Consider the following 72,089-nt stretch of genomic DNA (forward strand, 5'->3'; position numbering starts at 1 on the left):
CTACAGTTCTACCTGCTGTGCAATTCCAGGGGATACCATTTACTTAGAACACAATGTACAGAGGATTCATTTGCAAAACAGGCTTGAGACTGCCATTCTTTTTTCCACTGTTGCAATCATGGGAGCCGGTTTTCTGAGCCTTCATTTCTTCACCTGGAAATGGGTGGAGCAAGTTTATCCTGTTCATAGGCATTATTCTTTATAATGGGCCATGTTCGCTCATGAAGAAGAAGGAATCTCTCTGGTTCCTTATAAATGCTTTCCATTACATCTCTTCCCTGTGGTGCCTGAAGGAGCCCAGGCTTTGTTTGCTGTGTAAAAATGACTTAAAGAGGTATCCTTTGATTGTCTATATTTCAACAAGATTTTGAAGAACTTAAATGTCTGACATGAATTCTACTGGTCTGTTTTCAATCACCCACCAAGGAAAAATATGGGAACACAATTCACATTCTCAGGTGAGTATTATGTGTAATCAATTCCTCACCCTTGTCCACTGATCATGGATGGAGTTGGCAATGGCTCTTTTCATCAGTTATTTTATAATCACTTTATTGTGCTACCTGGGTATGTTATATGGCACTCTCAATGTATAGATATTTTTGAGGCCAGCGTCCAGGTCAATTTTCCTTCCTTTTTTCCTCCCCTCCTCTGTTTTAGAGGGTAGGCAGAGGTAGAGAATGTTGCCACTTTTACAGATAACTCTTGAAAAAATAATACATTAATTTTATTCAAAATGATAATTTGCTACTAAGATTTTTAAACTTTTCCTTTATTTTTTTTTAAAGATTTTATTTATTTATTTGACAGAGATCACAAGTAGGCAGAGAGGCAGGCAGAGAGGAGGAAGCAGGCTCCCCACTGAGCAGAGAGCCTGATGCGGGGCTCGATCCCTGGACCCTGGGATCATGACCTGAGCCGAAGGCAGAGGCTTTAACCCACCGAGCCACCCAGGTGCCCCTAAACTTCTTCTTTTAGAGTAGCTTTGTATCTTCAGAAAAACTGCATAGGTAGTCCAGAGGGTTCTCATGTTTCCTGCACCCAATGTCTCTTATTATTAATGTCATATAATAGTATGATATGTTTATCAACATTAATGAGTCAATATTGCTCTACCACTAAGTGAAATCCGTACTTCATATTTCCTCGGTTTTAACCTACTGTCCTTTTCTGCTCCGGCATCCCATCTAGGATATCATATAACACTTAGCTGTCATGTCTCCTTAGGCTCCTCTTGGCAGTGACAGTGTCCTTGTTTTTGATAACCATGGTAATCTGAGAAACACTGGTCAGATATTTTGCACAGTGTTCTTCAGTTGGCATTTGTCTGATCCCTTGGTTAAATTGAGGTCATGGGTTTTGAGGAAGAAGGCCCTAGTGATGAAATACCATAAACATGACTTTTCAGTGTTAATGTTTACCTTGATCACCTGGCTGAGGTGTGTTTGCCAGGTTTTTCCATGGTAACTCACTCTTTTATCCCTCTTTCCATACTGTACTGTCTGAAAAAAGGTATGTTCAGACCACACTGAAGGAGAGGGATTTACGTTCCACCTTCTGGACGGGGTCGTATTTGCATACGTTAACTCAGGATTCTTCTGGAGGGGAGATTTATCCCATCTCCCTCATTTTCTTATTTATTCAACTGTTTATTCATCTTAGTGAGGATTCATGGATATTTATTTTATATTTTGGCTTTCGTTGCTTTTTAAATTTAGATGATGTAAAGCTTACCTGATCTAATGTGGATTCCTTGTCAGCTCAACACCTGCCATTCCCTACCACATACCCCAAATTCTAGGCACAGGAAGCACTTCTACGTTCTTAAACATGCCCCTCTCTCAAACAACCTCTGTCTCCACACGTTGTTTTCTCATCTGAAGGCTCTTGTCCACATTTGGCTCTTGCTCTCGTCAGTCCTTTACCATCTAGCTCATACGATTGCCTGAAAGTGAGACTTTCTTTTTGCTTCCTTAGGAGTTTATGTATATATCTATTACGGTATCTCTCATCTTCTCTAACATGTGTTTGCCTATCTTATCTCCCTACTGAGACGGTAAAGTCATTGTGTTACTGGCAGTTTCTTACTTCTCAACCCTTCAACATCTAGTGCCCTGCCTGGGCACTCTCTTTCTCAAAAGAGAATTAGCAGTACAACTGGGGAGAAATTTGAAATCCGGCTTTGGTTGTAAACCCAATATTCTCAGTTCTTTAGGTTATGTTAGGATGGAAGGGCAAGGAACACAACTTTGTTAGTTAACACTGTTGATTTTAGAAGTAGTCTCCGAGTACTTTCTAGAGAAAAAAAAAAAATGACACTGCAGATCTCCTGTTAATAGGATATATGTTTTGAATTGCTTTTATCTCCTTGTAATGATGTGTTTATTCTGATCATCCAGATTTTCGTATACAGTCATCTTTGAAGATCAGGCATTCATGAGATGGCTGGTCAGAGTTAAGGTCACGGTTTCTAGTCCAGAAACAGCCTTTCTCTCTGTGAGGAGAACGTACCCCCCAGGCAAGGATGGAAACCGGGGTGACCTTGGCCTCATTAGTAGAGTGCCCTAACCAACTGAACTAACCAGCCAGACTACAAAGGCAGCAGCAAAGAAATCTAACAAACACAGAAGTTCACTTTATACCATAAAAACTGCAGCCTGTATTGACACACACAAACTGGCCTGAGTGTTTTGACTGTCAGGTAGTCAAGAAAGTAAGAAAGTAGTCAAGTTAGGCAACAAGCACGTCTGACTCTTTTTCTCTGACTAGACTCTGAGCATTGATTTGACTGGTGTGTTTGTAGAAACAGTCACATTTCCCTTGCCAAAAGAAGATGCCGTTGTTTCCCACCCCCCGCCCCCGCTGAAACTTAATGTAATAACTGTTACATCATATAAATTCATTTTCTTAAGAATATGTGTCAGACTATCACATCAGTTAAGGAAAATTCTCATCTTTTTTTCTGTTTGAAGTTATGGTTGGGCTTTTTGGGGTCTAAATTAAGTGAATTCATAGTGCCATCTAGTGCTTCAAAAGAGAATTAGCAGTACAACTGGGGAGAAATTTGAAATCCGGCTTTGGTTGTAAACCCAATATTCTCAGTTCTCTGCTTAAACTAGTCACTTGGCTGATTCAGGCTAGCATTTTCTGTTTTTGGATTATTGGTCACAGTTGATCAGGTATTGACTTTTTATGACACTGGTGTGAGAAATCATTGATTCGTGTACAGCTTGAAAAGAACCCCCGCCCCCGAACATAACTAGAAACATATGTCCCTTTGCTTTTAAAAGTATTAGGTATGAAATGAACCCACAAATAAAACCAAACAGTGCTGCAGGAGATAAATGAGGAAAATTGCAATCTCAGATAAATCAAGGCTCCTCCCACCTAAACAGGGTAATAAAATAGAAGGATCTGAAGACAGACATTATCTTATTCTATATACTTCTGAAAATATATATTCTCTGAGTCTGTTTGGAAAATCCAGAGAGGGAAATGCCCACTGAAGAAAAAAAGCAAATTACTTTTCTTCTATTCAAGTAAACAAATCAACCTCTACTTACTAAAAAATTTCTGCTTTGGTTGCCCTCCATTTCCATATGAAATCTTTCTGATATTTCCAGGACTTGATTTAAAAATTATGAAGGAAACAAACATAATGAAGACTCTCTTGATTTGGAAGCATTTTCGATCAAGGCACAAAACGTGACATATTTACATTATTTTCTTTGTCACTGAAATACAGTAATGTGTATTTCTCTTCACTTCAAAATTTTGGAAGCTGTGGGTTATTTCATCTCCAAGCAGCACTGTGAAGTATTATTAACCCTATGTACAGTGAGCTGCAAGGTTGGCTTCCAAACCTGGTCTCACACACTCCGTAGCGCTGTTGCGGCTACAAATGTCCTAGTTCCTTTCTCTTAGTGGCGTTTTGAAAGCTTGGATGAAACAGTAAGAAAAGGAGTAGGGAAGGGGGCCCAGAATGAAGTGCCCTGGACTGAGGGTGGGGGGACCTCGAACTGTGTGAGAGTCAGGCTGCAGAAGCTTCATGTGACATTTTCTAGAAGGCTTTGGAACCCATATGGGTTTTTTTAAAGAATGGAAAAAGAATTATGAATATTTTAAGCAATCCATCTTAATGGGATATCCCTAAGTAGAATATAATAATTTTCAAACACATAATGAAAATTGGTGATGTAAAGAGCTGATGAAAATTCAGTGGGGAGATCCTTCAAAACGTCCTGAGTACCATCCTATCAGTTACGGCTGGTCACATACAACCAATTCTGCCCTCCCCCATCCTTTTCTTATCTATTCTGATTCATTTCAGATAATTTACTTTTTGGTTTTTATATTGCTAGAGCAACAGATCCATATTTGATAAGGAGTTCACAATCATAAAATGCTCAAATAGTATAGACTTAAGTCCATTTTCAAAGGAAGCTCAATTTCAAGTAGCATTCTGTTTTAGCCATTATAAATCAGCCATTTAATATACTCAATTAAAAGTAGTTTTATTTTCACGTTTTTTTTTTTTTTTAATAGTTGTTCCCACCTCGCTGTAACTGCCCATGGTAAAGGGGGATCCTTTTTGCCATTGCAGTATTGTGTCTCTGTGGATGGAAAAACACACTTAAATGCTGAAATATTTATGATTCAGTCCCCCTGCATTATCAACTCATCATGACTTATTGGTAAGCAATCGCCGTGCCTCTTGGCTAAGAAAGCAATGCCAGAAGTGGTCAGGCTCATGCTGACAGCTGTGTCTGGGCTCCCGCCAGCTACTTCAGGGCTCCTTGCCCCTGGCAAAGAACTTAGTGAGAGAACAATAAAACATATTGTTGTAAAACAGTAAAATGTACCCAGTTTGCCAGTTTGCATATTTCTCTGCAGCTACCCGTGATACAGGGAGCTGTGGGCAGACTTGCAGGTCTGCCGGTCTTCCTGGCTTTGAACAAAAGTGTTTTGTTTCAGGCCATTCTATTGGGTGGACTCCTGTGGGTATTTGGAGGACGGTTAGAGAAAGAAATATTTTTTGGTTGTTGTTTTATTTTGTTTTGCCTTTTTTTTTTTTTTTAAAAATAACAACAAATCATGAATCAATTTGCTCCACACAAAACCTAAACAAAGGAAAAGAAGCTTTGGGAATCATCTTTGAAAGGAGCTGGCAAGCCAGGAGGAAGAAAATATTTGCCACCGCAGTGAAGAGAACATATTTGTTTGGCTGGATTGACATTTTATCATCCACCAAAAGCCTTCATTTGATTTAGCCATTGTGTTTTGTGGCACAAAACATGGTCTGTCCATACCACACCTGCCAGCCCTCCTGCTCAGAGCCTTCCTCCACCAGCACAGTGTAAATTCGCATTCACAGTAAAGCCACGGAATACCTTGGCTGGGTTGGCAGAGAACGAACCGTGTGTTCCACATGTATTCCAACCACAAAAAATTAGACAGAAAGAATTCACAGTTCAAAATGAGGTAATATGGTAATAATTTTTCTATCTCTCTGGAACAAAGAGCATGAGTTATTTGTAACTGTATTTTCCTGCTTTCCTGAGAAATGTACCTCTACATTCTACACTTCATCTAAACTTTAATAGTGCAGTTTGAAAACCCATCCTTAGCATTGAGCATTTAATACTGTATTACGGGGGTGCCTGGGTGGCTTAGTCAGTTGAGTGCGGGACTCTTGGTTTCAGCTCAAGCCATGATCTCATGGGCCATGATCTCATGAGTTGTGAAATGGAGCCCTCGTGGAGCTCCCCACTCAGTGGGGAGTCTGCTTGAAGATTCTCTCCCTCTGCACCTTCCTCCACTCATGCTCACAAACTCTCTCAAATAAATAAATCTTGAAAAAAATGTTTAAAATAAACCAATAAATAAAACTCCATTATATTTATGTCATTTTAGTCTTTGTGGGAAGATTCTGGAACTCTTTCATATCTCTATCACGTGGAGGTAGTACGGAGCCTTACACGCAGTATCTGTTGAATGGTTTTTTTGTTGAACGAATGAATTTACAAAATACTCTAGCAAGACAGTAAGAGACATTTCAAAATTAAATTAAAGTGAAGACAGTGAAGGTGAATGTTATATATTGATCAAATATATTTTAGAAGTGACATAACGTAGGTAAGCATATGATTTGTGTAAGTATTCGCATGAGCAGCCAACCAAGTTATATGCCCATACCTGTCTGGCAGTCTGTTCTTCCTTAATCATGTTTTAGTTTTTCTATAAATGATCAGAAATGGCCAACTCTCCATATTTTTTTTAGGAAGTTAGTACTTTATTGTTAATTTTATTATAGAATAAAATTTTATATCTAAAAGTAGACAATAAAACACATTTTTTCAAAGGAAATAAAAAGTTAACATTGGTTTAAGGTTTACTGCGTTCAAGGAACTTTGTATATGTTTCTACTGCTTATAAATCAATTGGCATGCAATGGTTAAAGAGAAAATTCAAATGAATTAACACAGACAGGCTTAACTATAATTAATGCAGGTATAAGAAACCTTTAATGGTACTAAAAGTAATCATGTTTTTTTCCCTCCCTCCCTCCCTTCCTCCCTTTCTTCCCTCATTCCTTCCCTTCTTCCTCTCTCTCTCTCTTTTTCTTTCTTCCTTCTGCTTCATACCGAGGGATTTATGGAGGGAACATTAATCCAGAAGTTGTTCTCTTCCCATAAAATCCTGCTTAAAATAGTAGTGTGTGAAGAGATCATTCCCAGTGTGTGTTTGGAAGAGTGCGTCATCATTTAAGGTTTCTACATGTGCATGAGATATCTCTGCAGTAGAACATAGAAAAACAAAAATAAAAAGCTAACATTATGGAAATACCATGGCTGAAGAAGGCTGATAATTGCAGACTTCAAGACTGACAGAACATCAAAATAGAGCAAAGCATCCAGTTAAGATGAAATAAGTTCTTTAGCAACAGAAGAACAGAATGTGTGTGTATTCCTACACACATGCATATATACAGAGGCAACAAAAGAGCCTGGATAGGACCAAGCTCAAAACATTTTTTATAAATACATCTAGCTAAGTGCCTCACCTCATTGAGGAAGGATTGGCATCTAAGAGTAGTGCTACCATGTAGTTATATCTGAACAATTAAATAAGAGAAAATGACTTTTTGTTGGCATATAAACATGCAGTTAAGCTTACCATTTAGTAAACATGAATTTTAGTTGTTTTGTACTAACCTGTTATAAAATTTCCAAATTTAACAAAGAATAAATGCTAAAGTCTAGGTGTACTATTAAGAAAGGACACCCATTCCAGTAGGATCCAACTGAAACTTAAGTCAAAACTCTTGCATTCCAAGTTGGAAAGCCAGTTTAGCAGCACCTGTTTGTGGCTCTGCATGGATCATTTTTAACAATGCAGTGTCTATATCCATCTACATCATTGACATCTCTTGGATCGTCCTCTTTCTCTTGGTTCTCAGTCATTGCACTGTCTTGGGCTCAGGTCATCTTGTCTTCATTTGTTGCAGTATGATACAAATTACTATAAGCTTGAAGATCTCTGGTACCTCTGACATCAAATTTATGCTTAAATTCCTTTCTCACATTCCCTGATAGTATATCATATTTTTGCTCATTGTGGAGATACCTCTTCTCATCACGCAAGCACCGGTCTTTGATATCTTCTCATTGTTTCTTCTCCAGACATTCAGAAGCATGAGCTCCCATTAAAAAGCACCTGAGTTTGAACACTACCTTTTTCCTTACTGACAGTGAGGCTATGATATGGTTCCTCAGTTTTCTTATTGGTAAAATGAAAATAGTAAGACCTACCTTCAATCTCATTTCAAAATTAAATTAGAAAATGGATTAAGTAGTGGTCCTGTGCTGGTGCTGGATAGAGAGAAATTTCCAAGTAAATGCTAGTTTCTTTCTTGTAAAAGCATCCTACCCCTGAGATATTTTGTTGACCCTGGACTGAATTAGTTACATGAATCACATTCATTATTCATTGTGAGAGAAAGAGAAAAAAAAAAAAACCCTAAAAACACAAGAGTATGGTTTGTCCACTCTGTTGGTGGTCATCCTCTGTTACAACAACAAGGGATAAATGTGTGCTGGAGGTCAACTCTCTAATGGGAGAGCTGAGGAAATATTGTGATTAGGGAAAGATCAGGAAATTCTTGTAAATGATGAATTTACCTCAGCAATAAGAAGAATTGCAACCAAGTAAATAGATTCAGGAGAATTTGGTAAATTCTTAACTCTATATAAGATCATATTCTATTCCTTAAAATTCTCTCTAGGTTAGATGAGGAGCAGGCAGTGGGTATTTTAAAAAATAATACATCATGAGGTGATATTTTTATAAATTGTTTCTAATCTCCTTCCTTTTTTGTATCTGTGATATTGTGATTTATAATAAGGAGCATATATTTGGTCTTCATTTTCATTTCTGGCTCCTAAGACCCTTGGAATTTCGTAAGTGATGAGAATGAAAAAGGTGCCCTTTGTTATGTTAATGTGGTGACTTTGGACTGTGTCTGGGTCATCTAAATGTAGGGGGATGGTCAACAAAAAAGCCAACCATTTAATTAGAAGATTAGAACTTTCAGAAACCCCCTGCTTTGGGGAGAATCAATCTCTAGTAACAATGATTTAATCAATCATGCCTTTGTAATAAAGCTTCCATAAAAACCCAAAAGATGGGGTTTGGAGCTTCTGGCATTGGTGAGCACATGGAGGTACTGGGAGAATGGCATAGTTAGAAAAAGCATGAAAGTTCTCTGCCTTTTCCCTATACTTTGACCTTTGCATCTCTTTCATCTGACTTTTCCTGAGTTATATCCTTTTATTATAAACCTGTAATCTAGTAAGTAAGCAAAATATTTTACTGCATTCTATGAGCTACTCTAACAAAGTAATTGAACCCAAGGAGGGGGTTGTGGGAACCTCCAGTCTATAGGTGTTTGCTCAAAAGCCCAGGTGATGACCTGGAATTGTGACTGGTGTCTAAAGTGTGTCTAAGAAGGTGAAAGATGGAGGGAGCAGTCTTGTAGGACTGGGCTCTGAAACCGTGGAATCTGATGATATCTACAGGTAGGTAGTGTTGGAATTGAGCTGAATTTTAAGACACTGTATGGGTGTTCAGGAACTGCTTGGTAGTATGGGAAACCATCTCCTCTACACACACACACAACACAACACACTCACACATTGGACTTGAGGCAAGACCTTTAGTATCTCTGTCTAGAACAAAATAAAATAAAAATATTGCTCTTTCACTAAACACTAATATATCCTTTCAGGTGGATATATTCATTCATGGTTTCTTTTGGAGGGATGACCAACTGTATCTATGTCATAGTATAATATTTGAAATATAAAGATATATTTCTCCAATATTGTCTTGTACTTTTTGGCCTTTCATGGAACCAATGGCTAGATATTCATTGCCTCAAGGAAAAAGTAATGCAAGAACAAGAAATCAACACTGAGATTTTTAGCTGGCTGTGAGTTTATAAAGCAGAGACCATAGACAGAAGCTGATGGGACTCATGAGACAAAAAACACAACAGACTCTGGAGAAAACATGATGTAAGTGCACTGCATCTCAGCAGATCTGGACAAGATGCCTCAGGGAGAGAAAAAGAGAAACCAAGAGGGGAGGCATTGATACTGTGGATCTTTGAGAAAGGGAGAGTGCCCTGGCATCCAAGCTTTGGCTGATTTCCCAGGTTAGGGCAAAACTATCCCAGAAGGGGTCTGGAGGAATCTAATTATAGAGGCATTTGGCACCTCTCTTTCCAGATGGAGCTCTGTGTACAGGAAGACCCTAGACCAGAGGTAGCTCCAGAATGAGTCTAGGGTCTTGGTCACTTCACGGAGTTTCCTGCATCCTCAGTGTTAAGGATCAGTAAAATACAATGTGTACAAAAAATGGCCTTCGGTTGCACCATATGGCTCACCATGGTTCTTATGGTATGCAGGAGCAGATAATTTTCATGCTTTCATAGGAGATTGAAGCAGCTGACAGAGTAGGGTCTAGAACCACCTTGGGGAGCATAAGTAAGAAATGACTCAGTAGGAACTCCTGTGGGCTTCTGAGGAACAAACAGAAATGCAGTCAATATGATGGATGTCCTTCCCCCTACTCCCTAGACACTAGAGAAAATTTAGCCTTAACTCCAGAAAAAGGGGAACAAACACCCTCTGTTGACTGAGATTGAGATTCTGTTAGGAAGACAGGTAGCTCAAATCAGCTTTAAATTGGATTGTAGAAAAATAGAGGGTGTTTTTGTTGTTGTTGTTGTTGTTTTTGCATACTTTGAAACCTGGAACAGCTCCCTGCAATTCTATATAACCTCTACGGAAGAAGCATGATCTGGAAAATATTCCTTTTATAAATATAAGTATCCTCTGTAGGTTCACTTGATAGCTGACTTTTTTTTTGGACATTCAAGTTTCAATTAGAGTGACCTCACCAAAGATTTAAAAGATGTAAGTCGTGTGTGGAAACTCTGTAACCTTGGGCAATTTCATGACGTTTTCGGACTTTGGTTCTCTAATAATCTACAAAATAGAAATATCAGTGATTCCTACTTCATAAGATTATGGTGAATATTAAATTAGATATCATGTAAAGTGTGAACATAGTGACTAGTGTATGATAGGAGCTCACTAAATGATAGCCACAATAAGTACCTTAAAAGTGATTTTAAGAAGGCTCATCTATGAAGAAAGATACTTAGAATAGGGTTTAGAGTTAAAAACCTAATGAAGTTTGCTTGGGGCCCATGGATATATTTAATAATGCTGGTGTTTGCTTTTGCAAAGCCCATAGTACCTAATATGAACAAGAGTCATAATATATATATGGTTAAATCAAATATTTATGGTGTTTTCTCTTGTCTCTAATGTTTTTCCAACATCTTGACACACCATCAATTAGTATTCATAGCTTCTTTTTCATGGGAAGTTTAATACTTTTTATGGGCATTAATATAAATTAAGAAAAAAGTCTCAGTATGTTTCCAGCAGCTAGAATTTCCTTCTCTTTACTTTGCATGTAAGAACAGTACCCATTTACCATGAATTGATACAAAGTATAATCAGACAATGATAATCTTCTCTTTAGGAGGGAAGTTAAAAGTATGAGGAAGGAAACTACTTCAAGGTGGGGAACAAAGTTTTAGTGCTACTGTTTTGGTTTGCTGGTCTGTGAAGTTGGACCCTTTCGAGGAAGATGAGTTCTTACGAAGCTATTGTCCCTCTGCAGACAGGTGACCTTGTACCATGGCTCTCTTCCTTGGGTGTATGGTTGAAAAGTTAGGAAAATAGGAGAAAAATCAAAATGTATGTGATATAAGAATGGGCCACAAATGGTAATAATATGTTTACAGTAAGAAAAGTTGAGCATAGATCTTCCTAATAGTCTTAGCACATCCTTAACAAGAAAGAATAGCACTCCCCCCAAATATTAAGCTTACAAGTTGGCAAGGAATTCCTCATGTGATCATGTCCTATAAATGCTACACTGATTAGTAACAATATTCCAAGGTCATATTTACTAGAATTTTGCAGTAATGATCTTTGGATCATGTATTCATAGCCAATGTTACTGTTCCTTGAGGAAATTTCCTATGGTTTGAATTGTCTTCTACTATTGTAAGGTGAAGGATAATAAAAAAAAGAAAGCAAAGCATCTTTATATTAACTAAATAATGTACTTATATCTGACATTTGCTAGGTCAGATACTTGCATAGGTCAAGAAATGAGTCTCTTAAAAAATGTTTTTTCATTTTATTTTATAGGCAAGACACTATCCTATATACTGAGGGTAGAAGTCCACTTCCAAGGATTTATTCAGACACAGATTTATATTGTCCAAGCACCTTTCTGATGGAGAATTCCTTTTCTGGTATTTTCTATACTATGGACTATGTTTTGACTAAAATTGTAGTCAATGAGGCCCATCTATTTCAGTGATCAATCTGCAACTGGAGAATTAATGTAAAGATAGTAAAAATATTAGTTATGACTCCCATATTGTGAAATCAAATTTACACAGTTAACCAAACAACTCACTCAGGCAAAAATATGTATATGCAGTGTGATCTTGAAGTTAACAAGTAATATATCCTCATTCCAAACTGGGGAAGCCCAGAGCTTGCTGTGGTCAAGGAGCATTGTCTCTGTCCTGATATTGGTAGAAGCATTTTCTTTTAGATCTCTGACCCTGACTATTATTCTACATTATATCATCTCCTATGCTCTGTGTGTCACCTACAGTGTAGTGGTCAAGGCCACAGACATGGGACATGGGAATTAGACCACCTGGGTTTAAAGATGGCTGTCCTCACTGTGTAGTTGTGAGACTGCAGCTAAACCAATAGCTTTTGTTTACATTACATTCTACAGAGTTTGCATTAGAGTGACGATAATTACAATACTGTAGTGGGATGAATGGTGGTCTCCAAAAAATACTTCCTCATCTTAATCTCTGGAACCTACAGATGTTACTTTATTAGGAAAAAGGATCCTTATGGATATAATTACATTAAAGATCTTGAGATAAGATCATCTTGTGTTGGGCCCTCAATATAATGACAAGTGAGCTTATAAGATGTAGAAGAGAAGATTCAAACGGAAGAGGAGAGGTTGATGTTAAGAAAGAGGCGGAGGAAGCAGTAAGGTGGCCACGGGCCACAGATGCCATGGAGTGTGGCAGCCAGCAGAAGCTGAAAGAGGCAAGGAGGATTCTCCCCAAGCCTCCAGTCCTGCTGGGAGTACAGCCTCCTGAAATCTTGACCTCAGACTCCTGGGGTCCAGAATTGTGAGAGAATAAGTTTCTGTCTGTTTAAGCCACCTGTTTTGTGGGTATTTTTTACATGGCTTCAGGAAACTCCTATGAGTACCTGCATCAGAAATTTGTTGTGAGGATATAAATCAAGTGGGTACAATGCCTGGCACACAATAAAATTTGGCTGTCATGGTTATGGGAACAATTGTCTTCTATAGTGAAGTCTATTGTTTTGTTTTTTTTTTTTTGTGCCTGGCATTCATTTCTCTAACTTCTTCACATCACCTTGACTTTCATTTGGGGACCTACTGATTTTTCATCTTGAATGAATGACACATGGACACAAAATTATTGGTACCAGTTCATGTAGGTGTCCTCAAGTGACTTCATTTTCTCTTGTCATTGGACCTTAAGATGCCCCATTTCTTGACCTTTTACCTCATTTGGTGAGTTGTACCATACATAGCCTTTTCCTCTTGAGTTATCCTTGTGTGCAGTACATAGTTACTGGAAAGTATGTAAGCAGCAAATGCCACATGGTCAGAGCGAGAAAAAATAAGAGCTATTAATATTATTCCTTGTCTTGCTCTCCAACTAATTTTAAGTCTAGTTTTTAAATTGCTTATTAGATATTTCATTTCCACTTGGCTGTTTTGAGATGGTTTCACTCTCAGGATGTGTGAAATACAACTATCTTCCTCAAAAGCTCTATTATTAGATTCTCCTTTCCTGATAATTACATTTTTTTTTCTTATTCAAGTTTTGTTTTAGCTGGCTTTAACTTATTTCTATCTCTCATGACTAATAACCTGGTAAAGCCACACAATATTATTCCAAATTCCTCAACAGCTTTTTTTTTCCCCTCTCAGTACTCAGTCAAGTTCTGATTCACAATCTTTCATAGTGAGATTAAGATAAATATTTAGCTGAATGAAAGATTTTTCCTCATACTTTACTTACAATACAGACTCCTGAAGATAACTTTTTCTTAAATACTGTTTTATTTTTTTATTTTTAAAGATTTTATTTTATTTATTTGAGAGAGAGAGACAGTGAGAGAGAGAATGAGCGAGGAGAAGGTCAGAGAGCGAAGCAGACTCCCCATGGAGCTGGGAGCCTGATGTGGGACTCGATCCCGGGACTCCAGGATCACGCCCTGAGCCAGAGGCAGTCGTCCAACCAACTGCGCCACCCAGGCGTCCCTTAAATACTGTTTTAATTCATAATACTTTCCTACTAAAAATTACAATTCTACTTATCTAACAATAGTACATGACAAAATAAAAATAATGGATCTAACAGTTGTATCATGGACCATTTGTAGTTATTAGCAACGTGTGGGTATATAAAATGAAAACAGCAGGTACAAAACTGTGTAGGCAATATGATCACAATTTTGTTAAATACAGGCACTTATATTGAAAAAGGTTAATGAAATATGTCCAAATCAAAACAGCATTTTCTTTCAGTGGTATCAACTAATTTTATTTCCTTTTCGTGTTATTTCTCCCCCTCACTTCTCTACAGTGGGTGTGTAAACCTTTTATAATTTCAAATAAGAATATTATAAATTTAAAACTCATATGTAGTGGCTATTCATGCTCTGTAATAAAATTTGGATCTCCTTGGTTGTCCTTCAAGATCTTCTATAATCTGACCCAGTTCACCTTATGTCCTGCTCTATCTCAGGCAGAGATCTCTATGCTTGAACCATAGCTGCACTGACCTACAGGTACCCAATGTCCATTCTGGCTCAATGTTTTCACTTTTTTCTGTTCAGTTCACCATTCCTTTTGTGTCCAAATTCCACCCATCACTCAAGGCCCAGAGAAGACACTCTGGCATAGCCCTTCTTGATCTCTTTTCTTTTGAGTGTCTTTGTGCCTTCTTCATCATTAACTGAGATAGCCGCAAATCCTATACCATCTCAGCACTGTAAGCTACCTCTTTACATGTGCAAGTTATAGCACTTCAAAGATCCAACAAACATTCCGAGAGTGGAGTCATATAACGCCCATAGTCTTCCTAGGAGAGTTCGTAGTACATCAGAGATGTCTCAGGTAAGCATTTTTAGGTTGTAAATAAGAGAAACCGTACTCAAACCAGTTTCTGTGAAAAGGGGTATTTGTTGGTTACGTAAATGGAAACCCAGAAGTAGGGTGATCCTTATAGTGACCTTGACTTTCTCTGAGAGTTTCTAGGTTTTTCTCTCCACAGTGTGTTTGCTTCATTCTTAGGCAGACTTGCCTCAGAGTAGCAAAGTGCTTGCTGGGACCCTAAGCAACACGCACTGTTCACCAATCCTCAGTTCACCTATCCACTGTGATGGGGCAGGATTGGGTCGTGTGGCCCTCTGGCACCAAGACGTCTGACCAAGGGTTAAAAGCAGTGGCTGGCTGACTTGTGTCAATTTTGTCATTGTTAGAGTTGTGTCTGGAAGGTCTTTTGTTAACCACATAAATCTATGGAAATCAGCAGATGATGTGAAGGCAAAGAGTGTTAGATAAGTTCCACCCTGGGAGGAATCTATAAACACTGGCTGTGTGAACCATAGCATGCTTGAAAAATTGTTTAATGTCATCAGCGAATCTCTGCATGTTGCACAAAATTCAATCAAAATGTGTCATTTACTCAAGGAAAGCTTTAAAGGACTGAAATGTTTCACTTATCAAAGTGCTTAAGCGGATATGTTTTTAGGACATTTGTTTCAACAGGAGCTTCAGAATGAGATTGAATAATTATTTGCTAAAACAACTGACTACTTTCAGAGAATAAGCTCACCGATGTGTTGCACATGAGATCATCATGACTTGTAAAATTTTTTTTAACTACAACTTGACATATTGAGAAATAATCCTGTGCTCAGGACTGTTCCAAAATAATGATTTTCCAGAATCTTATTTTAAAAATTTAATAAAAACTTTGTATTTAAAAATAAATCTGTAGAGTAGGTTATGTGCTATGGTGAGTGCTGTGAAGTGTGTAAACCTGGCAATTCATAGACCTGTACCCCTGGGGATGAAAATATGTTTATAAAAAATAAAAAATTAAAAAAAATACTGTAGAAGCACATGTAAAATAATTGTCAAAATTATGGTTCAAATTAGATACAGTTTAAATTTTTTGCAGTTCTAATGTCTTCAATTCCTGTTCTTGTGTTTTAGATAAGCTTCATCATTGCTGCCATATTCAAAGGGGCTTGTGAAATGAGATACTAGAAAACTTTCTATGTTCAATTTTTGCTTTCTAATATGTAGCCTCTTTAATAAATTAGCTTATTATGAAGTACTGTATTATCACTTACAGCTGCCACAGTATAATGCTGTACTTTGGGATCACATTTACATCTTTGTGAGTCACTGCAAGATCTGGAAACATTTGGGATGACATATCAAATCCAGCTTATTAGAAAAGAAATTCTCAAATATCATTTTTAACTAGAAAAAAAATCAACTTCTGTCCTTCAGTTTCTAGGCTCATTTCTTGCCTCCTTTTCTCCCCCTTCTATTAGAATGGTACCAGACACTCCAGACATAATTCTTGGTTCAGATATTACTCAGTTCTTGTGCCAGCCAGGTCCTGAGGACTATGGGAGAGCACACAGATGAGAGGAACCTATGGATGGTGCAACATTACTGCCTGGCAGAGTACAGAAAGAGATAGGAAGCCCCAACAGGAAAGTAGTGTCTCTCAAAGATGGCAAAAACAATTCTCAACAGTTCTTATTCTGGATGACTTGGCTAACCAGTTTCTCTTTTAGACTTCTAATCACAAGATAGATTAAACCCATTAATGTGTAGCTGGTAATAGCTATAACCCAGGAAGGTGGGGAAAATTTTTGCAGTAGAAGTGCAAGTCTGAGGAGATAGAAAATTTTCCATAGCCTGAGCTATTTGGTTTATTGATGACCTGGGAGAGAAAACATCAAAATGTTTTTTCTGAAAGTGGATCTTCAGAAAGAGAGGGACAAATCGGTAGTAAGAGCCATGGAGCAGGAATTGGTATAGGCACCAAGCAGCTAAGACCAAGTAACCTTTCAGTTAAGTCAAGGGAAGGGCTTTGCCTTTCCTAGGGTGAGTGACATCATCATTGGGTCGCTATGCTATCAAGAAGTGATTTGGGTGTGGGGAGCAAGGACATTGTAGAGTCCCTTATCACAGTGATACTGTCTGTAACCTTCACGGTGAAGAAGGACAAATTTCCCCATAGCCTGTTATAATAAGAGAGATTCAGAAGCAGCTGTGCCCTCTTCAGGCTCTGGGATGAAAGGGTCTGATAGAAAACACGGGAGCAAGTCACATGAACTCACCTGAATGGGGGAGTTCCCGGGGCTGTCCAGGGGAAGATCCCATGGGAAGAGGCTTCTTGAAGTGAGAAAGAAAAATGAAGAATATAGAATTCTGGCTGTGGTGGGAAAACAAAGGAAAATGGACACAATAGCTGAGGGTAAATAAGAGGTTGTTCCAAGAGAGCAGCAGGAAGAAGATAGCTCATGAAGATAGAGAGCACTTCACGAGAGAGGGCTTTGTCTGAGTCCGGAGATGAAAAGCAAAGAGGAGAGAAAGCATCACGGAACTGAATGCTGGGAAAAGCAAAGGAAACCAGAATAATAGGTCTTCAGTAGATGGGACCCAGGCCCAAGGCAGAGAGGGGGAGGGCTATCTAGTCTGAGCCAAGCGCAAAACTTCATGCCTGAGGAGTGGAAAGAAAATGAGCCTTCAGTCAACTGAACATAAAATTTTATAAGTAGGGAGCTAGTGCAGCTTCAGGTGGTTATATATTCTAATACTTAAGAATATGGCAACTAGCAATATAATCTCTGAAACTCTGAAAGCAGAAAAGCATGGTCTTCATATATATTGACTCAAAAGATTGGGTACAAAAAGTAATATTTATTTTAGACCTAGGTGCTGTATTTAAGATTTCTAAGTGGCTCAAAATAAAAGGCCCCCTCCTTGGCAAGTTACCACCAGAATAAGGTGCATAGATAAGGGTTCAGGGAAGAGTAAAACGGATATTCTAGCTCTCAGCATATTCAAGCACTGAATCTTCTCAACTGTAGGGTGGAGAAGGGAAGATCCTTTAGTGATGCCACTTCTCCAAGTGAGAAAAGTGAAATTGCAAGGTCATATAGCTAAGGAAGTAATTTCAGTAATATTCTTTGAAATGACATATATGCTCTCAGGTTTTTGTTTTTTGTTTTTTGTTTTTTAAATTTTATTTATTTATTTGACACAGAGAGAATGAGGTCACAAGTAGGTAGAGAGACAGGCAGAGAGAGAGGGGGGGATGCAGGCTCCCTGCTGAGCAGAGAGCCTGATTCGGGGCTTGATCCCAGGACCCTGAGATTATGACCGGAGCTGAAGGCAGAGGCTTAACCCACTGAGCCACCCAGGTGCCCCTAGGCTCTCAGGTTTAAGTCTCTATTTTACCGGTTATTGGATCTGTGACTTTGCACACATTATTAACCTTTCTGAGCTTCAATTTTGTCGTCTCTAAAATGGGAAGAAAGACGATCTCAATAGATCTGGTCTATAACATGAAGGCTGTGGGCCAGTTGCCAGCACCTTCTTTTGATCATTCAGCAGATGATGGTGAAGATTCCTACTGAACTCCAGGGCTGAGGCCCGCCAAGGACTTTTCTCCAGCCACTCAAAGAACACCTAAGGAAGAGCAGCAGCTGGCTGCGTGCTGAAGGACCAATGTCTGTGACTATGACCTCTACCTGGAAACAGCAGACTTTGACATCAACCACCTTGGCTGATGTGATGATTGAAAAAAATCGTGCATTGGAAGAACTTGGTCCTGTGACCAGCAGATGGTAAGTGGTAGACTTAAGGATGTTGCTATTGTTGCTTTATGAGTATTGTTGGACCAGGACTGGAACAGACTTCTTCTCCAGGGTTCTTTCTATTGAATTGGGCAGCAAAGTAGGAGACCTGGATTGAAAATACATATATTGATGTGACTTAAAAATGAGAGTGTTATACTCTGGAATGTGAGAAGTAGTTTTTTGAAAGATATGGAGAGGTATTTAATGTGATAGAAATAATAATAGTGGGATGACAGTGGTTACAATGTCATCTGTGGATTTAATGGTTTCCAGGGTTGATCACTACTTATTTACATGCATATGTTAAAAGTTGGGAGCTCTAATTATTCCAAATTGCTCACCTTATCTAATATTTGTGTTTCTTAAAACAAGCCAAATGTTTGGGAGGTGGTGCTTGTTTGTGTGTGTGTGTATATGTGTATGTGTGTAAGCACTAATGGGTACATTGCAAAATACAACATAACTCTTATAAATATACAATGTAATTTTGCCCAAATTACCAAAATTTTAAGGACAAAGCAGAAGACAAACAATTACTATTTGTAACTAGAGCAGTTAGTTCACCTGGCTGGTTCAGTCAGTAGAGCATGCAGTTCTTGGTCTTGGGGTTGTGAGCTCGAGCCCCAACTTGGGTGGAAATATTACTTAAAAATAAAATTTTGAAGGGCCACTTGGGTCGCTCATTTGGGTGGATATCCAACTCTTGATTTCTGCTCAGGTCATACTCTGGGCCCTGGGATCCTGGCCCCACATTAAGCTCTGTGCTCAGCGGGGAGTCTGCCTGAGATTCTCTCTTCCTTTGCCCCTCCCTCTGGTCACACTCACTTTTTCTTCAAATAAATAAATCTGTTAAAAAAAATAAAATCTCTAAAAAAATTTAAAACATGTGAACAGTTAATACAGGATAAATGTAGATTTTTAACAGCCAATACCTCCACTTATCAGTGTTAATAGCATTCATTTCAGTTTAACACTTAGAGCCTCCCCCAAATTCATCTCAATGTTTTTCCTGACAAGCTTCACATCTTCAAAATGTGCTTTTTAATCCTGAATCCAGTCATTCCCAATTCATCTTCTTTAGTTCTGTCTGTAGAAAGACATATAAAAGCTAAGATAAACACCGACAGCCCAGGTATTCCAGACCAGAGAAATCACAGTTGAACCCCAGGAGCCAAACCCATGATTCATTCAATATGCACAGTGCTGTCCATGTTACTAGTTTCACGGTAATCTACTAGAGACAGTAAGGGTATGTTTGGGTTGAGCTCTTGCACAAAAAATGAAACTCAATATTTCAGAACATTTTGAATAAAACATTGGATTAGAACGAAATGCATTGAGTAAAGAAAAACTTGGTATGACCAAAGTCCCCAAAAAAGTAATACTAACAATGAATATTATGATGCAAAGCTGAAACCTATTCTTCTTATCAAAAGTAAAGGAGACCATGTAATTAATGGGAGTATGAGGCCAAATGTAGAGAGATGGTAAGAATAGTAGAATGTTCTCCTTTCCCTAAAGTTAATGTTTCAAAAACTTGGAAATATTGCAGAACTCTATGGAAGGTGAGCAAATGACTGTTTAAAGGGGGAAGGCATCAAAAATAAACAATCCAGAAAGGAGAAGTCTTGCTCATGCTTTCATACCAGAGAAGAATGGTAGGGGATGCTAGGCTGTAAATGATGGAGAGAGGAAGCATTCTAGAAAGGAGGAAAGCTAATGACTGCGGTGAGCAAAATGAACTTTAGTAGCTGCTGGAGTGATTACTAGAACGCACTGGCTGATACGTACTCAATGCATGGATTGTAACAGAAATAGCAAAATGAGATAAATACTTGCAAGACAAAGTTTAAGTGACATATATGGAGGTAAAGTGTTCAAGGCAATGACTGCAGGCATCCTGGAGTACTTGGAGTGGTCGGTTTATAGGATTAAAATGGATAGGCTAAGAAAGAGGAACTATGAATAGTGAAGTTCTTTAGAGCCTTGCTCAAAACCAAGAAAAAAGCCCTTAGAGAGAAGAGAGAATGTGGATTAATGTTACATCAAAGCTGGGAGGAGCAAATGAAATAACAGAAGGCAAGGGCCAGGACACCAGGGGCTATAATCAGTCTGTTGGAGATAAGACATTCTCTGGTCCAAAGTTACCACACTCGATTCTAGGCACTTTTGAGCACCAACAGAGAAAGCTTTCCTGGTTCCATTTTTCAGTGGCAAATAAATGGGGGAAAGATGCAACGATTGGCAAAAGTGATAGACAATGATGCCTTTAAAAGGAAATATAAAAGTTGAATGTCAATGACATGACAAACTATTGATTTTTCAATTTTCTATTGGATCTTGCTTATAAAATTTGTACGAAGTAGAGCTAACTTGATGACAAGGCTTACCTTCCCTCTGTTGGATGTGCCTTTCCTACTTAGAGCAGCAAATTCCTTCTTTATCTTTGGGGGCGCCTCAAATGCTGCTTTGCCTGAAATATCTTTCTTTTCTTGCTGGGGCATCTCCATCCAGCCTCTGCTTTAGCAGCTGCTCAGAGTTCTACATTTCACTGCGCATGAGTTTAAATTCTAGCTCTGTAACTTTAAAAACTATGTAATCTGCAAGATATTTAACTTTTTGGAGGCTTGATTTTTTTTAACCTGTGAAATAGAATAATAATCTCTTGAATAAAGAATAACATGACTTCAGCAAAATAGGAAATGAGGAGCAAACATGTAAAGCTGTTCAGGGGAATGAAGAAAATCTAGCAAAAGCATAAAGCTAAAAATGAATGATGAAAAATGAAAATATTATTCAAGCAATACTTGGCTGTTAAAGTTATGTATTACACTATTAAAGCCACAAAAGGGGGAGGACATGAAAATATTATGCTACTAAAGATATCAATGGAAGCTTTTAATGAGACAATATATGGTTTGAATTAAGGAGAAATAACATGCAAAAGGAAGTTAGTAAGTTAAAATAAAGGAAGAACATTACTTCTGTAAACAGAGATTTGAAAACAATGTTAAGATGACTACAGTAAAAAAGGAAGAAAAAAGAAAATAATTTCATTTTTCATCATAGAAAATAAAGACTGCTCTTCTTTAAAAAAATTTAAGCAAGTTTCCTGTCCTTTTCTTTGTGGCTGGCTTCTATGATCATTCTGTATGAGGGAGGGGTTACTGGAGACATTTTGGTTGTCCTACATAGCCATAAGAACATCTCTGTCCTCTGACTATAATATAAATTATAATATAGTGTGAGTCACCTTTAAGAAAGGAGAGGATTCCAACAACTAGGGTCAAATTTTGCATTCCATTTCCTAGGTAATATGGTCAGTAGAAAGAGAGCATTCTGTTGAAAAGGCTGTTTTGAAAAGAAAGGGGCACTGGGTGACCCAAGAAAAGGACTCAGCAAAGAGGGATGCAGAGTGGAGGATAAAAGTCAACAACTTGAAAAGGAAAACCTGGATAGCTACAAAGAACGATCAAGGAACTTGGTACTTTAAAAATAAATGTCCATAGAACTTGGTAAGGACATTTAAAGGGTATTTGAAAGGTTTACAGAAATAGAAGTTAGAGAAAGCAGAGATGTCTTGTGGAATGTCTAAGCTCGGAGGTAGCAGAGATGCTGTCTTCTCAGCAGAAGGTGAAATCAAGAAAAGGAATACACCTTTTGAGCTGCTAGTTATGCGCCAGCCTCTGTAATGGGCTCTTTATTTACTTTGTACTTTATCTAATATGTATAGCAAATTTGTGAGTTAGGCATTATGTATTCTGCTTTTTAAAATGGATCAGTTGAGTCTTAGAGAGGTGCTCTAACTTGCTGAGGGTGAATCTGTGCAGTTCGATGAGCCAGCATTTCAACCAAGAGATGCCCACCTTGAACCTAGCTTTGCTTCCCATTTCTCTTCCATGACTCTTCAATGGTCTACAACAAAGGCTTTGGAACCACTGAGGGTCAAAAGAAAAACAGTTGGAAAATATATCACAAAGAAAGAATGTAAAGGATGTGTGAAGGGGAAGAAAAGGGACAAAGACCGAATATTAAGAATAAAGAAATATTTACACAGACACACAGACACACACACACACGGATAATAGGTCAAAGGATTAAAAACTTATTGTGGAGAAGAAGAGGAATTAAATAGCAGGTAAGTCCTGTGAAGATTTTATTGGTTTCATTGGATGGTTTTATTTGTACCAATTGGTTTTATTCATACAAATCAGTATATATCCTGATAGGATGTTTTTAAGCAAAAGTTCAAGCTCTAATATAGAAACCATGTGCTATTTACTTTTAATTAATAATTCAGCAGAATATAAATCTATACTGCCTTCTCAATTTCTTTCTTATTCAGTTTTCTCAGGGTCCCACATTTAATGCATTTGTACTTGACTTGCATCTCATGCATTTTCTTCTGTCTTGAAATTTATTAAAATATTATCCTTCATCAAAGTGTCTTTTTTATTATTGTGGTAAACATGCACATAAGATGAAAGCTAACCTCAATAAATTTTAAATGTATGGTACAATATTATTATCTAAATGTATATCATAGTACACCAGATTTCTAGAACTTTTTCATCTTACAGAATAAAACCCTGTACCCCTTGAATAGCAACTCTACATTCTCCCATCTCTGACCCCTGGCAAACGCTTTCAACTTTCTTCTACGAGTTTAACTATTTTAGATACCTCAGATAAGTGAGATCAAGTAGTGTTTGTTTTTCTGTGACTGGCTTTTTTCACTTAGCATGATTTTCTCAAGATTATCTATGTTGTAGTATATGACAGAATTGCTGTTTTTTTTTAAAAGGCTGAACAATATTTCATTGCACATAGATATTATTATACTTTCTTCATCCATTTTATCTGTCAGTGAACACGGAGGTTGTTTCTACCTCTTGGCTATTTGAATAATGCTGCAATGAACATGGGAGGTGTAACTATCTTTTTGAAATCCTGTTATCAACTCTTTAGGATAAATACCCAGAAATGGGGTTGTTGGTAATACGTTAGTTCTATTTTTAATGTTTTGAGGAAACTCCATACTGTTTTCGTATTTTCGATACCACTTGGCATTTCTACTAACAATGCATAAAGGTTCTAATTTCTCCACATCTTTGTCAACACTTGTTATTGCCTTTTCTGCTGTTTTTTGTTTGTTTTTGGATAATGGCTGTCCTAACAGGTGTGAGGTGAAAAACTTACTGTGGTTTTAATTTGCATTTCCCTGATTGGTGATGTTGAGCATTTTTCCATATTCCTCTTGGCCATTGGTATATTTTCTTTGGAGAAATGTCTAATCCAGTTCTTTGCTCATTTTAAAATTGAGTTGTTAGTTTTTTTTGTTTTTGAGTTTTAGAAGTTTTCTATATATCCTGGATCTTACTCTCATTACATACATGATTTACAAATATTCTCTCCCTTTCTGTGGGTTGCCTTTTCATTTTGTGGCTAGTGTCTTTTGATGCACAAGTTTCTAAAATTTTTATGAAGAAAAATTTATCTATTTTCTTCTTTTTTTAGTAGAGAGCATCCATATATTCCATTGATGTGTATTTATGCTTTTTTCCCCCAGTTCCATATTGTTTAGATTTCTGTTTTGTTTTGAAATCAGTAAGTTTTGAAATTAGGAATGTATGTCCACCAGCCTTCTTCTTTTTTTTTTTTTTTTCCCCAGTTTTGTTTTGGCTATTGAAGGTCCCTTGAGATTTTCCCTGAATTTTAGGATGGATTTTTCTTTTCTTTTTTTTTTTTCCAATTTATTTATTTTCAGAAAAACAGTATTCATTATTTTTTCACCACACCCAGTGCTCCATGCAAGCCATGCCCTCTATAATACCCACCACCTGGTACCCCAACCTCCCACCACCCTGCCACTTCAAACCCCTCAGATTGTTTTTCAGAGTCCATAGTCTCTCATGGTTCACCTCCCCTTCCAATTTACCCAAAAGCACATACCCTCCCCAATGTCCATAACCCTACCCACCTTCTCCCAACCCCCCTCTCCCCAGCAACCCACAGTTTGTTTCGTGAGATTAAGAGTCACTTATGGTTTGTCTCCCTCCCTATCCCATCTTGTTTCATGGATTCTTCTCCTACCCACTTAAGTCCCCATGTTGCATCACCACTTCTTCATATCAGGGAGATCATATGATAGTTGTCTTTCTCCGCTTGACTTAATTCGCTAAGCATGATACGCTCTAGTTCCATCCATGTTGTCGCAAATGGCAAGATTTCGTTTCTTTTGATGGCTGCATAGTATTCCATTGTGTATATATACCACATCTTCTTTATAGGATGGATTTTTCTATTTTCAAAAAATGTCATTTGAATTTGGATGGGAATTTCATGAAATCTTCAGAGCATCTTGGTTAGTATTGACATTTTAACAATATAAAGTCTTCTTTTTTTTAATTTTATTTATTTATTTGACAGAGAGAGATCACAAGCAGGCAGAGAGGCAGGCAGAGAGAGAGGAGGAAGTAGGCTCGCTGCTGAGCAGAGAGCTTGATGCGGGCCTCGATCCCAGGACCCTGAGATCATGACCTGAGCCGAAGGCAGTGGCTTAACCCACTGAGCCACCCAGGCGCCCCAATATAAAGTCTTCTAATTCATAAACATGGTATGTATTTTCATTTATTTATATCTTTTTAAATTGTTTCATAAATGTTTCCAGTTTCCATTGTACAAGTATTTCATCTTATTAGTTAATTATCAAATATTTTATTATTTTTGATGCTACTGTAAGTGGGATTGTTTTCTTAATTTCCTTTTTGGATTGTTCATTGTTAGAGGATACAAATATGTTGATCTTTTGTCTTGCAACTTAACTGAATTCATTTATTAGTTCTAAGTCATTTTGTGTGTAATTCTTGAAGTTTTTAACATATAAGGTCATGTCAAAGAGACAGTACCTACCCTTAGGATGAAACCCTCACTACAGCAGGTCTAGCAGAGGAAAATGAAGATCTTCATGTCAGGACTGGAAACCGGGTCCTTCTGTCATCATTCGATCAAGCCTCATCTGAATTAAGTACCACTGCTAGAAGTTTAAGTTATCTTAAGCCAAAAAAAATCTCCTTTATTGTTTGAACCAGTTTGAATGGATTTTACTGCAGCCAAAAGCAAAAGTATGATAACAAATAGGCTTCAACTCTATTACAGTATTCAGGACTGTATTCTACTGTATAATTTTAACCAAATCCAACATGGTTTTTGTCCTCACAGAACTTAGAGTATGTTGAAGAAAAACAGACAAGTAAATAAGAAAAAAGGAATTGTACTAAAGACCAAGACTGGGAAAAAACAAGATATCTATATCTGTATATACCTATATCTATATCTATATTGGTACATTTAAAATATATATCCAAATGGCTATTCAGTGAAGTAGCCCACTAGAAGGTGAGCAAGGACAAACACAGATTACGCTCCTATCCAAGTTTTATTATTATTTCTTCTCCTTCTTCCTCTTCCCCTCCCACTCCTTAACCCTCTTCCCAACTTTCCCCTCCCCCTCTCCCTCCTCCTCCTCCACCTCCTCCTCCTCCTCCTTCTTTGACAGAGTGAAGCAGGGTGGGGAGGGGCAGAGGGAGAGGGAGGAGAGTCTTTTTTTTTTTTAATAGGAAACACTTTTATTCTTTAAAAGCCATTGTTTTAAGAAAAAGGAATCAAAACTGTACGTCTTAAGCAGGCTCCATGTCTAACCTACCGGACACAGGACTTGCCGTGGGGCTCGATCTCATGACCCCAAAATCAGGACCTAAGCCAAATTCGGATGCTGAACTGACTGAACCACCTAGGTGCCCTTCATTTCTTCTTCTTTTTCTCTATCCTTCTTCTGTTATCATTTTCTTGAATTCCAAGATATGACATTTGGTTTAAAAAAAAAAAGTTGGAGACAAAGCAACTCTTCTTAGTTTTCCAAATTCTAAAGCATTTTCTTCCTATCCTGTTGAAGGGGCTCCTTATTCAGGTCCTGGGGACAGCCCACTTCAAATTTAAAAAAAAATATATATATATTTTCATACTTCTGCTATCAGAAGAACTGCCGGACTTCTGGCTTTAGAAGCCCCTGGTGAATGACGCCGTTGTGGTACACAAGGAGACTAGCAGCTTCTCACCATTGTTAATGCCATGGTCAGATTATTAATGTTTTTACCCTCTACTTTCATAATCTCAAACTCATTTTAATCTTTTTCACTCACTTTCTTTCTTTCTTCCCCTCTTTCTCTCTTCCTTCCTTCCTTCCACCCTCTTTTCCCCCTGTATCACAAATTCAGGCTTTGAGAAATTTAAAGGAAATCAACCTCCCCAAATATGAAACTGTTTAATAGCAGTATCTTTGGGGCACATAGATGGCTCAGTCATTAAGCCTCTGCCTTCAGCTCAGGTCATGATCCCAGGGTCCTGGGATGGAGCCCAGAGTCTGCTCCTTACTTAACGGGGAGTCTGCTTCTCCCTCTCCCTCTGCCCCTCCTCCTGCTTGTGCTCTCTCTCTCAAATAAATAAATAAATAAATAAATAAATAAAATCTTTTCAAGAAATAGTAATATCTTTCCCTTGTTGTATTAAAGTATATTTTTGTGTTCCAGGCACTTTCTAAGCATTTTACATGTATTAACTCATCACAGCAGTCTTATAAGATCCATTACCATCAGTCTGATTTTATAACAAAAGAAATCCAAAGCATTGTGTTTTCATGGATTGTAAGTAATGGATCTGGGAGTTGAACTCAGACTGTCTAGCTCGAATGTACATGCTCAGCGCTGTCCCATACTGCCTGTATTTAGATATCACGTATTTAGATATCATGGAGAGCTTTTCTTCTCCATTTAAAAAAAAAAACTCAACAAACTTGATGTCTTTTCCAAGGCATTTTCATAAGATTTTGCATCTGACTTATGATGTGTTTTTATTACTTATTCTGCTATCACCTACTCTCTGTTTTTACTTGAATTCTATTCATCTTCTTAAAATGACAACCTCTGAGATGGTGAAGTAAAAAATTAATCCCAGTATACATATTCTTTGGACTAAGAATGCTTGATATATGGAAATCCTATGCATGGAAACCACCTCCCCTATGCCTTTAAATTGAAGCTGTTTACTCCCTTTCTGCTGGTCCTTTCTAATGCTCCTGCTTTTAACTCCGAGGCTTCCCCACTGAAATTTGAAATGTTTCTAGCTTTTTCCTTTTTTGGTCTCCTCCCTCTGATGCTCAGAAGTCCTGTTGTCACCATAAGAAAAGGGAAGAAGTCATTGACACACTGAGGGCTGGATCTCCTCAAATTTTTCCTACCATCTGGAGCTGGAACTCAAATTTTTCACTTAAATGGTAGCTAATCTATTGAGTCTTACAAACATTTCTCAAGGAGTCCTGCATCAGAATCACCAAGAGTACCTGTTAAGCAGAGTCATGGATCTTACCTCAGACCTATTGAATCAAAATCTCTGTGGCCCCAAATTCACATTTTTAAGAAGACAAATTTAAAAGCCAGTGTTACCATTCCTTCCTAGAATTTAAGATTTGTTGCATCTTGCAAAAGTAATGTTTTATGGATTATTCTGGAAACTTATATAGTATAACTAATTTAAGGTTAAGGGCTTCATCATTTAAAATCCTCCTACTGCCTTAGTGGAGATTGGTTCCTGGTAGCTGAATTATTCTTTGCTGAGCAAAGTGATGGATATGGGACTATTTCCTTTGGAGATAGAAGTTGATCTTATATTTAATTATCCTTGTTGTACAAGGAATATATAAGGGTGAGGATGCAGGGAAAGGTAATACCAGAAGGAAAGCTAGGTGGCTGGTCTCTGTGCTATTGATGATGGCAGAGCATGACTACTTGAAGGAATGGCCAGAGAGACCTAAAAATTCCTAAGGAATTTTTCAAAGGAAATGTTGCATGTAAGAACATGAAGAATGTTTTCAACTCCATCAATATTCAAGAAAACTATAAAAGGGATAAGATGCTTGGAGCTGTGAGCTCTCTGGAGAAAATGGATGATGGCGTGAGTTCTCGTCAGGTTATCACAAGTCACAACAGAGTCCACCCACATGTATGAGAAGCCAGCTGGACATCCTGTGGAATGATGCATGTATAGTATCCGCAAAGCTATTTCACACCTCCCAGGTCTCCAGGCTACCTGTGTTGTTTGTATTGTTTGAGGACTGGGAAAGCAGGCAATGGCCTGGGCTGAAAGATGTGAGGGGACTGAGATGAAGATAGTTAGACAAAAACTGGGAGTCAAGATTCTGATGGGAATATAGGATGACAGTTGTGGCAGGTAGAAGCAGATGACTTTGAATTCAATAGGATTTCATATACAGTAAATTAGTGGCATCTCCACTTAGTCTTGGTTTCTGTATAAGGTGACCATTAGAGTGGAAGAAGGGAACTATTAATAGTTCAGTCCTTGTCCTCAAAGACTGTTTCTTCTCAGTGCTTACAGTCTTTTATCCCTTAGAGTCTCCTTAAAATTTCAAGGTCCCATAAGACATTTGTAAATATCTTTTCCCATTCTGTAGGTTGTCTATTGGTTTTGTCAACTGTTTCCTTTGCTGTGCAAAAGCTTTTTTATCTTGATGAAGTCCCACTGTTTCATTTTTACCTTTGTTTCCCTTGCTTTTGGAGATATGTCTAGTAAGAAGTTGCTGCGGCTGAGGTCAGAGAGGTTACTGCCTGTATTCTCGTCTAGGATTTTGATGGATTCCTGTCTCACTTTTAGGTCTTTCATCCATTTTGAGTCTAATTTTTGTATGGTATAAGAAAATGGTCCAGTTTCATTCTTCTGCATGTGGCTGTCCAATTTTCCCAACACCATTTGTTGAAGAGACTGTCTTTTTTCCATTGGGTATTCTTTTCTGCTTTGTCAAAGATTAGTTCACCAGAGAGTTGAGGATCCATTTCTGGATTCTCTATTCTGTACCATGATGTATGGGTCTGTTTTTGTGCAGTAACATACTGTCTTGATAGCTACAGCTTTGTAACAGAGCTTGGAGTCCAGAATTATGATGCCACCAGCTTTGGTTTTCTTTTTCAATATTCCTTTGTCTATTTGTGGTCTTTTCTGATTCCATACAAATTTTAGAATTATTTGTCCCAGCTCTGTGGAAAATATTGGTGGTATTTTGATAGAGAATGTGTTGAGTGTATAGATTGCTCTAGGTGGCATAGACATTTTAGGGTTAGTATCCAAAATCTATAAAGAACTTATCAAACTCAACACCCAAAGAACAAATAATCCAATCAAAGAAATGGGCAGAAGACATGAACAGACATTTCTCCAAATAAGACATCCAGATGGTCAACAGACACAGGAAAAAGTACTCCACATCAGAGAAATCCAAATCAAAACCACAATGAGATACCACTCACAACTGTCAGATGGCTAAAATTAACAAGTCAAGAAATGACAGATGTTGGCAAGGATGCAGAGAAAGTGGAACCCTCTTACACTGTTGATGGGAATGCAAGCTGGTACAGCTACCCTGGAAAACAGTAGGGAGTTTCCTCCAATGGTTCCTCCAAATAGAGCTACCCTATGACCCAGGGATACACTACTAGGTATTTAGCCCAATGATATAAAGGTAGTGATGTGGGGCGCCTGGGTAGCACAGTGGGTTAAGGCCTCTGCCTTCAGCTTGGGTCATGATCCCAGGGTCCTGGGATCAAGCTCCACATTGGGCTCTCTGCTCAATGGGGAGGCTGCTTCCTCCTCTCTCTCTCTCTCTCTCTCTTTCTTTCTCTTTGCCTGCCTCTCTGCCTACTTGTGATCTCTGTCAAATAAATAAATAAATAAAATCTTTAAAAAAAAATAAAGGTAGTGATGTGAAGGGACACTTATATCCCAATGTTTATAGCAGCTATATCCATAATAGCCAAACTATGAAAAGAGTACAGATAACCATCAACGATGAATGGATAAAGATATAGTGTACACACACACACACACACACAGGAATACTACTCAACCATCAAAATAAATGAAATCTTACCATTTGGAATGATGGGGATGCAACTAGAGTGTATTATGCTAAGTGAAATAAGTTGATCAGAGAAAAACAATTATATGATTTCACTCATATGTGGAATTTAAGAAACAAAAACAGAGGAGCATAAGGAAAAGAAGGGAAAAATGAAATAAAATGAAATCCAAGAGGGAGACAAACCATAAGAAACTCTTAATCATAGGAAACAATTGAGGGTTACTGGGGGGAAGATGAGTGGGGTGATGGGGTTAATTGGGTGATGAGCTTTACATCCATAGGATGTAATGAACACTGGGTGTTCATGCAACTGATGAATCACTAAACCCTACCTCTGAAACTTATAATACACTATATGTTAATTAATTGAATTTAAAGAAATTTTACGGTCTTTAACATTCTGTCATTCTCTCTCTCTCTCTTCCCCCCTCCCAACATACAACCAGTTCTCAGTCAAGTCGGTCCTACCTTTTTACTATTTCTTTATCCTCTTATGTCTATCCTGCTGAGATAAGGACCTACTAACCAACCATTGGATTTCTATAATAGCCTCTGAACAGATGCCTTGGTCTCCAATCTTGTCCCTGCTTCCAATCCACTGGATGTACTCAGCTCAATACATGTACAATTTTCATCATGTTACTCTGATGTTTACAGCTGCTTAAAGGCTCCCCATCTATTTCAGGGAAAGAATAAACTTCACCTGGCCTAAAAGAACCTTCAGAAGCCACTGCTCTAACCTCTTCAAATGCAATTTAAGTTTTCTTCTTTCTAAATGCTAGCTTTCTACATCTGCATCATATTTTCTCCCACCTCTGGGCCTTTGCTCATGTTCTTCTCTCTAGTTAGTGCCCCCATCCCCTGCACCACCCAACATTAACCAGGCTAGTTCATAATCAACCTCAAGTTTTTGGCAGACCAAGAGGAGATTCTGAAACCTGTTCTAATTCTGTGAGATTCCTGTTGCAATGTTCATGAGAAGCTAGTCTCACATCATAACAATACTGATTATTATGAAAACTAAATTTGTTAATTAAGACAATATGCCAAGCATTGAGTTAGGCCTTAGGAGATAAAGATGAGTAAGACATTGCTCCTGCACTTGGGGAATACACAGTCCAGGGAGGAAAAATGTGACTTAATGTCTTACAGTATGGAAAAGTGTTCTAAAAGAACTATAAAATCACCAGGAATGTCATAGCCTCCTTTACTAGGGAATCAAGGTAAGACTTTACAAGATACACAAACCTTAAACCCCACTTAAAACTAGCAGGATTGGCTAAGTAGAGAAGGAAAGAAGATAAACTCTAGGCAAAGAAAATACCATATTATTATAGTAACCAGGCTTAATATCATTATTTCATTTGCTAACACTGTTACTTTGACTTTCTCACCATTTGCAAGACCTTACCTTGAGTTACAGAGATTGGCACTGGGTAAATTTTTACTGGACACATTTACTCATTTCATAGCTAGGGTAGGGAGTGGTATCATGTTGGTGTATATTTATTGCCCGAGAGTTCCTTATTCCTTTCTGAGTGGTCACAGACAATTTTGGAAGTTCTCTCCTAGATGGTGGCCTACGCAAGTTTCAATCACAGCTCTTTCAAATCTTGCTGACTCCTGTCTTGTTATCGTGGGAAAATTTTTGCCACTTGTGTAGACTGAAATGTGTATTACATTCGGTGCTGGCTGTTTATTTGGGGGTGTTTAGACATATTTACATTTTTGCTTAGGAAAACATCTTTCTGAACTGTGACTAGAAACTGTGAATACCACTAGGAAACAGATCTTTATAATATTGGCAAGGTTCTCATGTTCACTGTAAACTCTACTTAAATATCTTTGGAGTTTGTCTGCGGAACACATATGTTATAATTAATTGATTACACATTAACAAAAATGATAACAAATTAACAGTTGTAGATAATTTTTGAATGGAAGTGCTAGCGTGATAAAACAGGCTTTGTTGAACTTCTGTTCCATTGAATTCTACTGACCCAAATAGAAATGGTTTAGACTCTCTCTACTTTAAAAATGAGGTAATGGTCTATTTAAACTGGTTGCAAGAGTAAGTTATACTGACTTTCTGCCATTCTTCATCCCCACACTCTTCTACCCTCATTTGATCCTTAAATGAGCTTATTTGGTGCCGCTCTTTTTTCAACTGCAGTAATAATAATTGACATTGTTATGATAAACACGTATGTCACTCATTGTGTGCTCGGTAACATTCAGAGCATTTTATGGATATCTAGTTATTTAATACTTACAGTAACCCTGTGATAACACTATTATGATTCCATTTTACAGAGAAGGAAATTAAAATGAGAGGTTAGTAAGTGCTCAAGTTCACAGAGTTAGTGACTGATGGTGCTGGAATATGTGGGGTGGTGTCCTTAAATACACTACGTCTTTTTATAGCGGTCATAGTAAATATGCTTTTATTCACAGTGTCATAGAAGAGGTTTGATTGGTTTAAACAATTAAACACAGGGAACCTGGTGCACTCAAAGTTTACCTAGTCTTAAACTGGAAGTGAGAAATTGACTCACAGGAGATGGCAGGAACTACTAAGGGTAAGAATATGAGACTGTCGATTATGGTAATATCCAGAACAGTATTTACAGTACAAATTTCAAAGTGTGATATATAATAGGATTCAACAGTCTCAGTTGAGTAAATGAAAGAGTGAATGAATGATTCATATTGTGCAGGATGTAAGATCTCCCAGTTATGTCATTGGTAAGTAGCTCCTTCCTGCTACTCTTTGAAGTGGGAAAAAGAAACAATACACTAGCATCTCCCTGCGGGGTCAACATCCAGCAGTCCCAAAAGAATGGAGGCAGGATAATAGGATACTGGAGAATCATGTAGAAATAGTAACAGTTACATTTCTTCTCATTGATAAAATGGAATCATTACATTTTTAATGATCCCTGTGGTTAGATTCCTATCTTTCTTTTTTCATGCTTTCCTTCCATTAATCTTATTCTCCTTAAAATTTGTAAAATATAGTATTCATTTTGAGGCGCTTTATCCTAGTTCAGCAGGGCAAGGGAGGGGATGTCAAGTCTCCATTGCTGAGTTTAGAGGTGAAATTAGGCTACCTGCCTGCACCTGAGCAGCTCACCAACACCAGAGAAAAACACACACTGACTTTGTTTCATTTGACAAGGGTGACAAGCTATCTCATATTTGGACACTCAACACTACTTGATACTCTTATTACAGTTCCCTAGCATTGTCATCTTCACAGGTTCTAAAATGACCACTCACTCCTTCTCTTGTCTTGATAGGTCTCCTACAACTTCTGTTCACTCCCAGGCAATCCTTTCTCTCATATTTATTTTGAGAACATCAGTAAATCAGATAGGAACTTTCTCATCTCCCTACTGCTAAATCTACCTACCCACTTGTATGTCAACCCCACCTCCACCTTCCTTTTAATGTGAGTGTCCCTACTTTTATCTAAGGCTCTCTTTTCCTTGGGATGGGAATCCTATGCTTCCTGCCCTCTCAAGGACTTTGCTTCTGCAATAGTTTTCTTCTCTTCTTCATAGAAATATTGTCTTCTCCAATAGAACTTCATTTGGCCTATGAATATACTCTAACATTTCCTATTCCAAGCAAAAAAAGAAAAGAAAAGAAAAGAAAAATATCGTTGGACACATATCTCCCTTAAGTGGCCTGAAGAGATCATTTAGTTGAAGGCCATCTTGTCTATTTGGTAATTAGATTTTTTCTAGTTTTGTAGTTAACCTGCAGTTGCTATTGCTCATTTTCTCCCCACACATTTCCTCCTCAAAGTCCTTCTTCACAGATCTGAGTTGAATGTTCATGTATCTGCTTGATTTCACTTGGACTCTCAGCAGCCTTCAAGACAGATCTCACTCTCTCTTTTTCAAAGCAATAGCTAATGGGGTTTTGCTTCATAACCCACCATCCTAAAACTCTGTGGCTTAAAATAATTTATGATTGCTCTTGAGTCTATGGGTCCTCTGAGTGGTTTACATGGTCTTCACTTTCTCACTCATGTGTTTATGGGCTGGTGCAGGCAATGGGACTCTGTTGATCTAGGCTGGATTCTTAACATGTTGAGGATTGACAGATTTTAGGGTGGCCTCATCTGGATATTTCAAAATTGTCAGGTTTTCATACTCTGGCCAACTCTATTCTACTAGTTCTGCTCATCTAGAAAGTAATAGTGCTGAATTATTGGTGGCAGTTCTTCACCTTGTGTGTGTTTGTGTGCTAATACAGAGGGAAAAAAATCAGAAAATTTTTATTCTTTTACATTTCTGTAAATTGCATTGCTTTGTTTTCAGGCACAATGGAAATGAATAAGAAGTTGACAGAGTCATTTTCATTTTGTAATTTTTGATTGTGTCAAGGATCAAAGCAAGGGGATTAAACACATTCTTACACAGAAGAGGATTAAACACATCCTTACTTTATTCCATTTCTGTGCGAAAACCTGTATGAGCAGGAAAATTATTTTAGGATAAGCACATGTGCAAAAAAAGTCAACAGTTTTAGTGACTGAGAAAGCTGTCATAGATAAGTGAGTTGTCTCTGAAATACGTAAAACATTTTTCATATGTAAATAAAGTAAAACTTCGCAGCTCAGCCATCTGTGAGTGTGAGAGCTCTTGAAAAATGACTCATTCAGTTAGGCAAAGATATGAAACCATATCTGAATGCAGAACTATGTGAGCTACAGAGAATCTAGAATGCTGAAGATCAGCACATACTCTTGCCAAAATAGTGTGTTGAGTTTTTCCATCTTTTTTGGTTTGTGGGCTGGTCTAATAATCGAATCAACATAGGACAGATTAATGGAAGGAAGACAAATTCAATTACACACATATAGGAGACCTGTAAGAATATGAACCCCAGGGACAGTGGGACAATTGAAGCTTCAATGACATCTTTTTTTTTTTTTTTTTTTTTTCACACAGTGGGTGGAGCCCAGTGCAGGGCTTGAACTGTTCGTGACCTTGAGATCAAGACCTGAGTTGAGATCAAGAGGCGTGCACTTACCTAACTGAGCTACCCAGGCACCCTTTAAATGCCATCTTGAACTAAGGAATGAGATAAGGACCAGGGACTGCAAAAGGAAGGATGGTGAGTCACAGGATAGGAAAAAGAGCAAATATTTGGTAATTAGATTTTTGTCCTGCCATATAGATAGGTTATTCAGATACAGAAGTTATCTCTTGGTAAAACTCTCTTTCTGAACTAGGTCCCCTACCCAAATTCTTTTAGGTAGCTTAAGGGAGAGGTCAAAGTTTTTCATGAGCCTGCTGGGTCTTGATTGCCCTCAGCTGGAAATAGTCCACACGCGAAAGTGGCATGCTTTGGGGAGATGTTCTGAATTGCTTCAAGTGTTTAGAATAAATGTGGGGTCATTCAAAAAAATTAACAAATACTACAGAAGTGCATGAGAAAAACACAAGTTGTGAATACTGATTTTTACAAATGGTCTGATGTAATATGCAGAACTGAATATTAAAGGGCCTGAAGAGATCATTTAGTTGAAGGCCATCTTGTCTATTAAAACATTAAAAGGAATCTGAGACTCAGAGAGACTGAAAATGTTGCCAATGGGACATAGAAAATGTGGGGCACAACCTAGAGCAGACACACAAGATATTGACTCCCAGTCTTCATCACTTTCTTTTGGCCGTGGTAGCCACTTTACTGTTGAGAAAAATCCCATACTGATTTTAGTGTATTTCTATTGCATTTAAGCCTAAAAAATCATCCTATCTCCTATGTAGGCTGAGGAATGTGTTCCAGATATATATTCAAGCTTTTCCTATCCAGAAATTGACATCTTGATGGTTTTCATGAGAGAAGATATTTAAGACATCTTTTAATGAGATAAGATATTTAAGGCAAATCACAAGGCTGTGTTTTTTAGAATTATCTCTTCACATGATAATTTTTCAAATGTGCAGTTTTGCTCAGTGTTTTACATATCTCAGCTCTGCAAGAGTAATAAAATTCTCTAAATCTGTGTTGAAATGGATATCCTTCATATCTGTCCTTATTTTATTTTATTATCTTATCATTTTTTTCTCACTGTGTGCACCAGAAAACATTTATTTTCCCCGATATTGTTACAAACTTAATTTAGTGAGTTATTTCTTTGTTAAATTCCAAGTGACCAAGATAGTCATTCTTTTAGTGTAGGTCAGTTGGCAACAAATTCTTTTAGTTTTCCATCATTTTAGGTGGTCTTGATTTCCCCTTTGTATATTTATTTTTCAAATTTTTATTTGAAAAAAAAATTTTTATTTGAAAATTCTAGTTAGTTAATGTATAATGTGATACTGGTTTCAGGAGTAGATTTTAGTGATTCATCACTTACATATAATACCCAGTGCTCAACCCAGCAACTGCCCTCCTTAATACTCATCAACCTTTGGCACATTCCCATCTACCTCCCCTCCATCAACCCTCAGTTTTTTCCTATAGTAAAGAGTCTATTATGGTTTGCATCCCCCTCTCTCTTTTTTTCCCTTCCCTTATATTCATCGGTTTTGTTTCTTAAATTCCACATATGAGTGAAATCATATGGTATTTGTCTTTCTCTAACTGACTTATTTCACTTAGCATAATACACTGTAGCTTCATCCATGACATTGCAAGTGGCAAGATTTCATTCTTTTTGATGGCCGAGCAATATTCCACTCTGTGTGTGTGTGTGTGTGTGTGTGTGTGTGTGTACACCACCTCTTCTTAACCATTCATCAGTTGATGGACATTGGGTTCATTTCATAAATTGGCTATTGTTGACAATGCTGTAATAAATATCAGAGTACATGTACCCTTTTGAATCAGTATTTTTGTCCTTATTTTAGGGAGGCAATTTTATTTCTTCCCTAAAATATGCGTTACATCTTCCCCTCCTCCCTCCAAATTAAAGGACATTGTTCTTAAGAAAGGTTGATACCTTCCTGGTCATTAATTGGGGAATCAGTTTTTTGTTTTTCTGACAAATAGAGAAATCCATCACAAACTAACCTGTTTGGTTTTCTTTGCTCAAAAAGTTGGGGAAAAGAATGAAATTAAATTTCTCTCCCATTTGTTTCATGTCAATATAAAATTGAATATTTCTCATATTTGAAACTATGTAGTAAAGTTTTAATTTTGTCTAGAGAGGGAAACCTAAATCTAATTTAGAGTAATCTAAAACCATGACCAGTTAGAATAATTTCAGTTTATATTTGGAATTGAATATATAAAAATTATACCAATTAAGTTTTGTTTAGACTAGAATTAAAATTTGTCTGTATACAGTATTGGAAAATCAGAGTGCTCAGGATTCTTAAGGATGTAAACATAAAAACTTTTCAGGGAGGTAGCATGGTAAGTAACAAAGAGTGGGGACATTGGAGTCATTGGCCAGACAGGAAGTCTTCTGTCACTGTTACTCAAGCAACTCTAAGCAATTCCTTAATTTTTATTTCCCATTTTGTACAACAGGGATGCTGACACTACCCACCACAATGGGATCAAGATAATTATACATGGTACCTCAAGTTCCTGGTACTTAACAAGAATTAAGCTATTGCTGTTTAGATGGTTGTCTGTATCAGTACCAGGGGCTGATATAACCAAGTGTCACACAGACTGGATGGCTTATAAATAGCAGAAAATTTATTGTTCTTAGTTCTAGAGGCTGGAAGTCTGAAAGCAGGGTGCCAGAATGTTCAGGTTCTGGTGAGAACCTTCTTCCAGGGTGCAGACTGCCAGCTTCCTATCCTCACATGACAGAGGGTGAGTGAACTGACTCTGGCCTCTTCTTACAGGGCTCTAATTCCAGTCATGAGGGCGCCACTCTGATGACTTAACTACCTGCCAACAGGCCCACCTCCAACTACCATGACCCTGGGGATTAGATTTCAACATATAAACTTTGGGGGAACACAAATTTTCAATTCATAGCGTATAACAAAAACATCTCCTGGGACCATTTTTGTTTGTTTGTTTGTTCTTTAAACCTAAACATCTATGCGAGCAGCTCATTTAATTATCTTTTTTTTTTCTTTTAAAGAATAGTTGAAAGAGAAGAATATCTGATAGGCAGAAAGGATGTTTACACACCAACCCATTTCTCTTTCTCTATCATCTCTCTCTCTACCTATCATCTATTATCTCTCATTTCTCTATCTATGACATTCTTACTATTCTTTGAACTAGTGGTAACATCTTACTAGTTTCCTCATTGATTAATGACTTAAATAAAATCTTTGACATATGTTCATTTTATACCTGTATGAGAAATAAATCTTTCTTTAAAAATGATCTTTTAACAACTACAACAAGGAAAAAATTTTGTAAATTGTTAAAAAGAAGCACTTTTTAAAAACCACATATTCCCTAAAAAGTGGCCAGGTTCATGTTTTCCTGCCAAGTGTCAAAAAATATGTTACTTTGCATGTTTGATTTACTCCAAATTGAATGACAAGTCATGCCTGTTAGCAAGAAAGATGTAAACTTTTTGTTTGTTCGTTTTTAAATTCAGTGCTGTTTTGTGGATTATGTCACATTGAAATCTGTAGATATCTAGTAAATATGAGATTTATATTTCAAGTTTCCTAATAAGCATTAAGCTTATTAATTAACTTATTTAATTAATAAGCTTTATAATATATAATCCATTCTATTTTAACATATGGATTGTATATTATATATTATATAGGGATTATAATAATCCATTATATTATAATACATAGATTATAAAATATAACCCATTAATAAGCTTAATAACCATAAGCAACCAGGTGGCACACATATAGCTTTTATTGAACAGTGGGGTGCCCATTTAGTTGGTGGCTCTGTAGTTTACATGGATTTCTGGCTTCACATCACAAACAGCGTTCAAAAGCTGCTTCAACACACTTTCCATGTATTTGTTGTAGCTTCCATTCAGTTCTTTTATCTTCCCTTGTGTTTGCTCTTCTACTTCTTCTGAGAGATTACTTTGAGAGCCCATTATCTGACAAAATAAAACAGAGAGAATTCACCACATTATGTATCATTTTAAAGTGTAATTGTTTTACTAGTTAAACTTGTTTTGGTTTATTTATTAATGCTTGTTCTATGGTGTACATCTTACGTGTTATTTTTCCAGAACTTTCTCAGAGAATGGATACAACCATCACTACCATAAGTGAGACAGATAAACACTCCTAAAGAATGAAAAGCCATGGTCAGTTACTTCTGTTTTGAGGCTGGTCTTTACACAGTACAAATTGAAGGCACATTCACAATTGTTATAACATACTCAGAAGTTTTTTCATGTATTACATTTTTCAAATATTTACAATAGGTTCAGTTCAGTTCCTGTATCTTCCCTGTGGTTTACTTTTCTGAATTAAAAATCTGGAAAATAAAGTAGAAAGACATGATTTCACCCATTCGGCTGATTTTTAAAGAGCAAATAACTGGTTTTCCAATTTTTAAAATACATACTGACTGTTGTTTTTCAGGAAGATATAGCTACAACATGCCCAGTACAATACTTTGGCATGTATAGTTATTTCTTTTTGGGTAACAGATACAATTTTGAAAATTTTCATATTAATTGAATTTCAACTTAAGATATACATGTCCAGGGGCACCTGGGTGGCTCAGTTGGTTAAGCCGCTGCCTTCAGCTCAGGTCATGATCCCAGGGTCGTGGGATCGAGTCCCGCATCAGGCTCCTTGCTCAGTGGAGAGCCTGCTTCTCTCTCTGCCTCTGCCTGCCTCTCTGTCTGCTTGTGCTCTCTCTCTATTGCTCTCTCTCTCTGATAAATAAATAAATAAAATCTAATATATATATATATATCCATTTAGTTACATTATATTTTTAGATGCACTTTAATAAATCTTTCTGGTTGCTCTCTCATTGGCAGGGTTTCCTAGTATTTCCCATTATCTCCAAGAGATTTGAACAAAATGAAATTTCACCAGGGGAATTGCTAATTTAAAGGGATTCTGCAGTGAAACCCTTTGTAAAGTTATCCTTTGCAAAGCAAACAGTCAACTCCTAATTTATCTCCTTTGTAAACTCAGCCTTTCTTAAATAGTATTATTAAGGTGACAGCTGGTTTTTGTTTGTTTTTCTCTTCTGTGAGTGTTTACACACAAAGAAGGTATGCATTTAGTTCAATCCAAGAGACTACTCTAATGATTGACTCGTAAGACTATTTTAAATTCTAGAATTCGAATTATCTTTCTAGGTCCTACACTTGAAATCAAATGCAACTGAGGCCATCAGTTTCAAGTTCTTTTCTGTTTATACTCCATGCAATAAGGGCTTCCCAGTTCAAAGAAAATCACTTAAGGAAAACTAGCTTCTAAGACATCAAATAACTTTTATAAAATAACATTTTGATAAGTGAGAATACAAGGAGCAGAGACATATGGACTGAATTTCCCTTGCTAGGAAGAAGTCTAAAAATGGAGGAGAACTACTTACCAAAATTATTTTACCAAAATCTATTTTTCCCTCTAAACCCACAATCTTACGTGAGAGTCTACCAAACTCAAAAAAAAGTCTTAAATCCAACTACTTTAGTGTTGAAAAATGTGTAAGGCAAACTAGTATAAAATTATTACCTATTTTTTTGGAACAGTGTTAAAAACAGCTATTATTAAGTTAGATCACTGAACTATTCTGTAGGCCCTTGAAAAAGTTCATTTCAATTTAGGTTCTTTATTTCAGCATTGTCCAATAGAAATGTAACATGACTCACAAAGCAAGCCATATGTAAATTTTAAAAAAATATTTTATTATTTATTTGAGAGAGAGGGTGCGAAAGTGGGGGGAGGAACAGAAGGAGAGAGAGAAGCTCAAGCAGACTCCTTGCTGAGTAGGGAGTCCACAGTGGGGGTCCATTTCATGACCCTGAGATCATGGCCTGAGCCACAATCAAGTCAGTTACTTAACCAACTGAGTCACCCAGGTGTCCCAACAAGCCATGGAAGTAATTTTAAAATTTTATAGAGTCACCTTAATTTTAATTAAAAATTTAATTTAACTAGGGCGCCTGGGTGGCTCAGTGGGTTAAAGCCTCTGCCTTCGGCTCAGGTCATGTTCCCAGGGTCCTGGGATCGAGCCCCGCATCAGGCTTTTTGCTCAGTGGGGAGCCTGCTTCCCTTCTTCTCTCTCTGCCTGCCTCTCTGCCTACTTGTGATCTCTGTCAAATAAATAAATAAAATCTTTAAAAATATTTTAATTTAACTTAAAAAAGACAAAATTGATTTTAATGACATATTTTATTTAACCTAGTGTATTCTTTATATTATTATTTTGATGTATAATCAGTATAAAATTATTGCATTGTTGTTTTTCATACTAAGTTTTGTAATCTGGTATATATTTTATACTTACAGAACATCTTAATGGGGACTAGCTAAATTTTTTAAAAATTTAATTTAACTTTATTTAAATCCAATTAATTAACATACAGTGTATTATTAGTTTCAGAGGTAGAGTTCAGTGATTCATCAGTTGTATATAACACCCAGTGCTCATTACATCACATGCCCTCCTTGATGCCCATCACCCAGTTACACCACCCATCTCCTCCATGCATGGACTAGCTACATTATGAGCGTTTTTTAGCTATAAGTGAAGTGGCCACCATTTTTGACAGTACGAGTCTAGCGCACAGATGGCAGCTACTACTATTTGTTGTATTCTTCATGTGCTTTTCTAAGACAATACGATGATTTTCTGAAAGGATTATAGAATAGATGGTACATAGCAAGGAGCTTAGCCCTGGCAACTGAGCAGTAAATGTTGGTGATTTTTTTTTTTTAAGATTTTTATCTATTTATTTGACAGACAGATCACAAGTAGGCAGAGAGGCAGGCAGAGAGGAAGGGAAGCAGGTTCCCTGCTGAGCAGAGAGCCCAACGCAGTGTTCGATCCCAGGACCCTGGGATCATGACCTGAGCCGAAGGCAGAGGCTTTAACCCCTGAGCCACCCAGGTGCCCCTCTCGTGCTTTTTAATCCATTTTATACTTTCAGAAACATTGGAATGCCCTTAAAAAGTAGCCCATAGTCCATGCCTCATCCTGAATAAATATAATATTATTTTGAGTTTATTTGATGTTCAGTAATTTGAATTTCTGTAGTTCTATATTGAATTGTTCTACCAGTAACCAACCACATACTGTTTTATTATATTTTTACTTTATTTTAAATTTTAATTCCAGTATAGTTAATATTAGTTAACTATAGTTATATTAGTTTCAGGTGTACAATACAGTGATTCAATAATTCTATATATTACTCAGTGCTCATTAAGATAAATGTACATTTAACACCCTTCACTTACCCACCTCTCCTCTGGTACCATATACTATTTTAAATGGCCTTCCTCAGGAAGAATTCCATACCTTTATATATGCAGACAGTGTGGATTTAAGCCATCCAGGAGAGTAAAGGAATGAATATAAGCTCCACAAAAGATCAATTGCCTTGTCCACTGATGTATTATAAGTGTCTCTAACACTGCTTAGAGCGTAGTAGATGCTCAGTGCATATTTGTTTAACTGAATAGAATAATCAGAGAACGTATTACAGAGAACACATTATAGAGAACTTATTACCTGCACTCTGCTGCTCTTGTTGGCAGAAGTCTGCTATCTGAATGTTTAGGACACTATATAAATTAAAAGTTGATAATTGTGTGACATGTGGTTGTACACTTCATCAAAGGACTCCCTTTAAGGACTTCTTCCTGTTAATTTTCAAAACTTCAATATTGAGATTGAGGCTTATTAGATTTACAGCTAAATGACTGATGGTGTTTGTGAAATCTTTCAGCATTCAGTATGTTTACTTATAAATTGTTCAAATGTTCCTGTTTGAGAGAAAACAGAGAGGTGTGCCTGGGTGACTCAGTTGGTCAAACATCTGACTCTTGGTTTCAGCTCAGGTCATGATCTCGTGAGTTGTGGGATTGAGCCCCTGCGTCGCTCTCTGCACTCCGTGGAGAGTCTGATTGGAGATTCTTTCCTTCTTCCCCTCACCCGACTCACACGCTTACTCTCTCTCTCAAATAGAATAAATAATACTTTTTTTTCTTTTTAAAGGAGAAAGCAGAGGTTTTGGGTCCCACTATCATAAGCAAAACACAGTTTTGCATTCTCAATCTACGGTTGTTTAAAGAAAACAAAATGAATTCAGGAGGAAAGATGAAAGATACAAAAGTCTTCAATATGCCCCAGGAAACTGTTTTCATGTCTTCTGTTTAGATTCATGGGCCATCTAACTTCTACTTGGCATTAATAAGAGATTTCACGTTTCCACTGTAGTCCAGATTTCCTTTTAGCCATGTAATATCTTCTTTTGGAGAAGAAATTATATCCAGTAGCAATGACAAGGAAGGGATAAATAAATCTTTAATGAAACAATATTTGTTGATAAAGAACCCACACTGGGATACCTGTTTCTATTGATACATCAGGGGAATTGAAACAACACATACATTAACAAGAGCTAAAAGACGCAACTAAAAAAAGTGACATCGAGGTGTCTCACCCACAGCAGGCAGGAAACTGGCTTTTTGGGTCTCCTCCCGGACCTCCTACTTGCCCTGGGTTAATGATGATGAGATTTAACTGGAATAACAATATGTCTGACATATGGAGGTCATGCCAAGGAAAGAATATCTTGTGCTAATGGTTTTACAATATGCTTGAAGTAGCGGAGGCCTAAACCTGTTAACCTTTCTATGTGAGCTTTTGATCAACTAGCTGGAAAATTGGCTTAGAGCTCTAATTATGACAGCAATGAGGAGTTTTAATTATTTTCCAAAGCAGAGAACAAATATCCTGAACCAGATTTACATCTTAGGAGATCTTTCTGGAGATATAATATTTCAAGAGATTTAACCCAACTACTTTCTAAAATTAGTCAGTCTTGTGATTACTTAAAATAGAAATAAGTACATCTGAAATATTCTGCCTGTAATAATAAATGCTGGTTGGCATTAATGATGACTATTATCTTAGCTCCCAACATGTCATGGGTCATGATGGGACTCAACAGGAAAGATAAAGGCACAGAAGAAATGTTAGTTACCCATTCTTCCAGTGAATATTTATTGTGTGCTTACACACAATAAATGGAGCAGACGCTATTTTATCACTGGGGAAAGTAACAGAGAACATAACCTAGAACCCGCCATTTTGGTGTTATAGTTCAGAAGAAAAGATAGGCAATTAAAAATGTAAATTTACAATGTATCTAGTAATGATACATGATATGACTATAATGGGGAATTTCTTTTTTGAATGAGAGACACAATTTTAAATAAGGTGATCAGAAAGAGGAGTTAACAAATGAACAGAGATCAAAGAAGGATGAAAATGTCTGAAAGAAGATGATTCCAGGAGGAAATAAAGCATGTGCAAAGGTGCCGTTGGCGGTGGCGCGTTCAGTCTGGGGAAGAATGGGAAGGCAGTTATGGCTAGAATTGAACAAATAGAGACAAAGGTAATAGAAAATGTTACAAATGACCCTAGTAGATATTATTGCACATTGCTTGCTGGAAAGTGTTCTCCTATTTCCTTATGATTTCTTTTTCAATTGACTGGCTTCTTTCAATGAATTTTTCATAAAAACATAAAGAAATGCTTTTCCCTACACTATCATTTAAAAAAATATCTGTGGTTCACAGTAAAATGACATGACGTTTTCAGAACTGAGAATTTAGAGAGACAGCCAAGGGCCAATCACGGAGGGTTGTATACACATGTATAGACTTTGGATTTTATGATGCCTTTTTAAAAATATTGATAAGAAGAACTTATTTTAGCTGATGGTCCACTTTATTCTAGGAAGGACTTTTTATGTTAAAAAGAGCCCACTGGTGGCACCTGGGTGGCTCAGTTGGTTCAGCTTCTGCTTTTGGCTCAGGTCATGATCCCAGAGTCCTGGGATAGAGAGCCAAATGGGCTCCCTGCTCAGCAGGGTGTTGGCTTCTCCCTCTCCCTTTGCCCCTCCCATGCTCATACTCTCTCTCTCTATGTCAAATAAATAAATAAAATCTCCAAAAAAAAAATATTGAGAAAAAAGAAAAAAGAAAGAGGTCACTGGAAAAGTTTTTCCTATCGTGGGATTCAATTTACCTGCTCCTCTACGAGTCTCACATCCACTCCCACTAAAATAAAAGTTGTAAATAAGGGGATTTCCAAAGTGCTTGTAGTTCATCTTGCAGTGTCAGCCTTTATTTATGTTCCCACTAAAGAAAAAAAAAATCCCGTATCATATGAACTTTAGTTTGTAACACGTGGAATTTAATAAATTTTTTTACTCCATGTTGCGACACGGAAGGGAGGATGTTGGTTCTGAAAATATCGCTTATTTATTTATTTTTTTTACTCTAAACTGTAGATATTTGGAAAATGTTAGTGGAGGAAAAATCCTTTTAGAAATATTTTCATGAAAGATTTGTTGAATGAAGCCAGACTGTTAAAGAGGAAATAATAATAATAATAAAAATACCAGGAGACTTTTCAGCAATATGCAACAGTATCTACTTTGGTCATTTGTGAATCTTGAATTCACAAAGTAGATGTGGCTTAACAAACTTATTCTGTAACGATGTACAACTCTTTTTACTGATTGTAGTGGTGAATGTTGATAGACAAAAAAATACATTTTGTGAAGTGTTTTTCTTAATAAAACGTGTTAGTCAATAATCTGTGGTAGAAATAATACTCAACCAGGCCCTTCAATTTGAATATTTGAAAATACAGTTTTTAATGGGCAGCATATAATAGATATTAACTATTGATTGACACTTTCTATGTCAAATCAAAAAACCTTGAAAGTGAAAGTGTAAAATCAGTAATTCTAGAATGTGTAAGATTTAGTTTGATGTTCAAGCTAGTTGAACTGCATATGCTCAATACAGTGTATTTCCCCCCTTGATATTCTGAATTATACCTTTTGAATTTTAATATATTATAATCTATGCCGCATTAAAAAGAAGTTGTGTTTACTTTGTTTACCTTAGATTGTTTCAGTCTGAACTCCTTATCTCTCTGCATTCTGTACTGGTCAATTTCTGCCATAGCTTCTTCTTTAGCTTGCTTCAGTCGCTTCTCTTTTCCTGAATATGGACAATGGCATAGAAGGAGTGGTTTTTTTGTTTTGTTTTAAATAGACATGGAATTTCAAACTTGATTTCTAAGAAGAAAAAATAGGTGAAGTCTACCTTATTTTCTTGATAAATTTTCCTCAAACTGGCAAACTTCATTAAAAACAATATTGAAAAATACCTTGTTTTTTCCAATTGGATTTTCCAGAATATGGAAATGACAACTTTCTTTCACACTTATGTGTTTAAATAAAATATCTGCCCATTTACTCGCAGCAGTAACAGCCAGAGAACAGATTTTAGCTGTCAGCTATTCGGAAAGACATTATTTGGTCAGATTTTCTGTCCTGATTTGCTGCCAGGAATCCTTCAGTCCTCACCAACTGGATCCTATTTAGCACTGGCAGATCTCCAAAAGCACTACAAACATGCAACTCAGACTCTATCAAACTGACTTACAATTTTTAAAGCATTTTATTGAGATTTTTTTTCTTAGCATTTGTTGACTCTAGAATGTCTGATTAAGCCCCCACAGCACATCAAAGTGGGTATTTTTTTTTTTTTTTGTAGTAGCTTTCTCTGAGGGGGACTTGAAAGTGGCCGTAAAACCAATTGTTTTTAATGGTTAGGAGATTTAGTTAAATAGCTCTCTTTTCTTTTATTAAGAGCAAAGGTGTAAACCTTAAGCCAGCAGACAGCAATGGAGATGAAAGTTTCAGACAAACACAATGCTGTGGGGATCATTAACTAAGCACATGACTTTTTTTTGACAACCAGAGTAAATTTGGGGGCTTACAGGCTAATATTAATTGTTACTGTGTCCCCAGCACCCACCACCTTCAGGGGGTTAGGTCTTAATGCTCTGTGATCATTAAAACTTTAAAGAAACTCTGAACTGTATTAACATTTTTTTTAATCTGAATCTCTTGTCTTCTAATTTCACTTAAATGCCTCCATTCTTTTGCTTATTTAACATTCTCTGATAATGTCTCAAGCTTTTGTTTATAATTTTTGTCAACTGTTATTATGCATAGACTTCAAACTAAATAAGTGTGTTCTCAATAAGCAGCAGAAAAGAAAATCTTAACATAAACTTCTGTCATCAACATACATGTTTTTATATTACTTTATTTTTATACATCTTTGTAACATTTGGGTGTAAATGTTTTCTAAATTTCTCTCCCTGCTAAACACGAGTTGCTTTGCTAGTTGCCGTCTATATATTCCATTTATTCTATGAAGATAGATTCACTGAGTTATAAATTGACATGGGTCTCTTTTAATGCCTCTTGTCCTTGAATAGTACCGAGGAAACCTCATTCAGATCAGATAGTTAGCTTTGCCTTTACTCCCTAAAAAATTCAAGGTATGGTGAAAATTAGTGCTCTTCTGATGTTTGAGGCTTAATGGAACATTAACAGCAATGCTTACCTTTTTCCTACTGAATCAATGCTCATTATCATTTTATATATACAGATGCCTTCATTCTCCACATTTCTAACTATTTTGTAGCAACCAAACACCTACTATTCACAGAACAAATACACAATATGTTGGGAGGGGAAACTCTTCCTTGATCCTCAGTTCTCTTTCTTATCACTGCTTGTCATTAACATTAGGACAGAAATATACGTAAGGTGTATTAACATTTTCTTAGTAATAATGGGTTGGAAGATACATAATCACTTTATAAATTACATGAGACATCACTACTTTCCATGTTAATTACATAAAATGTAAGAATATTGGTTTCAAAGTCACAACTCTAGTACATTAAAATAGTAATAATAATAATAATAGGAAAACCTCTGTGTGTGCGCCTTCTCTGAACAGAATCCAGTGCCCCACTTAGAAGGCTGTATATTAGCTCCATCACACAGTGACATGCTCAGAGCGTGTCTGTGATTCTCCCGTGATGGCACCGGTCACCTGCTGGTTCTCATTCAATTAAATAGGAGAGCCACAGGGAAATCGCTGCTGGCACAGCCATTTTCTGGACAGACTCAGCAGTTGCCGCTGTGTGAGAGCCTACATATGCTACACCTGATTTAATCCAGTGGAAGAAACTGGAGCCTAAAGCCTGCTGTTTCACTCGAGGTGAAGCAAAATGCATGCATCAAATCAACTCTTAATCAACCTCTGGGTTGCTTCTCTGTCTCGGTATGAAGATTTCCAAATTTCAATATTATACCTCTTTCTTCTTAAGCATTAAATATATGGCTGCTGTGACTCAAGTGGCATTTAGGTTTATATTCTTATTTCTTAATACTTTCTGTACCAAACATAGGGGTGACCTTGTGGGACAGCCCAGATTTTAAATAGGACAATCAAATGTTTGGTCCCAAAATTTTATGAGACCAAATGGTCTAATGTTTGGTTTAGAAAGTGTGATTACCTTATGCACAATGATTTTAAATACAACTAAAGCAGATTTTAAATGCTACTAAGCTCCAGAGTGGTCCAGGAAGGGATGGTTTTGATTTGTCCATCCATTATTTGCTCAGTGTTTATCAAACGCCTGCTATATGTTCTGCATACGGATACACACAGAGTGTAGAGAAATGCATATGATATGATCCTTGCCTCCAGCTGGCATAAATACAGTGTAATTTGGAAATGTGTGCATGATATACCGGCATCCAAGAGGAAAATTTAAAATACATAAAATTGTGAAGAATACATATAATAAATTATGAAAAATGGAACATATATTTTGATTCTGTTTTTTCCATGGCCGTTAAAAACTCTCAAATTTATGGACTTTAGTATACTTAAGTTCTAGAAAATTTGTGCTTGCCATTCACCCCAATAGTGATGTAATGTCTTATATTATTAAAGTAAGCCAAAAATACAAACAACAGAACACAGATACGTAGAGTGTGGGTCAGAGCAGGCTGCCAAGGGACATCAGGGAAGAACTTCTGAGGAGGGGATGATTGAGCTGAATGAATGGACTTTTTTAGACAGGACATCAATGGGGACAAATAGTTCACTTCGGGGATTAGAACAAGGCACCGTAACCTGTTCTAAGATACTTTCAGACATTCCTTGTAAACACCTGCACCTTAATAACCCCATTCATTTCTAAACATGTGGCTTGTCATGCAAATATGTCTTACATTCAACATGCTCTTATTGACATATTTTATAGGAAATTTTGTGGGAAGGAAAGAGAGGGAAAGATGTTTGAGTTCCAGGGGATTTGTGGGAAAAGAATGAAAAAATCAATTTGGGCAGATTAAAACTCAGCTGTATGTAGGAGTGTGGAGGGCAGTCAATGCTCAGGGATGGACTCTTCCTGGGTTTGTGGTCAGGAGACGCCAAGTGAATTGAGTATCCCAAATGCAATGAGCCTTTGAGACACAGAAAACCCTGTTCTGTTGACTGGATGGTTAAATTGATCCTGGAATCGTTTTGTGATGAGGAAGATGAGATTTCATTTATCATTTCAGAAGAGAACTGAAATTATACACTAAACACAACTAAAATAAGATTATTAGAAGCCTTGCAAACTTGAGCAAGTTCGTGTGCCTGAGCCTGAGTTTTCTCATCTATAAAACAGATTTAATAATCTACTGGAATGAATCATTATATGTATTAGGAAAAAATATAAATAAAATGTTTGACAAAGAACAGCTATTTGACTTTTTTAAATCATTATTAGGAAAATCAGTCCAGTTTCTGGGGACCTTTTATTAGGAACAAAGACAAGAAATACAATGTGAGTTTGAGGAACAGTCCTCAGGCTGTTACTAGAAAAGCCTCTGTAGGCTTCCCTAAGGACATCCAAGTGGAGGTATTGAGGGCCTCTGGACAGACCAGTTTGGATCCAGAAGTAAGTTTTGAAATGGAGACAAAGATCTGTATGTCAGTTATCTGGGATTGTGTGGGTGCTTGTCATAGCAAGGAGATTTGGACTGAAACTAAAGGAGTATGTACAGAATGAAGAGAAAAGAGAATCAAGGTCTTAATCTGGGTGGATGCCACCATTCCATATATGAGAAAAGGAAGAGGACCCTCAGGAAGAGCCTGAGAATTAGTGGCCAGAGAAGTAGGGGAAACCAAACGAACATTCAAGAAGGATGTGGCCACAGTGTCAAATGCTACAGAGAACGGAAAAAAGAGACATTTAAATAACCAATGTTATCAAACATCCTCTATGTGCTGCACACTGTTTCTAGATCTATAAATACAGCAGTGAAAACCATAAACAGACAAACTTTCTATTCTCAAGGAGCTTGTATTCTGAACACGTGAAGGGGAGATAGAAAACGGGTAGTGTATGATATGGTAGAAATAGTAAGTACTAAGAAGAAGGAAGAAAGAGCCTATGGGATAGAGAGATTGTGGGTGTTAATTTAGGTAAGTAGTGTCTTTTGGATGAAGTGATATATGAGTAGAGACCTGAAGGAAGAAGACAAGGAGCCATGCAAATATCTAAAGGGCAAGAGCATTCCTAGCAGAGGCAACAATAGATGTGAATACCCTGGGTATGTGACATGCTCAAGAAACAGCAACAATGCTGTCATTTCAAAATGACAAAATGGATTGAGAACAAAATGATTGAGATGAATGAATGTTAGGAGATGATATCAGAGAGGTAGTAGTGGGACCAGGTCACAAACTGCTCCTGGGGCATGATACAGCTTTTGTTTCTTAAGATGCTGAATTCATGAAGGGTTTTTAACAAAGGTGTACTGTGATTCTATATACAATTTAAAAGGATTTCTTTGGCTGGTGTGGTGAGAATAGATTGTAGGGGCAAGGGAGAAATAGGAAGACCAGTTTGAAATCTGTTGCAATAGTTCAGATAAGTGTTAATGATTGCTGGAAATAGTGAAGTAGCAGAAGAGTTATAAGAAGTTAGGTATACTTTGAAGGCAGAGTCAATGGCTAAACATGAGATACAAGGCAATGGTGACCCAACATTTTATTTTGGGAGTAAGGTCAAGAATGCAGTTTAACTGACATGCCTATTAAACATCTAGTGACAAAGGTGAGAAAACTGATGTTTACATGAATTTGGAGAGTGAGGAATCAATGAGGGTTGGAAGTATCAAGTTTAGGAATTATCATTCATACAGCTGGTGTTTATAACCATGGGATTAGATGGGATCACATAGGAAGTATCTCCAGATAGAGAAAAAACAGGTCCCAATTGGGAGCCCAACTTTAGAGACTGGAAAGATGACAGGAAGCCAACCGTGAAAGTGGTGTCCCAAATTCAGATGAAGGAAGAGTTTCAAAGATAAAAGAGGGTTCCAGTTGTGATTGAGACATTTAATTAAAAAATGGGTTAGCAATGTTTGTGGTCTTGGCAAAGGGAGCTTTGGTGGAATTGTAGGGAGAAAAGTCTGATTAAAGAGGATATTATGCTAAGTGAAATCAGTAAGACTGAGAAAGACAAATACCATATGATTTCATTCATCTGTGGAATATAAAAAAACCACAAATGAATAAATAAATTAAAAGGAGAATTAGACCCACAAGTAGAGAGAACAAAATGGTGGTTGCCAGAGGGAAAAGGGGTGGGTGGATGAGTAAAATGAGTGAAGAGGAAATGGGAGATATAGGCTTCCAGTTCTGGAATGAATACATCATAAGAATAAAAGGCACAGCCTAAAGAATATAGTCAATGATATTTTAATAGCATTACATGGTGATAGATGGTAGCTATACTCGTGGTGAGCACAGCATAACATATAGAAATACTGAATCACTAAACTGCATCTGAAACTAATGTAACATGGTATGTTAACTACATTCAAATAAAAAAAGAAGAAAAATGGGTTCAGGAGAAAATGGAATAAAAAATGTAAACACAGGGAATACAGGAAACCTCTGAGCTTTTCACTTACAAAGGGGAACAAAAAAGATAAAAGACTCAAGATAGTCAAGTGGATTTGACAATTAGAAGATGTTGTGAGTTGAACTGTGTCCTTCAAAAGGATATGTTTAAATCCTTACTCTGGGTACCTGTGAATTGACCTTATTTAGAAATTAAGTGTTTGCAGATGTAATCAAGTTGGAGGAGATCACACTGATTTAAGATGGGGCCTACAGCTGATAACTGGTGTCCTTATAGGAGTGGGAGATTTGGGCATAGAGACATAGAGGCACAGGAAAGACACCTAAGGAAGAAGGTTGTAATTACAGGCAAAGACTGGAAAGATGCAGCTGCAAACCAAGGAATGCCAAGACTTGCTGGCAGTCCCCAGAGGCTAGGACAGAGGCATGAGACAGATTCCCCCTTAGTGCCCCCAGAAGGGACCAGCTCTGCCAGCACCTTGCATTTGGACTTCTGGCCTTCAGAACTGTGAGATAATACACTTCCATTGTCTTAAGCCATCCTGTATGTGGTAATTGTTACAGAAGCTGGAGGAAACCAATACAAAGACTCAGTGAGAACCAGACAACAATGATGTCAGTTGAGCATTGGAGAGCAAAGCCAGATACGGGAGTACGGTAGGAAGAGCAGGTATCCAAATGAATGAACCACCTGACAATAATGTCCATCAACAGGACAGAGCCTGCCTTGACTTGGTAGGAAAACAAAGGACACTTTGGGAATGTTTGGAGATTTCTATCTGTGACTAATAATTGTTTTGATTCTGTTATACTATGGAGAAGAGAAAGGACAACAGCTTTTCTGGGTTTGCGGGTTTGTTAATATTATGATAATACCAATGTGGCTCAAAGAATGTTATTATTTTGCTCACCTGATATAAACACTGGAAAAAGTAATGTTACCAGAGAAACAATGAAGCAACCACTCTTTGGGGGCCTGTGACCGATACAGAGTTTCCCTGCTGACCCTAACCTCTTATTTCGTATCTTTGCTTTCTTGGTGTTTCCTTTGCTATTCTTTGTACTTGTATTTTCCTCATTAAAAAAAAAAATCATACATGGTTTGTGTAGATCCTAGATTGGATATAATCAAATGCTATTACTAGATGAAACTGTTGTGTGGGTATTATTTTAATATGACCCACTTGAAGAAAGTCCAATATACTTACAAATATCCCATTAGTCTGTGGACTGTAAAGAAAGAGAAAAAATTTACAGGCCCACAAAACCCCCAAGACAGGGCCATGAAATTCTAATACAGCAACTTCTATTTTATTAGTTTATTAAAACTCATGTCTTCATGAACCGAAGCATTCACATGCATAGAGAAGAATTTATTAAATCAAATCAAGGTGTTTGTTTAAATAATTTGGAATATCTGCATATTTGGAAACAAATAGGCAACTAACTGATTTTAAAAATATTGGCTGGCATTCTATACACCCACAAAAACGAATCTGCATTACTGTATTAGCTGATGTATTATCAAAGTAGATGGTCAAAATATTGTCTTAGGAATTTATTTTGCATTTGCATATAGTTTAATGAGGTCCTCCTAGAAGACCATGTTTAACAGATCAGCAGGATTCTATTATTTTGCTGTACCATTCAATAGAATCTTTTTACTAGGTAGTAGAAGAAAATCCATAGCTAACATTTATTGAGCACCTGCTATGTGCCAGGTGGTGGTTTAAGTCTTTCATAGGTATTAACTCAGGGAATTATCACAACTCCATGAGGCAGATACTGTTATCTCCATTCTGAGGCTAGGAAACTGAGTCACAGTGAGGTAAGAAGGTAAACTGACCAACTCACCCAGCTAGTAGGAGGCAAGCCTGGATTTGCGACCAGGCCTAGCAGCTCTAGGAAGCAAGCACTGACCGTGTTCTATCTTGGTAGAAAATTCTGGGTATGTCCTTTACTTTTATTAAGATTGTATATTGCTTTTAGAATATTTTAGTACATTTTAAATACACCTGCTTGTTCAGTTTTTAACATTTACATTGTTTATCACATCTTTTGATCTATATCCTGTCATGCAAGTTGTAATTTTGAGTTAAACACAAATACTGTTTTCAGTAGCTGCCAAAGTAGACAGATTGAGTGTTTATTAGTGAGAACGGCTATGTTCACCTTCAGAAAGAATTCGTTCTTTATGTGATGTGGAGTCATGTGCATTTGGGCATTTCATAAGAACTGTAGAGTTTTCCAAGTCTGCAATGGGTGTAAATGGAATAAATACTGATCTCATAAAAAAGTCGTAATTACAAGTAAAAATGCCATGTATTTCAGAGAAATACAAGTCTCTGTTCCTCGTATTGATGATGATATCTTGACTTTCTAATCGAATTCTGTTGGGAGCTGCTCAGTTCCCCACGCCTGGAGCTCCAGGTCAGGTCTGACATTCGTCTATAAAAATGTAACTCGTCTTGGACCAACATACTCACTTTTAAGTTTTAATTAGTGAACAATTTTTAAGGCAAAAGGTGTTAACTTCAAATAAGGTAATTTAAAATACTGCCAACCTACTGTGATTCCATCTAAATTTAACCAAACAGCAAGGCTATTTTGCACATAAAAGATTTTTTTGTCTTAACTAATAAATATGATTAGGGCACCTCAGTGGCTCAGTCAGTTAAGTGTCCGCCTTTGGCTCAGGTCATTATCTCAGGGTCCCGGGATGGAGCCCCAAGTCAGACTCCCTGCTCTGCTTCTCTCTCTCCATGTCACTCTTCCCTGCTTGTTCTTTCTCTCTCAAATAAATAAATAAAATCTTTTAAAAAACCTAACAAATCTTATCTTAATCAGTGAACAGAGACAGCTATCTGAGTTTTACCAGCCACCTACTAGAAGCAGTTCAAGGCTCCTTCATTAGAGGAGAAGCTGACCCAGAACTGGATGCAGTTGTAAAAAGAAATGAAACTGGTTTATCCTGTTCTTTTATTCCATTCCTTTATGTTTACAACTTACAGTAACATACAAATATGCATATTATGTTAGTTAAAAATAAAAATGATTTTTTCGATTGCATTCTATACTATGTTTAGTGTTCTGATCCTCAAAACATCATGACCATATGTATAGCCTTGATATTTATATATATCATATATATCTTATATTTCTATTAAAAAAAAGAGCGAATCTCAGAGATGCTAAATGACTTATACACAGACACATAAGAAAAAGCCAATGCTTTTTCTACTCTGTTGCCTCACATCCCAACTTTTCAAGTCTGTTCACAATGTCTCCCCACCCCACCCCAGCCACAGTGTGGCTGACAAGTGTATTGAGAATAGGGACCTGTGTATTTCATTTCCACAGATCGACAGCCTTCTGGAGAATTCCTGATATATTGGGTCTATAAACTCTTATCTATATCCCTTAAGGCAAAACATTTATACCCTATATTGTATTAGGTAGCAACTTCACTGAGATCTGAGGCAGTCCTATTTAATGGAATATATTAATATTTTTGTGGCATAATATATAAATATACCACCTTATTAATCTTGCATTTTTCTTAAATGATAAACATGTGAATTGTTGGTTTCTCCCCCATCCCACAACCCCCATCTCCTTCCCTCTCTCTTTCCCTTTCTTTCTTTTAGATCTATATTCATTCAGGAGCCCTCTCTAGCAGAGACTCCATACGCAGATTTCGGAGATGCTTTCAAATAAATAGATTTAAGACAGAGAAAGTGACCATAGACTTCCCGTGATGGTGTTCACCGTCTGAAACTGTTCGGCCTTCATATGTTAGATTTTTCAAATGAATTGCTTTATGGGGGAAAAAAAAGGTGAAATATGCAGATTTATAAAAACGATGGTTATCTGTGTTCTCATGTCATTATTCCTTTCTCCTTTTTGTGCTCGTTTAATGCATTTATCTCATGAGCATTGCTGAAGGAAGAGTCTAGGTCTACTCATTAGTGTCTATACCAAAGTGGCCTGGAAAGAGTAGGCACTCAATAAATACTTACTAAATTAAATAAATAAATAACTTACAAAACTAGTGAAATGAGAGGAGTTACAAAATACCAGGCAAAAAAAGTAGTATTTTATTTCGCTGCAGAATGCTTAAGAAGTAAGTATGATGGGTACAATAATTGAAGTTGTAGCCACACACTGCTACCTGCTGATAGCTGGGTAAGAAAATAGCTTCTAGCTGGTGAAAACTGTTCTCAAAGCCTGTGTGCTTTCTGTGGCAAGGGGGACAGACCGACCTTCTCTGTAAAACCGAGGGTAGAGGTTGGTTGTGGAAATAACATTTGTAAAAATATTTTCCAAAATGTTTTTAAGGCCTGGGTATTTACTTTGACTTATTGAATATTTGCTTGAATATTTATGACTGAAGACCAAGGGACAAAGTACACAAGGGATTTAAGTTACTGGCAAAAAAATGAATGTTCTGTATAAAATAAGACAATGCATATTTTCTAACACTGACCAATACTGAATTCTGAGGAAAAATTGTCCAAGGATAGCATATTCACTAGTGGAAAGGAAAACAAGTTTGATATATATATATATATATATATATATATATATATATACATATACATATATATATATCTGATATACATATAGCTTTTATTTTATTTATATTTATATATGTAAATATAAATAAATATATATTTATTTATATTTTATTTATATCTGATATTTATATATATCATATATATCTTCTATTTCTATTAAAAAAAGACAAGCAAAACTCAGAGATGTTAAATGACATACACAGAAATATAAACCTGAGTCTAGATAGTTTTGAGGGTTCTCTCTTCCAACTTGGGTGATTCACAAATCCTTTCTTCCCTAACGACTTTGAGAAAAGACACACTATTGGTAAAAACCATCTGGATCGTACGATAATATTGATTAATGTGCCCAATATTGTAATTATGTTACTTCCATAATAAGGAAGCAAAGGTAATATAATTAAAACATCTTAAAATAAGTTGAGCTTCTGTTCTGGAAGTTTTAAATGTGGTTAAAGAAATTTGAATGAAAGATAAAGATGTTATCTATACTGCTTTAACTAGCAGGTCCAAGACTGCTTTGTTTTCTATCAAATTACATTCATACCATTTTGCAATCATTTGCATGGTTTGTTGTAGATAAAGAAATGAAAAGTAGATAATGTTTGTCTTAATTTCTTCTTCTTTTTCTCTTCTAGTTCCATCCACATGGAGTCTTCCTTTTGCTGTTGTTGGTATCTACATTGCTGACTGCTCAGGAAATAACTTAGGAAATAAACATGATTTTACCTGTGGTCAAAAATGGACCGTGGATTGAATGCTGCTTCATTCCTGGCTTCCTCTATTGTGTTATAATGTACTGTTCACATGTCTCATTCGATCTATTTCAACAAACTTTTGTCACTACCTACTCTATTCCTGTCACTATATTCATCCAAAGAATCATATAAGCAACATTTTAAAAACATGGCCCTGTTCTGTTGAACTTTGAATCGAATTGCAGATGCAAGACATATATTAGGAAGACGGTAAATGACACAAATTGTTATAGATGAAGTAATGATGTGATATGAAATGAGATAGCGGAGAAAACATATGTCTTGCCCCAGGGAACCTGAATTTGAGTTGTTAATCTACAATATGTTAGTTTATTCATAATAAAAATTATATAAATGTTGTGTAGTACAGTTAAGATTTTTGCTTGGAAATCAGACTCTGTCCAAATCTTGTCTATAACCTTTACCCTCTGTGTGACCTTGGGCAAGCTGCTTAATTTATCTAAGCGTCACCTTTTGTCTTTGCAGTAAGAGTTTTTGCGAGGAGTAGTAAATAAGATAAGGATTAAGTGTGGTGCCTGTGTGTGTTTTCTATTTTTAAAATATGAACTCTGGCAAACAATGAACTTGAGTCTCTACATACATAAAATGGAAATAATAGTAACATCTCATTCACATAGTTGTGGTGAATATCAAAGGGAGTAAAAAGGGGGTTGACTTTTACTGAGAACATTCTGTGCTAATATATAGATGTATGGCTAAGTAAAAAGAAAGTTAGAAAATGAGGATAAACTGAAAATATTATTAAAGGAATGAGAAAGAGCTATTAACTGTTATCACAATTTTACAGAAACAGAAACCGATGTGTACGGAGGGTAAGTCACTTGCTCAAGTTCTCTCACTAGTGAGTAGATTCATTCTGGAAGTTGTCTATCTCTTAATAATTTCACAATATTGAGAAACTGAGGCGTGACAACATTAAGGAAGTTGCAGAGACAAGACTTAAGGTCATGTCTTCCTGTAATTTCAATGTCCATTATCATTTCATTTAACACATGATTTCTCCAAAGGCTCTGAGTTAGAGGATTTTGTTCCCGCTATGGCCATAGGGACATATGACTGGGTAGCTTCAATGAATTGGCCAAAGGATTCTGAGGGATTATAGTGGAGCCAGGGTTTGAACCAGAGTCTGCCTGCTGCTAAAGGTGCATATTATTTCACTGCCCCCACCACATCCATTTTGTAACAAATTTCTCGTAGGTCAGACAGAATGGAGACTTACTCTTCTTGGCTTCCTCTAGCTTGTCCTTGGCTCTTTTTTCTGCCTGAAGGAGCTGGTGGATCCCCTGCGACTGGCTGGTCATGGCAGCCTGCTTCAAGTTCGGTGGCTTCTGCGAAATCTGGAAAGTGGTGGATCTATTTATCCTTTTAGAAATCACCACAAAACTCAGGTTGTTGTGTCAACGGTGAGTTCTAAACATGGGTGTTTGTTTCAAAATGATCTCACTGGGCTAAATTGCTGGGCCCCAAGGAGAGCCCAAGGGTGGAATCCAGAAAAACAAGTTAAGTCAAAATGAGGAAGCTGAAAACTTGTCCTTTCAGCTAACTTAATCTTCACTACGAAATAGGAGAAATAAATAAAAAATGAGTAAGATAGGTTTTGTAAGATTATCTTCCTTCTTCTTCCAGGAAATATTGATTTGTTTACTAAATTTTTCTTTCAAGTTGCAAGACCTTTTTTTGTTCCTTATCCATGTAGTTCTGGTTTAGGTAGGTAGGTAGTTTGTTTTTTCCCTAGAGATTCAATTAATTGCTTAGGACAAGTTTTATTAACCTTTCGCTAGGAAGGAGGCTTTTTGGCTTTGTGCACAGAAGATAAGCTAGGAATCTACTCTTTTCTTTCTGTAGGCTTTGGATGATAGGAATGAAAAGATTTCTTTGGGGCACTGTGTTGCTTTTTTAGTAATGCTGTATGCTAGTGTTCCAGGGAGATCTTAGTGTGGTGACAGAATCAACATGAGGGGAAATTGTAACTGTAGGTTTTGAGGTTAAATTAAAATAATCTAAACATGCATTTCATATTACTCAGTGCTTATACTGGATATTGTCCTAAGATAGTACAGTGAAATCCATCTTGCTTGATTTGATTCAATCCAGTAGTGATTAGGACAAATGAGAATGTTGATCACAGTGGAGAATCATAAAATATTATTTTATATGTATCTAAAATTGTTATGTGAAATGAAAAGCTAATCTTCTGATTTATGTTCAAAGCTTTTTTTCCCCCCCTGAGATGATCTGCAACTTTGGATTTCACATATTATTTCTTCCATTCACTACACTTCAATTGCCTCACCTAGAAACACCAGGTCGAATTTCTTTCAATAGGTGTATTGATTTCAAGATAGTTGTAAAACAATCTGAGAGCTAAATCTGTTAAGGCTTTAATGTTAACTTTCCCCAAAGGTTAGAGCCATCCCATCATCCATGCTTGTAGCACAATGTTATGTGTACGACATCTTTAGCAAATCTTTCTGAAAGGAAAAGCTCTTTTTCACAGGGATACCTTTCTTTCTTTTCTCATTCATATTTAATCAGTTTATAAAATTTACTTTTTATTGCATAATTACAATAACCCGTCTAATTGGGATAAACAGATATGTGAACAAGCTCTGGTAACAAGCTCTGCCAACAGATGTTGGCAAGGATATTAATGGCAAGATACACTAATCTTAGCCATTCTGACTGGTGTGAGATGGTATCTCATTGTGGTTTTGATTTGTATTTTCCTGATGCCAAGTGATGTTGAGCATTTTTTTCACATGTTGATAGACTCTTTCTAAATATCTGCAACGAAGTGAGATTTGGCTTAATGGAGATCGTGACTGTTGAAGATTCCTCCTCAGGAATGCTCATGTTAAGCAACTAGAGTTCTTTCTATCCTATTTATTTAAGACCAGTTGCTCTGGTCTTACGATTTATTGTATTCTACTTTTTTCTTTTATACTTATACTTATAAATTAACCCAAATAATAGATTTTTCTTTAATTTGATTGATATAAATCATTTTTGGTTTCTATGTTAATAAAATATTAGCATTGATGATTTCAATGTATAACCATATAAGAAACACAATTTACTGATACTATTAGTTATTCTTTATATTATTTGTTACATTATATAGTGTTATTTCATATTATTATTATTTTCAATGATAAATTGAATACTTAGCTATATATATATATATTTTTTTTAAACTTCATTTTATTATTTCAGTGTTCCAAGATTTATTGTTTATGCATCACACCTAGTGCTTCATGCAATACGTGCCCTCCTTAATACCCACCACGAGGCTCACCCAACCCCATCCCCCTCCCCTCCAAAACCCTCAGTTTGTTTCTCAGAGTCCACAGTCTCTCGTGGTTCATTTCCCCCTCTGATTTCTGCCAACTCTCTTTTCCTCTCCTTCTCCCAATGTCCTCCATGTTATTCCTTATGCTCCACAAGTAAGTGAAACCATATGATATTTGACTTTCTCTTCTTGACTTATTTCACTCAGCATAATCTCCTCCAGTCTCATCCAGGTTGGAACAAAAGTTGGGTATTCATCCTTTCTGATGGAGACATAATATTCCACTATATACGTGAACCATATCTTCTTTAACCTTTCATCTGTTGAAGGGCCTCTTGGCTCTTTCCACAATTTGGCGACTGTGGCCATTGCTGCTATGAACATTGGGGTACAGATGGCCCTTCTTTTCACTACATCTGTATCTTTGGGGTAAATATCCAGTAGTGCAATTGCAGGGTAATAGGGTAGTTCTATTTTTAATTTCTTAAAGAATCTCCACACTGTTTCCCAAAGTGACTGTACCAACTTGCATTCCCACCAACAGTGTAAGAGGGTTCCCCTTTCTCCACATCATCTCCAACACTTGTTTACTGTCTTGTTAATTTTGGCCATTCTAACTGGTGTAAGGTGCTATCTCAATGTGGTTTGGATTTGAATTTTTCTGATGGTTAATGATGATGAACATTTTTTTCATGTGTCTGTTAGCCATTTGTATGTCTTCTTTGGAGAAGTGTCTGCTCATGTCTTTTGCCCATTTTTTGATGTGATTATCTGTTTTTTTGAATGTTGAGTTTGAGGAGTTCTTTATAGATCTTGGATATCAGCCCTTTGCTATATATTTTTATAAAAGTTCCAAGAAATAGATAAGATTTGACTTTTCAGATGAAGTAGAGAAATGGATATATCACTCATAGTAACTTTGTAAAAAGGAAATGTAAAAATCAGTACAGTGAGCATCCCTTCCTGATCAAAACTCTTCAAAGTGTAGGGATAGAGGGCACATACCTCAATATTATCAAAGCCATCTCTGAAAAACCTACCGCAAATATCATTCTCAATGGAGAAAAACAGAGCTTTTCCGCTAAGGTCAGGAACACGGCAGGGATGTCCATTATCACCACTGCTATTCAACATAGTACTAGAAGTCCTAGCCTCAGCAATCAGACAACAAAAAGAAATTAAAGGCATCCAAATTGACAAAGAAGAAGTCAAACTATCACTCTTTGCAGATGATATGATACTATATGTGGAAAATCCAAAAGACTCCACTCCAAATATGCCAGAACTTGTACAGGAATTCAGTAAAGTATCAGGATATAAAATCAATGCACAGAAATCAGTTGCATTTCTTCACACCAACAACAAGACAGAAGAAAGAGAAATTAAGGAGTCAATCCCATTTATAATTGCACCAAAAACCATAAGATACCTAGGAATAAACCTAACCAAAGAGGCGAAGAATTTATACTCAGAAAGCTATAAAGTACTCATGAAAGAAATTGAGGAAGACACAAAGAAATGGAAAAATGTTCCATGTTCCTGGATTGGAAGAAAAAATATTGTGAAAATGTCTGTGCTACCTAAAGCAATCTACACATTTAATGCAATCCCTATCAAAATCCCATCCTTTTTTTTTTTTTTTCAAAAAAATAGAACAAATAATCCTAAAATTTATATGGAACCAGAAAAGACCTCAAATAGCCAAAGGAATATTGAAAAAGAAAGCCACAGTTGGTGGCATCACAATTCCGACTTCAAGCTCTATTACAAAGCTGTCATTATCAAGACAGTATGGTACTGGCATGAAAACAGACACATAGATCAATGAAATAGAATACAGAGCCCAGAAATAGACCCTCAACTCTATGGTCAACTAATCTTTGGCAAAGCAGGAAAGAATGTCCAGTGGAAAAAAGGCAGCCTCTTCAATAAATGGTGTTGGGAAAATTGGACAGTCACATACAGAAAAATGAAATTGGACCATTTCCTTATACCACACATGAAAATAGACTCAAAATGGGTGAAGGACCTCAATGTGAGAAAGTAATCCATCAAAATCCTTGAGGAGAACACAGGCAGCAACCTCTTCGACCTCAGCCACAGCAACTTATTCCTAGGAACATCACCAAAGGCAAGGGAAGCAAGGACAAAAATAAACTATTGGGATTTCATCAAGATCAAAAGCTTTGCACAGCAAAGGAATAGTCAACAAAACCAAAAGACAACTGACAGAATGGGAGAAGATATTTGCAAATGACATATCAGATAAAGGGCTAGTATCCAAAATCTATAAAGAGCTTAGCAAACTCAACACCCAAAGAACAAATAATTCAATCAAGAAATGGACAGAGGACACAAACAGACATTTCTGCAAAGAAGACATCCAGAGGGCCAACGACACATGAAAAAGTGTTCCACATCACTCGGCATCAGGGAAATACAAATCAAAACCACAATGAGATACCACCTCACACCAGGCAGAATGGCTAAAATTAAGAAGTCAGGAAATGACAGATGCTGGTGAGGATGTGGAGAAAGGGGAACTCTCCTACACTGCTGGTGGGAATGCAAGCTGGTGCAACCACTCTGGAAAACAGCACGGAGGTTCCTCAAAAAGTTGAAAATAGAACTACCTTACGACCCAGCAAGTTACAAACGTAGTGATCTGAAGAGGCACGTGCACCCAAATGTTTATAGCAGCAACATCCACAATAGCCAAACTATGGAAAGAACCTAGATGTCCATCAACAGACGAATGGCTAAAGAAGATGTGGTATATATATACAATGGAATACTATGCAGCCATCAAAAGAAACGAAATCTTGCCATTTGTGATGATGTGGATGGAACTAGAGGGTATTATGCTTAGGGAAATAAGTCAATCAAAGAAAGACAACTATCATATATATGATCTCCCTGATATGAGGAAGTGGAGATGCAATGTGAGGGGTTTGGGGGGTAGGAAAAGAATAAACAAAACAAGATGGGATTGGGAGGGAGACAAACCAGAAGAGACTCTTAATCTCACAAAACAAACTGTGTGTGGCCGGGGTGGGGGAGGGAGACAGTCGTGGGATTATGGACATTGGGGAGGGTATGTGCTATGGTGAGTGCTGTGAAGTGTGCAAACCTGGTGATTCACAGACCTGTACCCCTGGGGCTAATAATACATTATATGTTTATAAAAAATTAAAAAAATTAATAAAAAATCAGTACAGTGTATTGTATGCTTAGGTCTCTGTTCTTTGATTATCTTTTCTAAATACTTTCATATTTTTTTATTAGTGAAAAATGCAAAAAAACTGTTAAAAATGACAAAATCTTAAAATCTCCTTTTGGAAAAGTTTTAATTGTTGAATGTTAAGGATTACAATTAAAGGCCTCTTATTTTTACTTGCACTTAACTTGCAAAGAGTTTAACATCAAATGTTTTGAATGGCTGTAATTATAAATTTAGCAAGTGTTAAATATATACATGTATACATATATATATGTCTCTTGTTTGAAGTTTCATTTCTACTCAGACTTCCCCTTGTTATCCATTCCATCACCACCTCTGCATATTTCAACTAATCATATGATCCTTCCTTCTTTTGCCCATGTTGTTTTAGCCCCTGAATCTAGTGAAATGTAGATTAATCCTGGTTCCCTGAAGGCCTGGAGCTTCTAAACTGTCAACTTCAATAGTTAAGCAAAACTTGGTCAGGGGGTTTCTACAGAGCACAATATTATTACTCACTTCATTTACTCAATAGAGCTGAGCAGTAATACATAAAGAAAATACATGTGAACTATTGATCATCTTCTGTTTTCTTAACTCCACCACTAGATAGTGAAATGTCTCCTTCTCTCTGTCTCTCATCCTCCTCCTGCTCTTTTCCCATCTCTTGCTCACCATGCTACCTATTGTCACTTCAACACCAGAATCATTTTCTACACTTTCATTCAGACTCTTTCTTCTTCCTGGAATAACTTTCTCATATTTTCATAGAAAAAATAATCATTCAAAGTCCAATTTTAATGTCTATTTTAAAGGATGAAACTTTCTATATCCTATCAGACCTAACTGATCCCTTCTTCATCTAGAACTGTATAGGACTTTATGCATTAATGTCAGAGGACATTCCCCAAGCTTCATTTGTTGTTTTTTTTTTGTTGTTGTTGTTTTTGGTTTTTTTGTTTGTTTTTGTTTTCACTCACAAACTATAAGCTTTTGGGGAATAAAGGTGGCATTTTACTTGTGATTGTTTCTGGAGCAGCGCTTTGCACATTGTGGGCACCAAACTTTTTTTTTTTTTTTTTTTTTTTTAGAAATTGTAGTAGCATTTTCTTTCAGCTGAAGTACAACAATGAACTCTATTTACTGTGAGAAATTTAAGCAGGGATTCTACCATATTTTAAACTGTCATTTTGTAAAGCAGGGCACTTCTTACATCAAAGGAACAAACTTAAAGTTCACAATAATTATAGCAAGAAAAGCAATAAAGGCAAAAATATTTTAATTAAATATGGTAATTGCTTAGGACTGAAATAAAATAAAATACTCCTTGTTATGGTGAGATTAAGCACACTTATTCCCAGATAGATTCTACCATTGTGTGCTCTCAGGATTAGGTTATATGGACCTTTCATCTTCTTCTCTGGTTTTTTTAAAGAGTGCATTATATACCTCACTCCCCCATTTTTTGCTCAATGTCTGCAAAATCTGACCTTCATTTATGCATTCAAGAAAAAGTCTTAAATACCTATGCTGTGCTAGATTATCTGAGTAAGACCTCCCATTCTTGCCTTCCACTTGAAGTCTAATAGAAATAACAGTAATAGCAGGTAGACTATAGGGACTATGAGAATAGTTCCAAATGTAGAAGAAACACTGGACTGTGTGAATGGCAGAGAGATGCCACTTTAACTGACAGTTTTTCTTCATTGTTTCCATAATGTGAGAAAATGCAGTCACTTTAGGTCTTAGTTTTGTGTTTCTTTTGCATTAGTAAATGTCTTCCCTATTTCTAGTGAAGCTCATATTGCTTTTTGAGATGAATTCTATGGGAAATTGGAGTCTGAGGAAGTTGTTCCGAGATTGTTGTGTAAGTGGCTCCCCTCCCCTCCAACTCTCTATTCTACCACATATTGCTACAATAAGTTTCACTACAGTATCTGGGTGTTTAAACAGATAAAAGATATAGTCGAAAGTACCCATGTTGCTCTGAAAGGTAGGCATGGGCTTCTCTGAAGTTTCTTTTACTCCATTCCATTACTCCCAGTTGGATGTCTTGAAATGCTTCTTCCATGTACCTTGAAGGCCACCAACATTTCTTATTTTCTTTCTACTTCTGGCCACTCCCTTTCAGTCTCTTTCTTTATCTGGTTTCTTCCCATATTCTTTTTTTTTTCTTTACTTATTACTTTCTTTACTTTAATTTACTTTTCCCTGCGTTTTTCCTTTCCTTCTTCCTTCCTTCTTTCCTTTCTTTCTTCTTCTTCTTCTTCTTTTTTTTTTTTTTCCAGATGTTGGCATTACCCAGGATTCAATTTTGGGCTACTTCTCTTTTTTATCTATATTCACTCCTTGGGTGATCTCATCCTGGCTCATGAGTTTAAATGTCATCTTTATGCTGATGACTCACAAATTAAATTCCAATTTTACACCTACCCTCTGAATACCAGCCCCATACTCACTTGGCTATTTAATAGGTATCTTGTCCTAATCAGATATCCTGAACCCCAACAAGCCTACTCCTCCTCTACTTTTCGCTCATTAAAATATATATATATATATACATATATATATATGTATATATATATATATCGGTCTGGGACATCTGGGTGGTTCAGTCCACTGAGTGTCTGACTCTTGATCTCAGCTCAGGTCTTAATCTCGGGGTTGTATGTTCAAGCCCTGAGTTGTATGTTCAAGGTGGGCATGGAGCCTGCTTTTAAAAAAAAATGAACTTCCATTCACATATTTGTTCAAAGCCAAGTTTTCCTTTCTCTCATTCCCCATATTCAATCCTTCGACAAATCTGTTGACTCAACCTACAAAATAATTTTAGAGTCTGACTTCTCCTCATCTCCCCATTAATACTTTGCTCAAAGCCCCATCATCTCTTGAGTAGATGATTTGTCATAGTCTATGAACTGCTCGTCGATTTCTATTGTTGCCCCCACTTAAATCTGCTTTCAGAGTAAGCCTGGTGGTGGGTATGAAGGAGGGCACGTATTGCATGGAGCACAGGGTGTGGTGCATAAACAATGAATCTTGGAACACTGAAAAAATAAAATAAAAAAAAGAATAATCTTATTAAAACAATGAGAACAGTTTCATTCCACTGTTCAAAGTCTTATGATTGCCCAGCCCAGTTAGGTTAAGATCAGATCCTTACCAAGGCATCTAAAGGCTTCCATCATTCATTGCACCCAATTTCTTCTGACCTCCCTGCTCCTGCATGCTCCTGCCTTAGAACCCATATACTTGCTCTTCTCTCCATCTGCAGTGCTACTCCCTAGATATCTGCATGGCTTGCTTCCTCCCCCTGCTCATGCTCTGATTCAAAGAAGACTTCTTTCACTACCTGATCTAAATTTGCCAGACTCTTCCTCCCTCTCCTACACAGATTCTCATTACCTTGCTTCTCTGTTTATTTTACTTCATTGCCCATTAGGACAATTTACATTTTACTTTATTATTTCCTTTTTTTTTATTATCTACCTCTTCCTACTGGGATACTATATTCCACCAAGGCATAGATTTTGCATGTTTAATTCATTCCCTCATGCTCAGCGTCTGGAACAGTCCCTGTTAAATGGTAGGTACTCAAATATTGTTGCATAAGCAAATGAATATGAAGCTATCAGGAGAGTATAATCACTGCAACTAATCTGTCTGGTAATAAATGGAAATGTCTGTCTTTAAGAGGTCTGTGGAGACCTGTTTCTTACAGTACATTCACTACCATGTTGCCTCTTTTCTTCCCTTCCTGTATATTTTAACCAAATGTATACCTAAAGTTTAATGAGACAGAAAAAAGAGAAGGAAAGAAAGAAGGAATTGCAGAAAAAAGGTAGAGAAGGAGCAATGATTTTTAATAGACTAGTTGGTTTACATTACCAGATAAAAATAATCTTTAAAAATTTTTCTGTTTAATTTATTCTTTAAGGGAACATTCAACTAGGTTTAAACAATACTACAATATATTCCAAAAATATTGGGCAAGTTATTAAGTGGGTATATCTTCATTTCCATGCCTTCACTTTCTAGTCAGGATTATGCATTGTTACTAATAAACTCAATGTAAAACTAATAACAGGGATTTGGAACTCAGCTATTCCTCTAGCTGAGCCCATTTCTTCATCTGTAAAATGGCAGATAAAATCAGTACCTACCTCACTGGTTTTCTCTGAAGACTAAATTAGTTAATATTTATAGAGCTCTTAAAATAGTGTCTGGAACAATTTAGTGCTTCATTTTTTGAATTACACAATTAAATTAAAAGTATCCAAAACTTTATATTTAGTCCCATTGCCCCATCAATCTTAGAAGCCCTGGAAAATTTGGTTCACTTGGATTTGCTTATTTAAAAAAAAAACTATGTATAGTAATTCCATGCCTCCTAAAGTTTGAGTACCATGGACATAGAAGAAAACAATACAAGAAAAAGTATTTGGGCAATCCAGTTTTCCGGCTTTCAGACAACTCTCAGATGCTTCATGATGAATGGGAAGTTGGACAATTGGGAAGAATTCCTGATGGCCTGGGATGTTTGCTTTACTCTGTTTTACTATTAATCTGTAACCATAACATATGCCTTTAGATTTGCTTCATTTTATGGAGATTAAACAAGATAATGGAAAAGGAAGTCATTTAGGGTTTTATTAATTTATTTTTTGTATGTCAAAGTAATAGCCATCTACAGAGCCTTCACCCTGGTCTCTCAGAGGTAGCTCTACATCAAGGGAAAAATAAATGATATAAAAATACAATTTTTTACTTGGGATATTTTAGATCAGCTTAGAAGTTATAAGTTATGGAAAAATCAATACATCCTCCACAGTACTTTTTATTATACAAATTAATTATTTGAACTCCACAACTTTTACAACTAGCACCTGACACTCTGCTAAGCACCCATATATATAATCTCACTGGAATCTCACAATAATACCATGAGGCAGACTTGACCACCATAATTTTGCCCATTTTATATAAGAAGAAACTGAGATATGGGGAACTCAGGTAATTTGCCCAACTCATTTGGCTCTTAAAAGATCAAGTTAGGGGACACCTGGGTGGCTCAGTTGGTTGGACGACTGCCTTCGGCTCAGGTCATGATCCTGGAGTCCCGGGATCGAGTCCCACATCGGGTTCCCAGCTCCACGGGGAGTCTGCTTCTCCCTCTGACCTTCTCCTTGTTCATGCTCTCTCTCACTGTCTCTCTCTCAAATAAATAAATAAATAAATATCTTTAAAAAAAAAAAAAGATCAATTTAGGACCAGGATTTGACATTTACTCTGACTTTTACTTTCTTTCTACTTAACATTCTATCTTACTCTTAAGATATTTAGGAATAAAAAAAGATTATGGATTTTCATGGAAAAGACTGAGTATTCTGCAGATAAGTTGGGTTGTTTACATGTGGCAGGAGGTGACTGGAGGAGGGAAGTGTATCCAAACATTTTGTAGGCATCCACCATCAATGGCCACTGTAGTTGTATTCTTCCTGACTGTTTGTCACCCTCATCAAAAATAAAGAAAGATGCAGGTAAAAGCTTGAGATGGAGTCTGAAAAGATGTAGCCTCCAAGGCAGTACTTTGAGGTAAAATGGGGTTAGGACACCCTAACTGTTGAGGTTGTCCTTGGTGGCCCCATGTTCTTGGCTGGGGTAAAAATTGCTCCCAGGAAATGTAGGACATCATAAGATTGGAGAGAAGAGGGTGTTTCCCAGCTTGTCTTAGAGAGAACTGAGACTGATTTGCACACCATCTGCCCATAACCTCCCTACTAGAAACTCTTGTCAGAGAGGCATGGAGGGGGTGGGTGTTCCTCTTTCCTTTCAACTCCCCCGAGGCTGCACTTTCATGACCTCGTATTTTAATCTTCTAGGACTGCTTCAAATGCTCCTTTAACCTAGTTTCCTCTTTATAGGTATATGGGAGAGGGAAAGAAGAAACACCCATTGAGCTACTCAACAGTGACTCTGGAGAGTGTTCAGAAACCTCAAAAAAAGGGAGATATAGTATCAAAAGAAAGTGCCAAGAATCAGAGCTAGGGAAGAGGTTGCCTAGTGCTTGTCTCTACCACCCCCTCCCCGGGACAGGTCTTATCCTCATGTACTCTTTCTGTGTTCTGGGACATTCTCAGCGCTGAGACTCAGGCTTCAAAGATGTTACCTTCCTTTGGCCAAAGAAGCATCTAACTGCAGTGGATGTAGGACACTATTAGTACAGAAGAGTATTCACAGATATTAGGGAGCCAGCAAGAACCAATGGAAACTCAAGAAGATCTGTGTTAGGAGCTCAGATAAATAGGGGTTGGTGGGAAGAAGAGTCTGGGCAGGAAGAGCTGCACACCCAGGCAGACGGAAATGGAAGGGGGGCCTGAAGTTGCAGAGTGAAATTGAGGCATGTGACAAAATGTGAGTGGCTGAGCTCATCTGCATGAAATAGGTTCCCATTCTCTTCAAAAAGAGGCAACATTTAATTCTCAGTTTGTGCCTATCATGTACCTTTCAAGTCAAAATAGAAATAAAATACTTGCATGGTTATTTAGAACTGATGTATATTGATGTAAGTTGAATATACTTATCCAATATGAAATGTTCATCATTTTAAAGCCTGAGGTTGACCAATACCACATATTTAAAAAAAAAAAAGCCCAGACCTAAGGGCTGCCTTGTGCAAAATGGTAACTACTTGCCGTGCTTGCCTATTAAGAGCTTAAAGTGTGACTCACTACTCCAAAATGATATGTGCTACAAATATAATTGCATACTGGATTTTGAAAATTTAGTATGCATCAAAGAATGTAAATATCTCATGTTTTAATTAATTGCATGTTGAAATAATATTTTGAATGTACTGGGTAAAACAAAATGCATAAGAATTAATTTAATCCAACTCTTCTTTGAATGTGACTGCTAGAGAGTTTAAATTTACATATGTGGCTCATATATGGCTCAAATATATTTCTAGTAGACAGTGCTGCTCTTGAGCCTGATTCTGTTATTTATTTGCAGTGCATGCTTAGGGAAGTTAGTTAGCTTCTCTGTATCTCCAATTCCTCAACTATTGAGAAATTGAGTTATGGAGATGAAATAATTTGGTACATGAAAAGTCTTTGGAGGAATATCTGGGATATAGAAAATTCAGCTATTATCATCTATCATCCTTTGGTTGTAACTTTGTTACATCAAATACATGCGTATTTGTATGTGCAGCACAGAATGTGACAGAAGCATTAAAAAATATCTAGCGCTTTTATCCTAGTTTTATTTCTGTTGTTCCCTCCCAACCTCTCTCTCTTTCTTTCTTCTTCTTTAATTTTCTTCTTTTTCTTCATCTTCATCTTCTTTTTCTGTAAGTTTCAGTGAACTACAATTAGAAATCAGGGATAACTCTTACTTAAGGGGAAGGATTGAATGGGGATGTGTTTCTGTATTTCTAGTTAACTGTTTTGCTGATAGTTGGAATGATTATAATTTAATTTTTTCAAAATAGTTTCACAATATTTTTTAAAAAATGTGAACTCCCATAAAGCATCCTTGTTTTGTGACTTCCAACAGGAAACTCACAATGCAGGGTCCAGAAGGTAGGGCGGATATTTTAGTATAAACAGACAGAAGTTTTTGGTTGTTTGTGTTTACTGTAAATAAGAAGAAATTACACTGGAATTAGGGACTTGTTTAATTAGAATCTACAGC

At 36.9% G+C, this 72,089-nt stretch overlaps 1 protein-coding gene across 1 annotated transcript; it reads right to left on the reverse strand.

Annotated features, from left to right (window-relative positions):
- Positions 1-39,396: 39,396 nt before the first annotated feature.
- ATP6V1G3 (ATPase H+ transporting V1 subunit G3) lies at positions 39,397-59,312 on the reverse strand. The gene is made up of 3 exons (XM_044266323.1): positions 59,102-59,312; positions 46,630-46,730; positions 39,397-39,610 (listed from the first exon to the last, which is right to left on the reverse strand). The coding sequence occupies exons 1-3, from the start codon at positions 59,181-59,183 to the stop codon at positions 39,437-39,439; spliced, it is 357 nt and encodes a 118-aa protein (XP_044122258.1). The 5' UTR covers positions 59,184-59,312; the 3' UTR covers positions 39,397-39,436.
- Between the last annotated feature and the right edge of the window lie 12,777 nt (positions 59,313-72,089).

This window comes from Neovison vison, chromosome 10, assembly GCF_020171115.1.
Source record: "Neovison vison isolate M4711 chromosome 10, ASM_NN_V1, whole genome shotgun sequence".
In the NCBI taxonomy this organism is placed as follows: domain Eukaryota; kingdom Metazoa; phylum Chordata; class Mammalia; order Carnivora; family Mustelidae; genus Neogale; species Neogale vison.

Coding starts and splice junctions, on each gene's coding strand:
- ATP6V1G3 (XM_044266323.1), bottom strand. CDS start 59,183: ATGACCAGCCAGTCGCAGGGGATCCACCAGCTCCTTCAGGCAGAAAAA. Junction 46,731..59,101: donor GCTAGAGGAAGCCAAGAAGA/GTAAGTCTCCAT, acceptor GTCCATATTCAG/GAAAAGAGAAGCGACTGAAG. Junction 39,611..46,629: donor TCAGACTGAAACAATCTAAG/GTAAACAAAGTA, acceptor TTATTTTGTCAG/ATAATGGGCTCTCAAAGTAA.